The 61163-nt window shown below is 31.1% G+C and overlaps 2 protein-coding genes across 2 annotated transcripts; one reads left to right on the forward strand and one right to left on the reverse strand.

The window, feature by feature from the left end:
- Nucleotides 1–4001: 4001 nt before the first annotated feature.
- Nucleotides 4002–7066, reverse strand: LOC132726913 (uncharacterized). Its single transcript, XM_060712324.1, has 2 exons — nt 5133–7066; nt 4002–5003 (listed from the first exon to the last, which is right to left on the reverse strand). Exons 1-2 carry the CDS (start codon nt 6578–6580, stop codon nt 4403–4405), a joined length of 2049 nt encoding a protein of 682 aa, XP_060568307.1. The 5' UTR covers nt 6581–7066; the 3' UTR covers nt 4002–4402.
- Nucleotides 7067–22767: 15701 nt separating this feature from the next.
- Nucleotides 22768–26368, forward strand: LOC132726895 (uncharacterized). The gene is made up of 7 exons (XM_060712305.1): nt 22768–22823; nt 23042–23272; nt 23723–23920; nt 24223–24288; nt 24882–25106; nt 25521–25722; nt 26246–26368. Coding segments are annotated over exons 1-7 (963 nt in total). The 5' UTR covers nt 22768–22783; the 3' UTR covers nt 26247–26368.
- Nucleotides 26369–61163: the final 34795 nt, after the last annotated feature.

Below are 61163 nucleotides of genomic sequence, written 5' to 3' on the forward strand. Positions count from 1 at the left end.
CCAAAGTCCCTGTCGGGATTCGAACCCACAGCGGTGAGGGACAAGTGGTTTGAAGTCAACCACTCGGCCACGGACGCCCCGCTCTAGATAACTCAAGATGACTTTCTCTTTACATTTGAAACAGGATTTTACTTTCCTTTATTTTTTTTATATCTTTTGAAAAAGATGCATGTAAATTTCTACAGCGACATTTTAAAGTAAAAGTGTTTTATTTTTTGCCATTTCATTTTTTTCCATTTCATAAAATAACTTATTCATAGAGATAATATTTGTGCACAATTTTATTTCTGCAAAAATATCAGAGAATATATGTTTGCTGTTTAGGTTTTTTTTCGGGGTTCCATTTGTAATTTCGAAATCAGTGAGTATATAAGTTATACGCCGAATTTTACGATAAGTTTGGCGATTATTTATCCTTATTAAACTTTCATATATATAAAACTTTCATATATATAATAGTGTTCAAAAGAAAGAATTTGAAACAAATTTGGTAACTTATGCGGCCAATTAATCCTAAACCTACAGTGTTACTTTAATATAGGAAAAAAGACTAACGCTTTTCTTATTGATGAGCACTAAAAACAAAGGGTAGTTTCTTGTCGCTATGTCAACGTGACATGACCGGAAATCAAACAATCCGTTGCATGCCTAAACATTAGTTTAATCTAGCGGTGGTGCCCACAGCACTTTTATTTTGTGGCTGAATAGGCGTGTTCATAGAAAAAACATAATGAACTCCCGACATAAATAAAATTTATATGTAATACTTTCATAACATGTATATGTATTAATTAAATGTTATCCAATTGTTAAAATTTTTATAGTCTAAAACCGGGTGTTATAAAAAATTCTTTACTATCTTTTTCTTGAAAAAATAGGGGGAAAAAACCCAGAAAAATACTTTTTTTTCCAAATACAAACCGTGTGAAAAAATTAAGATGTTTTAAAATCACTGAAAGGGCATTTTTCAGAGATTGAAGTAAAACCGTAAAATAAAAAGTTTTTCCAGTAATTTAATTTTTTCTTTGACTTTTTTTGTCTAAAATATTAAAAGTAATATGAGCCGCGTCACGACAAAACCAATATAATGGGTTTGCGACCAGCATAGATCCAGACCAGGCATTAAAGGACAAAAAGATCAATATAATGAGCCGTGTCATGACAAAACCAACATAATGCGTTTGCGACCAGCATGGATCCAGACTAGCTTGCGCATCCGCGCATTTGGATCAGGATCCATGTTGTTTGCTTACCAACCCTATTACAAGTAGAGAAACTGATAGCGAACAGCATGGATCCTGATCAGACTGCGCGGGTGCGCAGGCTGGTCTGGATCCCTGCTGGTCGCAAACCCATTATGTTGGTTTTGTCATGACTTGGCTCATATGTACTTATATTTTTTTATATTATCTAAATATACGTGAACAGGAAAATAAATTCACGTGTATATACCACGAGTTTTTGTTGCTGTTGATTTTCTTTTGTCACTCGAAAAACTAGCATTTATTTCAATCACCGAAATGAATATAGATTTTTAATAAAAATAATTTTGGTTCTGACAAAAAAAAACAAAAAAAAAAACAAAAAAAAAAAAACAAAAAAATTGTGTCATATTGTATATTAAAATAACAAATACTGCACCAGGCAATCAGGCACGTGTCATCCAATCAAAATTCGAGATTTGTTTTCGCATCAATTAAATGGAAAGTATAATATCTCTAAATTAACTTAATTTTGGTGGACCTTTACGCAAAATATTGGTAGGAATTTAGTTTTCAACTGGTAGCATTATATTAGTATTTGTTTACTTTCTTAATCGATGCATTAAGTAATTGCCAAACAAAATAATTGAGCCGTGTCATGACAAAACCAACATAATGGGTTTGCGACCAGCATGGATCCAGACCAGCCTGCGCATCCGCGCAGTCTGATCAGGATCCATGCTGTTCGCTATCAGTTTCTCTACTTGTTATAGGATTTGTAAGCGAATAGCATGGATCCTGATCAGACTGCGCGTATGCGCAGGCTAGTCTTGATCCATGCTGGTCGCAAACGCATTATGTTGGTTTTGTCATGACACGGCTCATTATATTGATCTTTTTGTCCTATAATACACCAGTGTTTTTTTTCTTATCATAGACAAGGCTAACCCGACGTCGATAAAAAAATGTGCATTTTGCTTGTTTCGTTTGTTTTAAAAAAATAAACGATATAAAATGCTTTAAATGCTTTCATGTTCATTAGTGAATATAATATATCAATTTTATAATGGGTTCTAGATCACTTAAAAACGAGGCTTTTCATAAATTTTCAAAAAATATACTGAATACCTGAATACAATTTAATTGATAAATCTCATATAGATCTAGCGTAAAGTTCCAGTGAGATATTTATCAAAGAATTTCATTCATTCATTCGTTCGTTCGTTCGTTCGTTCGTTCGTTCGTTCGTTCGTTCGTTCGTTCGTTCGTTCATTCATTCATTCATTCATTCATTCATTCATTCATTCATTCATTCTAACTTTCGTTTGTTTGTACATTCATTTATTATATCATCACATTAATTTTGTACATTTCAAAATATGCATTTTATTATTATCGTTTTTATCACCTAAAATACTGAAATTATTAAACGAGTTGAATAAAATTATATTATGCGAGCCTCTGGCGAGCAAAATATTATTTTATTCAACGAGTTCAATATATTCATTATTGAACCTACACGAATATAATATTCTATTTATCACAGACCCAACATAGAGACTGTTTAAAGTGCAAAAGAATCTTTTATCATTGACGCTTCTATAGTGTAACGCTTTACACTATGTTTGTATAACGTAAATGACGTCAAGTCAAAATATATGCACGGCCGTGCAATACCATTTAAACTGAGTCGCAAAATCGGCACGGATATGTGATAAAACCATTTTATAAAAAAATGATATTGCACTAGTGTAATAACACTTTGACGTGTTGTTCAGGTCTTTGCAATATACTGCAAATTGTTTCATACGATGTAAATTGTCACATCACCTAAACTTAAATAAATACAAAAAAGAACTTATTTTATCAGACAAAATGCATATAAACCGTTTTCCAATAATTTGGCGACCATCTTGGCGACGAAACGTAAAACGATTGAGCATGTCAACCCATTTATTTTAAACTTCAAGTATGTAGCTTTACATTGATATATCATATATCCGCTCACAAAATGTCCCCAGGGACTGTACTAATAGGCGCGTCAATGAAAAATGACTCTTTTTTAATTGTAAACCGTTTTTATTTTGAATATATGATAAAAAGAATATAATATTCGTGTAGATTTAGTACTAAATATATTGAACTGTTGAATTGAACAAAATTATGCTCGCTAGAAACTCGCATTATATGATTTTATTTGCTGCACTCCTTCAATATACTCTGTATGATGCACTCGACATACCTATCTGTTTGAATTGAGAACAATTTAAAGCGTATTAGAATTATGCATAAAATATATCACTAAAGAAATTGATCAGTAAATAACAAGATATTGATCAAGTATTGATTCTCATGATCATCTTTGAAATATGCCGCGTTTTATATAGATCAAGTCATATCAAATTATGTTTTCATATTCATGTGCATGTTTAGTATGAAAAAATGTCAAAGTTATCTAAATACAAAAAACCTAGCGACCATTCTTTAGTTACTTAAAAACACAACAAAAACTCAAAGCAAGTTTTTTTCCCATGTTCCTTTCCGCGAGCACTTTCACATTGATGCATTTATTTCCTTTCTTAAAAGTTTTGAGTTACCGAGATAAAAAATCTCGTTTTAGAAAACAATAATAACATTATTTTCAATATCTATCAGATATGAGTTTTTATGTTTATATTGATTTTTTTAAACAAAATAACAAACACACAAAATAACAAACAAACCAAATAACAAAACGAATAAACAAAATATTAAAAATAAATTCATATGAAACCTAAATTATAGAAAATAGATAAATTAAGAAGACAAAAACTAACTTTTGTCACGCTATACAATTTTCAGAACATATGGTAGAAAACAGTTTTGCCTTTAATGAGAGAAAAAAGAACAGGAAAAACATTAAATCATTATATCATTATCGTTTTAAAATTATTTCAAAATTCGATTGTTGCCTTGACAACAACAACAATCCCATATTTATTCTGTAAGAAAATTCACTCTTTTTCCAGTAAAGCGGAATCAAAAACTAAAACAACAACATAAAAATTACTTCGTAAAATCTTTTGGTCTATTGGCTAAATAGCGAAATACCCATACAATTTACGAAAGAGTTTCTCAGTGTTATAATCAGAGCTTCTATAATTCAGTGTTTTTATAATTGTCAGTTTTATAGTTCACTTCACAAGAATGTATTATTGCCTTTATAATAACCTGATACTCTTTATTGTATTGACCATTCTTCTAAGCAACGTAAGGGCAGCGGATCTTAATTGTTTATTTAGCAATAAATTCAGTATCGGATTGAATGCAATCGTCGTTGCGCTGATTGAAGCTGAGGTTATTAGGGCCTCTATATCACTTGTTGATATTTGTCTTCTACTCGAAACAAATAAAGCAATTAGAGGGAGCGGTAACCATAGCAGTACAAATGATCCCATCAGCACCGCTATTCTTTTAGCCGCCCTCATTTCAACTTTGCGCCTACCCTCAAGTCTGTTAGTTTTGTTCATGACACAAACAGCGCCTACTACTGCTCCTTCAACTTTCACGTCTTTATGTACAGTACCATCAAAGTCTACAACATCAATATTACTAATTTTGTTCTTTTCCTCCGGTGGATCTGTGTTAAGTTCATTTTTTTCTTTGCTGCCAGTTCCGCTTCTGTTCCCTGAAAGTTCGTTTTTATTTTCATTTTCTTTTATTTCTCCGTCGTTAAGAAGAACTGTTTCGTTGTTGTCTTCATCGGTATTACTCATTTTGCATAAATTTAAGTTACCTGACAGAGCATAATTATCAATAACCCTCAAAAATTTTCTTTTAAAATTTTTTTTCACTCGATTTCGTTTAAAAAATTGCAAATTTCCATTTTTGGTTTTTTAATAATTTTTTTTAGTTTTTTTAATATGCATTTAGCTTCAAAATTGTTAACACCCGGTGGGAACTGTCTGGCCACCAATTAAACTTTGATTTCCCGATTCAGCAACAAAGTAATCTGTTTTTGTGACAGAAATAGTGTCTGTGTCGTTTTCACTTTCGTTTGAAGTTCGGACGGCTTCTATACCCGCATTGTCAGAATCAAATTCTGTGGTTTTTATCGTTTCGTTTTTATCCTTTTCAGTATATGTTTTATTTTCGTTCTCGCTATTATCACATTCAAGCTCAGAGGTTTTGCTTTCGTTACTTACTCTAGATGTTTTTCTTGAGGCATTGCGGGATATTTTAATTATTCTAGTTTGCAAACTCTTTAACGATCTTCTCTTATGGGACTTGAGAAGAACCACGTGTTTTGCTACTGTAGAAAATCTGCGCATGTCACCTCTTTCATTAGCAGGCACCAAAATATTATCCCTCGTCTTTTTGATAGAAATTCGTCTTATGGTAGCATCTGGCGACAAGTCTTCAACCTTTTGATCTTCCGAGTTACTCGCCTCTGTTATTGTCTCTGAAACATTCAAAATTGAATCTTTCATATGGAGTAATTGATTGTCCTTTTCAGAGTCAATATTTAAGTTCACGGGATCAACGCCATTTTTAACGCTATCAGATGTCCGTATACTCGTTCCGGATGTTTGTCGTGAGTTATTGGACATGTCAACTTCAGTTTTTTCAATAACTAACGGCTGAATTGTTAAGGCGTCCAAGTTAAGCACTTTAGTGTCCGTTTCGTCTATTTTAGAGTCTGGATGAACTTTATTTTTAAATGGCTTTGCTTTAAATTGTTTTTTCATTTTATTTGTATGTTCGTGTAAAGTTCTTATCATTAAATAATAGAATATACACACGATAATTATACATGAAAATCCCAAAGGAAATGTTACATAAGCTTCTCTATAATTCACCACAGATAAACTCAAGTTAACAGTTGTAATAATATCTTTATTGCACGGAAAAATAGTTGCACCATCTTTTAGTTGAATGGCGCTTACTGCACCGCAGAAAATACACGTGCCCCAAGTGGCGGTTATTACAATAACCGTTCGTTTCATTTTTGCTTTACTTTGGAATGGTTTGGCAATAGATTTGTATCTCTCATAACTTGTTGCCACAAGCATAGACGGTTGCACGTAATCACATACAGATTTAAGGAAGACGTCAACTCGACAGAGTACAAACGTATAGGGGGCGCTCCAGGTACCACTGTACAGGAAAAGTCTGACCGGAAGTACGAACACGCAGACGACAATATCACATAACGCCAGGCTCACGAGAGTAACGTTCATTGGAGTTCGTAGATATCTATTTTTTAAAATTGTTGAAACAATTAAAACATTTCCAAAAAATCCAATCACCATCGTTACAGTGTACATGACATTTATCACAAAATAAGCATTCCTTAAATTGTCGAATTTGTTTAATTCAGTATTGTCGTCCATATTCATACAAATATATCACAGAAAAAGATATCATCATTTTTTCACTTGTATTTCGTTCTGAAAATATGCCATGCTGCGTCATAGAAAATCCGTTTTATGGTTGAAGACATTTAGAGTATAAAATACATTGCATTTATAAATAAAAAACACATGATATAAAAATTTTGTAAATTCGATAGAAATGTGTTATAAAAATATTCATATATCCAAAATTCGAATGACCTTATGCCTAGCATCCGTTCTTGTCTGAAATGGAATAAACACAAAATATCAATGCCCTTTTCTTAATGTTTCTGTTCAAAAGGGCTTATTTCAACATTTCTTTAAAAAAAGTGCACTCTATTCCAAGCATTACATTTTTATTATAATACTTTCGAACTGATCCAAATTAATTATCCGTCCTTTTTGTTCCGATAACACTTTGATATTAAATCTAGAAAATTAAAAGAGAAAATCCAATCAGTGACGCTTGTTTTGCCCATATCGGTGAAATATCTGCCTCGTTTTCGATCAGAAAACGGAGACGCGGAGAAGCAATTTCCGATCGTTCCACGACATCTCATCTAAACGAACGTCACTTGGGAGAATTTTTGTTAACTTTACAGCAAATTCAATAACTAATTTGAAAAAAAGAAGAAAAACTAATAAGAAAGTTCAAAAGTTTAACTCACGGTAAATCTATAAATCGGTCTCAATCGCTCGGTATTGTTAATTTGGTAAATATAAGGCGTGACACATTTCGTGACAACATCTGGTTGAATCATCCCTGCCTGTCATTTTTTTGAAATTATGTTGCTCTTATAAAAAGGTTAAATTTGTTATAACCATTGACTGAAAAATATACCCTCTTAAATTGAAAGCCATCTATACAATGTTTGATATTTATTAGACAAGTATCAGGTTCAAGACTGATTTTATAGACCGCGTTCTTTGTTAACTTATCTAAAGTTCGCAAATAAATTTAATTTCTATTACACAAACTTCAAATATTCTATTTGTATAAAATATAATTATGTTGTAAGTCACATAATGCTTAAAAAAAAGACAAAATATTGTTTTTCACATGATTGTGTAATTTAAGATATTGTTTATATTCAATATGTGAACTTTTATAATACTGCACGTTTGTCGCTTTTCATTAGATAATCGTGATGTTTATATATTCTAATATTTTTATATACACGGCTGCTGTCAATTTATGAAGAATTTTTTTTCTCCAACAAAGGAAGTTGGCTATATCATAAATTCGTTATAAAGATTCTTGGCTGCTTATATGACCGTATATTAACGTTAGCGACCCGGTTATATATTCAAACAACCCTTAATGTAGGGCTATATAATCTGTCAAAAATCTTTATAAATAATGATATAATACGAGTTGGTAAGCGAGAGTTATATTGCAAAAACCGTTGATACACGGCCATATAAAATGTCAGACATCTTTATAACATATTTTTATTATTTGAAAAAAACAACAACATGATTTAAAAACAGTCGTTTATATAAATTATATAAATGTCACGATTACCCGATGAAAATGGACGTTACAAACTTGCAGTATTTTAAAGTACAAAGAAGATACCCTTCTTTACCCTTCTTCAGTCCACCCGGAATTTAGACAACTCGGCTTGTAAGACCAATTTTAAAAAGAACGGATTTTTTATGATCTTAATAACATGATCCACAATTAAGACCTTCCCGCTTATCCACTATTAAGACCACCAGTTTCAGCCCATTTATTTATCTATTTATTTTACTCCAACTATTGAGACCACAGACAATCGAATCAACACCTATTAAGACCACAATTTGCTGTATTGCCTAATTCGTAACAATCGATGAACCAAAGAGTTTAAACTCTTATAAATTCAATATTGTGTACAGTAAGGCGAGAAGATAATTTTCAGAGTGGTTTAATATCATTTTCTGCGGATTTATTTTGTGAAGAACAAAGTTCTTATTTGCTAAGTGAATTATATACATCATATAAATATTGAAACCAGACCAATTAGAATATTATCGCAATATTTTGATTAATGTTCTGCTTCAGATAAAATATTTAATCGTATTTTATAGAAAATTATTTGAAAGTAAATGTATGAACAAAAACCCTTACGTGAAAATGACAGGGCGGACAAAAGCCTTGTTGTGAGATTTTAAGTAATTATTTGACATGAATTCTTGAAATATAAAAGTAATTAATTCAGATATCATTTTACATCTAAATATTCATAAAAGCATTGTGAATGTCATTTTATACCACAGCATGCGAAAAAGTTAGATTTTCTACGAATCAATTCCTTTGTAATTTATGTTTGTTTGACTTTTTTTCTAGAAGTAAAACATCGAAAGTTTTCTACATAAGATTTTATGTTAGATCTGTTGTTTGCACCATGATTTCTGTCCGTCAACCAAAATCGTTTCCCTGACCTTTCTTATTCTAATTATCAGATTAGTGGATACAATAAGAATTTCACCACAACATATTTCTTAACAAAAGAACACATGTCGTTGTTTGTGGTTAAATGTATTGTTATTCAAATAAAAAGTCAAAGTAGGGATCTATCAATTTGGTCAATTTAAACCATCCGCGCCAAAACAGACTTGTTATGTGTCTTATAGGAACGTGATGTCTTAAATGTCAAGCTAATACAGGAAATCGATGAAATTGAATATTTGCACTAGTGAAAACTCACGTTCGGCTGTGCTCATAATTAGCAGATGGAAAGTACAAATTTTAATAAGCATGAAATAAGTAATCTCTTAATTTGTCTCATAATAATCAAATTTCGATTTATAGTGACAGAATATCTTTTTGAGTCTTTAAACACTTAATGTGAACCAAAACCATCATACACCATTTTGCATTTTACCATATTGTGTGATTTTCAAACTTAAAACCATATTATTTTTTGTCCTTCTTCTTTCGAATTTATTTTAATATTTTTTTAAGAACTATTGTAAAAACTGCTATTTGAGTTCCGCTGCGACAGGTTTCGAATTATCAGGGTAACCATTAACAAGGGGATACTCTGTTACACACATGTTTACAGGGCAAGTTTGAATAAAAGTAAAAAATGTCTAAAACTTTTGAAAGATTTCTAGGGATGACCAAAGACTAACGGTCAGACCAGCTTGTTTATTATACATGTATGTTACATGCAAATCAAAGTTGATTTCAATCAGATTGTAATAAATAGATAAATAAATAAATGAACAAACAAACAAACAAACAAATAAATAAATAAATAAATTTATACAAATTCATCGATTTGTTTGTGTTTCAATACATTGTGTTGCTTTTCAATACAACGGTCTTATAGGATGTAAAAAAAGTCTCTACACAGGCTATATGAAATATAAGGTTCACAAATAATGAACCGGAACATGATGCGAATACTAGTTAGTATGCGTATAGCTGATCTCAGTGAACAGATTCGATAAATACCAGACGTAAAAAAATAAATATGTAAAAAAGGAGGTATCGAAAGACGAACGTCGTAAGACTGTCACATTGGAATTGTTTCAGATGTTTTATTTTGTCTTACATTTCAAAGGCAAAACCATGTCATTATACCATTACAAAAGGGTGTATACAGTGCCTATTGTAGGAGGGGATGTGGGAGGGGGGGGGTTCACTCATATTTTTGAGAATTCCTCCTAATGGGGGAATATTTTACATAGATACAGAAGGAAAAAGATTAACAAATGTAATAAATTCTCACTTTTTTCGATACCCCCCTCCCTGTTTTTTCGAATCCTATAATAGACACTGTGGTGTATATTAACAAAGCCACAGGAAAAATCAAAAACAAATGATTCTAAGTATATAAAAACAACGTTTCTTACACTTATTTAATATCTGATGTTTTCTGCCTAGCATAAACAAACAGAAAAAACATCTTGTTTCCGTTGTCACATTTTCCTCAGCAGCATGTACATCAGAGCTCAGGTGTTAGGCGCGTTGATTGGTCACTACCACTTACCCTCTCCTTTACCCCCAACATTTCCCAAACAATTTATACTGCAGTGTTTCTATGTACATGCGTTTAAACATTATATATATGGTTTTGATAACATTTATGTTATTCAAAAAATAAAAGAAATTCACAAAAATAGTATAATATGTATCTCTTTTTAAAATGAAAGAAATGTTTTAGTCTCAGTCAGATATTTATTATACAATTTTATAATATTTAAACGCATGTTGCATGCCATGAAAAAACTGCAGTAAAATGTTTAGATTGTTTGGAAAGGTTGTGGGTTATAGAGGGGGTTAGAAGGTAGTGTCCAATCAACGGGCCGAACACTTGTGCATCACAGATTCAATATCAAACATAGAGCAAATCAGAAAGTTGTTGGCTACTTCGTTTCTGTCCGGAACTAAGATTGCAAGAACCTCCACCAGTACAGCTGTAATGAATTGGTCTGTAATGGAAAGTCTGTAATACAATAGATAATTTTATTGCTTGTATTTTGTATTAGACATAACAAACCATGAACAAATTATATATAAATGTTGTTTGCAAGTGTGAGATTTAAGATCCGATATATAAATATTGTTGGACATACATGTACCTAAATGTCTAGAACAAAATATTACAATTCATCATATAAATGTTCATACTAAATCACCTAGAACTTTATCAAATTTTTTTTCTAGCATTACTATTTCAATGGAATATCCTAATGATACATTTCTTGTATTATTTTTTTTATCACTAAATGTGTTTGAAATACATATGGATACGGTTCCCTTTATGAACCAGACCACTTTGATTATATCGGTGCGGTTGTTCTTGAAAATGGATAGGTCTATCATTAAATTTCTAAGCAGCAAACAGTACTTCATCTGTTATATATACATTTAACCTTTGAAAATGATTTTATATTTGCAAGTCCATATCAGTAGTTGTGGAAGAAATTCTCATGATAATAAAATGTGATGAGTAAACTATCAATAATTCAATATATACGGTACACAAAACTCTATCCTGCCGATAGAATATCTCATTTTGAATTATTTCAAAGACTGAATGGAATAATTCATGCAAGAGTCTAAACCAATATCGATTTCTTCTTTTAAATGAATAATTTCTAAAAGGCGTACCAAACGAAAGTGCAAATAAATGTTTATTCAATTTATCTTTGTGTGATTTCAAACAATTAAATTTTCATAGATTTCATGCATTGTCTGTAAATAAAAAAATAAAGCTATCTTGTTTTACTTTGCTACCAATCAATGCGATTCATTTGTAAAACAATGTTTCATGCAATGCCATGAAATTCTTTTCATATAGTATGTCTGAATATCAGATTAAAATGAATTATCCTGTCGCCTTTCAATAATAAAGTTAAAATTAACCAGACAACTGCCGTATTCGTAATTATAAAATGAACCGCACTTACAATAAAATATAAAAAGAGATTAAAGTATTGTCCAACTGGATTCTGTCAAAAGCACGTGTACATAACTTTCACTGAATTCCGTGTTTTATAAGGTACTTTGTACGATAATAAAAACATTTTATTGCCCCGTTTTAAAACTTTTCCCATTTTACAGCGTTACCACTTTTAAAAAGGACGTTTTATTGAAGAGCAAATATATACAAAGTTGTTTTTGTATGAATATCGATATCAATAAAGATGTTAGACGATAATTGTTAATAAAGATGGTACAACGATGTCATTAATAATAATAATAATAATAATGATAATAATATTATTATTATTATTATTATTATTATTATTTTATACAAATACTTGTATAATAAGTCAGAATTATTATCAGTTGTTTAAAATTATTAATTAATAAATAAGACTAAACAGAAAAATAAAACCTTGTTTTTGTCTTGTATATTTCTAGATGTAACAAAAATATTTTAAAATGGCATGAAAATAATGAGGTCAGGAATTCGACATATATTTTTTTTCTCAGAGGTATAATGTTTGAAAAATATATGAGATTTTCAAAACTTCAAAGTTTATATAATTGTCACATTTTTTTCCAATGCGATTCTGTCGTTAATATGTATCAGGAATTGCTATGATGCGTAAATACTGAAGTATGAAAATATTCATAGTTTTAAATAGTTCTATCAAATTCAGGCTGGGAGTTTTATATATTTGAGAGAACCAAGTGTTTAATTGCGTTTTTATGATACTATCAAGTATGTTGCTATTTTATGTACATAACACTGGTCCATGTAATTCTAAGAATATGAAATATTTTTATAAGCTTACGATAAATATCTAACTATCTAATTTCTTACTTTCAAGTTTCTTGTTATTGTGAAACGGAATTATTCATAAAAAATGTCGTTTGTTCGCCTCCCGCTCAATTCTCCCCTAATAAATAAATAAATAAATAAATGAGTAAAAATATGTTGTAACCAACCCATAGTACGCCATTCATTTTCAATCAACATACAATGTATATATATATATACTTCTAACAAGAATCTTGAAAAAGCTATTGAATATAATTCTAACGCATTGCATTATTAATGCTGTCTGCGTTCCATGTCTTTTCATACCGACATTACCTCTAATTACTATTCAATAAAGAATATATTATTTCAAAATGCGCCCGACTTTGACAAATTAACATGTCATACTTAAAAGGAAAATTAATACAAACTAAAACAAAACTGAATATAAACCTGACCGTTACTGATTTTAATCTATTGATCTAGAATTTGCCGTCTCGTCCTGTCGGAACAAACTGCACAAGTAGATTACATTGTTTTTTCGTAAAGCGCTTGACTTTCTGCAATCTGATTATATATATTATCGAAGATGTGCTTATATAATGATACCTTAACAGCAGTCATGAAGTGCAAAAAGCGTGATGATGATTATTTCACATCTTCATTTTACAAGTTTAACAGTTTTATTCAGGGATATACCTGTGATAATTATCAAACGAGTTAGTACGATGAATTAAAAATCATCCGTATATGCATTCGTTAACCTTTAGTCAAGAATGGTTTTGTCAATAATAATGTCTTCTCTGTATATTTCATTTTTAACACTTTCAAAAAATGTATTTACTGAAACCCTACTTCGTACATCTTAGCGAACGTAACACGAGATATTCCGGTTTCTAAAACATATTGACCCAACAAGGTGCATGTGTAAAGAAAAATTGAAACAGTCCACGAACAAATCGTCAAATATAATTTTAAAATACAAAAGTTTTTTTTATCATTCAACTTTGATACTTCATCAATTAAAAGATGTCAAACACAAACTTGGCCGAGTAAAATATTAATTAAATGATATTTGAATACATAAACAATGCAGACTTTAATTAGGGAATTAAGAAAGAAAAGGTTATTATTCAAAGTGAGCTGGTATATAATGGACTGTCTGTAATACAATACAACAATACATGGATTGCATTTAGTATTAGACATAACAAGAAAGCATGAAATGATTTTATATGAATGTTGTTGGCAAGTGTGAGATTCAGGATCCGATATTACATTAATTTATTAAGACTAGAACAAAATACCATAACTCGTCATATAAATGTTCAAAGAACTTTATCAACATTTTGTTTTCAAGCGATGTTTCAAAAGAATATCCAAATGATAGATTTCTATTGTTTTTATCAACATTTGAAATACTTATGTTAATTGTGCTCTTTATAGGCCACCTCATTAAAATTGTTTACTACATGCACATTTATCTGGTAGCTTATCATCAAGGACATGTCTTGTAACATGTGTTGCTTTGATGACAAACTCAAAATTGTACAAAATCAGATAATGACAATATTATTATAAACCATTGACAATCTTGTCTCAATCTAAAGGTATTTTGTGAAACATATCCATTCATTTGCTATCCATTTTCTGAATTTGTCCGATGCTGTTGTACTTTAATGAGAAGTTTATACAGAAGCTAAAATGATTTATTTAGATCATAGTGTAAGTGTATATGTATATAGTATTGCATCTCGCTATATATATGTTTTTCTGTCTATTGTCACGTATGATAAAAATTGTTATTCTGATCAAATGTTCACAGTAGATACAGTTTTGACAGCCACACTAAACCCTTATGTATAATTAGTCTTTACAATATGCGTATCTATATTCGTTTTTTGCCTCAAATCACTTTCAATACATTTGTAACTTTGAATACCAATGTCCTTTAACATTTCCATGGCGGTTTCAACTTTGGATTTAGTTATACATTGTAAAGGCTAAGGCATCTTACATCTTATTACTGTGTCAATTAAATGGTTGCCCTAACAGCGGGATAACTATGTGATGGTAATTTTGTAAATAACAAAAATAGTTTAAGTTCTGATAAAAGTTGTCCAGAACATACATTGAGAAATGTATATTGCCGATCATTGAAGATCATTTAAATTGATCGTATTGTTGTGTTAACATTGATCTTTTTCTTGCTTTTGAGTCAAATATTCCTGCTTGGATATGGTTTAATCCCCCTCTGAATATGGTGCCTGTTTTTTTTTTACTTTGTCTTTTTTAAGTCTTGACTATGATATGCAGGCTTTATAACCCTGACCCCCTTCTCAAAATGCCATTTTGTTTATAACAGCCAATTTTTATCTCGTTTAGGGCGTTCTTTAAGTTTTCCGGTTTTTATTGTAGTTTTAATCACCATGAGGTAAATCGAGTGGGAATTATGTTCTTTTACTCTCTGGGGAATAAGACATTTTACATCAAAACTATATTTTTGAAAAGCACAGGTAAGTGCCCAATTGACATTTTCAACAACTTTGTTGGAAAAAATATTATATTTGGAATACGCAAGATTTCATGTTGCTTTAAACTCTTTGAATTTATATATATCCTTTGCACACGTTTCATTTCTCATAATTTGTCATTGCTAGTTTATGTTTATAATGAGGTAATTAGCTATCACATCAAGATGCATGTGATATCAGATACCAGCCCGGCAGATATTCCATTCTAGAATCATCCTTGAACTATCACTTTCTGGATCTGCTATTCAAAGGTTTACAGAAAACATTTTAAATAATATCTGTTTTGCGTCGGAATAATATGGTCAACATGAAAGCATGAAGTTTTACTCAAAGCAGATGCAACAATATAAAACCATTTGTCAAAACGAAATTTTTTTCTAATTCGCAATAAATTAATATCAAGAGGCCCTGCAACCTACACATATCTGACATATAACTATAAAATGAAAAAAATGATCGTTTCTCGTATTTGTTGCATGATAACTATAACAATTGATTGTTAAAAATATATCCATACAAAAACGCAACAAAATATGTCCGAAGTAGATTTTTAATGGGTATGAAAAAAAGACCATTTAATATACAAATATTGTCTGACTTGATAAAGACTTTACTAGAATATGTTTTAAATGTGGACACAACTGAGAGGATCATTGTTAATGTTTTTGATCTTGAACCTTTAAATCATGCTCACTCTGATAGACAAATAGATAATAGTGCTTGTGATTATAACAAGCAAACGAAATAAAGACAATTATGATAAAATCTTAAACCCATCTAAATATATATACATGTTGATGTATTTTTTTTTGCTACAGAGACAAAGACATGATATACATATTTCATTATTCCTTGGCATATATAATGTATATTTTACACTCTCTTATTGCATACTACCATACTTTCACTCAAATAATGAAGCTACGGAAAATGTATAATTCACGTCCTCACCACAAGCCAAAGACAAAAGCGCTTTTTTGCAATTGTATTGTAAGCTTTATGCACACACAGCAATAGCTTCAAAGACACACATCAGAAGAGTTTTGTACGCAAACAATGCGAAAAGCTAACGACTTAATTTTTTTGCTTGATTAGTAGGTTTTGGCATTTGAAATGTTGCAATATTATGCATGACGAACAGTATATAATCAATACAAAGCAACGAACTACTAGCACATGCAATTTGGACAGCCATTCAGTGAAACTGTGAGTACAAAATATTGTTTTCCTTTCTCATTCCAAAAATATTAAATGTACATTATATTATGTATCTTATAATTTTCTTTAATTTCTGTTATCTATTTTTTTTTTTATTTTCTTTCCTTTTTATCAAATAAAACAGTACTTATACATTGTATATAAAATGCCAATTCTAACGTTAATCACATTTGAAACAATTTTGTTTAATTCATCGACAAAAAGACAGACAGACTCATTTTAATCAAAAATGAAAAGAATTCCAGTATATTTTAGACTAACCAAAGACGTGTTTGCATTTGGTATGAATATGTCTATTTTCCAAGGTACGAAACTTGGTCGACATAATATTTTGTTGCTTTTACTAATTTGAAAATGTTTAAAACTCTCGTGTAAATATTCATCATCAATGTTTTTTCTAATAATAGTATTTTTTAACTTAAATTAGATAAGCTGTAATTATTTTTCTGATTCATTTGCAATCATTGAAATATTATGTTTACGTAAGCACATTCCATTGTCATTTGTACTCCGAAGCAGTATTAGCCATGTTAGATTCAGTTAAACTGCGTCAACTCTTCGTAATATGTCATTTTTGTTTTACTGATTTCTTTTAAAATACAATTACTTTTTCTACACAAAACTCTCGTCAATTACGAATGACATAGAAGAAATCTGCTCTCTGTCTAAAGAATACCTTTGTATAGTTTTCAGATAATCACGGTAATCAAAATAGATATCAATATAATTTAATGCTCGTTTTTATAAGCAGATAATAAGAAAAAAACTGTTCCTGATTAATCGCATATAACGCTCGGAAGAAAACGTTACGTTATGTAAGGTAGCCAGAATGATATTGGATGCAATTTAGATTAAGGTGTTGTGTTGATGATACGTGCAAAAGTAGGATAGAAGGTTCCTCGCAAGAATAAGTAAAGCTCAAAGATTCAATTTTTGTCATAAAAGTATATACAAGAATAAGTATGAGTATCCCCTGCGGGAAGAAAATCTAATTTCATATTTATGATTTATGTTTGTATCGTTATATATGAATTTATCAATTACTTTCGTGACTTTACGGATCAAATATTGAAGCACTTTGTAATGAAGGTTGTGTATCCCTAACACCTGTCTTAAGGAGGCCTGAGAGGTGCTGCAAATTTACATTATCATTCATGAACAGAACCAAACCTAGTCACACCGGCAATTTGAAAGTCTCGCACGGCGACTTCTCAGCTTTAGTGGTGACGGATGACCCCAGGTGCACATTGTCAATCAAATTGTTTGTGTTGACTGAAATTGTGAATTATTATACAACGATAAATAAATATACATGGAAAGATAATAGTTAAATATTAGCATATTGTTGCACTTTTGAGTTGTATTATACATGTATAATGTGTTTTATTATCACTTTCAGAAGAAACATTAACGTTGAATTCACTCCTGTCTTTTTGGAAAATTGTCAATCTGTAAAGCATGAGGACGTTTGTGTTTTCTTCCTTGGTATAATATAGTTTATTGTATTCATTGATTAAATTTACTTAGCGTATAACAACATTATCTGTTTTCATGCATACTAAAACCGTTTATTTCTACCTTTCCTTAATTTTCGTACATAGTTATATCCTCATTGATTAAAGTAAAGTTGATGTTTTATACTGTTGTATGTTGAAAACATGACCAGATCTTGTATTATTTCTTGTATGATTTTCTAATATGACATTCGGATAAAAGCTGTAACTTGCTATTAAATGAAGCATCCCAACAGTATAACTAGAGTTACGTAATGCATATATAAAATTGCCACTTATACAAGTAAAATAGATAAAATGACCACTCATACAAGTACAATAGATGTAAAATAATCATAACAAACATATAGAAAGTATATTATTCAAAGTGAGCTGGTATATAATGGACGGTCTGTAATACAATAAATAAATACATGGATTGCATTTAGCATTAGACATGACAAGAAAGCATGAAATGATTTTATATGAATGTTGTTGGCATGTGTGAGATTCAGGATCCGATATAACAATAATTTTTTACGACTAGAACAAAATACCATAATTCATCATATTAATGTTCATAGAACTTTATCAACATTTTGTTATCAAGCGATGTTTCCAAAGACTATCCAAAATGATACACTTCCATTGTTTTTATCAATATTTGAAATACTTATGAAAATTGTGCTCTTTTAAGGACACCTCAATAAAATTGTTTACTACATGCACTTTTGTTTGGCAGCTAATGATCAAGGACATATCTGGTAACATGTGTTGCTTTGATGACAAACTCAAAATTGAACAAAATCAGATAATGACAATATTATTATAAACCATTGACAATCTTCTCTCACTGTAAATGTATTTTGTGAAACATGTCCATTCATTTGCTATCCATTTTCTGAATTTGTCCGAAGCTGTTGTACTTTAATGAGAAGTTTATATAGAAGCTACACTAATTTATCTTCATTATAGGGTAAGTGTAAATATCGTATTGCACCTGTTTATACATCTTCCTGTCTATTGTCGCGTATGTTTAAAAAAATTATTCCGATCAAATGTTCACAGAAGATACAGTTTGGTACAGACCATAAACCCTAATGTATAATTAGTCTTTACAATATACATGTATCTACATTCGTTTTTTGCCTCAAATCACTTTCATTGCATTTGCAACTATGAATACCAATGTCCTTTAACACTTCCATGGTGGTCTCAGCTTTGGATTTAGTTATACATTGTAAAGGCTTAGACATCTTACATCGTATTACTGTGTCAATTAAATGGTTGACTTTACAGCGGCTTAACTATGTGATGGTAATTTTGTAAAAAAAATTACGAAGGCTCTGATAGACGTTGCGTAGTCCACACATTGAGAAATGTATATTGCCGATCATTGAAGTCCATTTAAATTGACTGTATCACTGTGTTTGTGTTAAAATTGATATTTTTCTTGATTTTGGGTAAAGTATTCCTGCTTGAATATTGTTTAATATGTAGAATATGGCGCCTGTTGTTTTTTTATTTCAATTTGTCTTTTTTAAATCTTGATTGTGATATGCAGATTTTATAACCCTGACACCTTTCACATATGCCATTTTATCTAGCACTCCCAATTTTATCTCGTTTAGGGCGTTCTTTTAGTTTTCTGGTTTTTATTGTACTTTTAATTACCATGAGGTAAATCGAGTGGGAATTATGTTCTTTAACTCTTAGAGGAATATGACATGTTACATCAAAATCTAACATTGCATTTTACCAATGACTAAAAGCATCCTTGAACCATCACTGTCTGGATCTGCCATTGGCAGGTTTACAGAAAACATTTTGAATAATAATCTGTATATCGCAGAGTCATATGATAAACATGAAAGTATAAAGTTTACCTCAAAGCAGGTGCAACGATATAAAACCATTTGTCAAAACGAAAATTGTTTGTAAGTCGCAAGTAATTAAAATGAAGAGGCCCTGCAACTATAGAATGTATAGCTACACATATCTGAGATTTAACTTGAAAAATGGAAAAAAAACGTTGATCGTTTCTCGTATTTGTTGCATGATAACTATAACAATTGATTTCTAAAAATATATCCATACAAAAACTCAACAAAATATGTCCGAGGTAGATTTTTTATGGGTATGAAAAAAAGACAATTTAATATACAAATATCGTCTGACTTGATAAAGACTTTACTAGAATATGTTTTAAATGTGAACGCAACTGAGAGGATCATCGTAAGTGTTTTTGACCTTGAACTTGTAAATCATGCTGAGTGTGATAGACAAATCAATAATAGGGCTTGTGATTATAACAAGCAAATGAAATAAAGACAATTATGATAAAGAGCTTAAAATATATATGCCTGTATTTTTTGCTTGACAAAAATATTATATACATGTTTGATAATTTCTGTGTATATATGATGTATATTTTACATTTTCTTATTGCATACTACCACTCAAATAATGAAGCAAGGGAAAATTTACAAATCATGTCCTCACCACAAGTCAGACAAAAGCGCATTTTTTGCAATTGTATTGTTAGCTTTATGGCACAAAGTTTTCAATTGAAACAATTGCTTCAAAGGACAATATTCAATGCCAAACATCATAAGAGTTTTTGTATGCAAACAATGTGATAAGCTAACGACTTAAATTTTTTGCTTGATAAGTTGGTTTTGGCATTTGAAATGTTGCAATATTATGCATGACAAACAGTATATAATCAATACAAAGCAACAGACTGCCAGCATATGCAATTTGGATGACCATTCAGAGAAACTGTGAGTACAAAATATTGTTTTCTTTTCTCATTGCAAAAATATTAAACGTACATTATATTTTGTATCTTATAATTTTCTTTAATTTCTTTTTTTCATTTTTGAAGTAATTTAAGTGATTTTCTTTCCTTTTTATCAAATAAAACAGTACTTATACATTGTATATAAAATGTCAATTCTAACGTCAAGCACATTTGAAACAATTTTGTTTTACTCATCGACAAAAAGACAGACATACTCATTTTTATCAAAAATGAAAAGAATTCCAGTATATTTTAGACTAAACCAAGATGTGTTTGGATTTGGCCTATTTTCCAAGGTACGAGACTTGGTCGACATAATATTTTGCGACAAAATATTGTGTAGGTTTTTCTATTTTGAAAATGTTTAAAACTATCGTGTAAATATCCATCATCAATGTATCTTCAAATAAAAGTATTTTTAATTGAATTAGTTAAGCTGAAATTATTTTTCTGAGTCATTTGCAATCATTAAAATATTATGTTTACGTTCGCACATTCAATTGCCATTTGTACTTCGAAGCAGTACTAGCCATGTAAGATTTAGTTGAACTGCGTCAACTCTTCGTAATATCTCATTTTTGTTATACTGTTTTCTTTTAAAATACAATTACTTTTTCTACATAAAACTACACGAATGCCATAGAAGAAATCGTGTCTCTGACTTAAGAATATCTTTGTAAAGTTTTCGGGTAATCACGGTAATCAAAATAGTTATCAATTTAATTTAAAGCTCATTTTTTTAAGCAAATAATAAGAAAAAAAACCTGTTACTGATTAATCGCATATAACGGTCGGAAGAAAACGTTACGTTATGTAAGGTAGCCTGAGTGACATGTGATGCAATTTAGATTAAGGTGTTGTGTTGATGATACGTGCAAAAGTAGAACACGTCCATGAAGGTTCCTCGCAAGAATAAGTATAGCTCAAAGATTCAATTTTGTCATACAAGTATATACAAGTATAAGTATTAGTATTCACTGCGGGAAGAAAATCTAATTTCAGATTTCAGATTTATGTTTGTATCGTAATATATGAATTCATCAATTACATTCGTGTCTTTACGGATCAAATATTGAAGCACTTTGTAATGAAGGTTGTGTATCCCTAACGCCTGTCTTAAGGAGGCCTGAGAGGTGCTGCAAATTTACATTATCATTCATGAACAGAACCAAACCTAGTCACACCGGCAATTTAAAAGTCTCGTACGGCGACTTCTCAGCTTTAGTGGTGACGGAAGAACTCAGGTGCACATTGTCAATCAAGTTATTTGTGTTGACTGAAATTGTGACTTATTATACAACGATAAATTAATATACATGGAAAGATAATAGTTGAATATTAGCATATTGTTGCACTTTTGAGTTGTATTATACATGTATAATGTGTTTTATTATCACTTTCAGAAGAAACATTAACTTTGAATTCACTCCTGTCTTTTAGGAAAATTGTCAATCTGTAAAGCATGAGGACGTTTGTGTTTTCTTCCTTGGTATAATATAGTTTATTGTATTCATTGATTAAATTTACTTAGCGTATAACAACATTATCTGTTTTCAAGCATACTAAAACCTTTTATTTCTACCTTTCTTTAAATTTCGTACATAGTTATATCCTCATTCATTAAAGTATAATTGATGTTTTATACTGTTTTTTGTTGAATACATAACCAGATCTTCCATTATTCCTGGTATGATTTTCTAATATAACATTCGGATAAAAGCTGTAACTAACTATTTAATGAAGCATCCCAACAGTATAACTAGAGTTACGTAATGCAGATATAAAATTGCCACTTATACAAGTAAAATAGATATAAAAAAATACCACTTATACAATTAAAATAGATAAAATTACCATTCATACAAGTACAATATATGTAAAATAATCATAAGAAACTTATGGAATGCAAACATTTAAAAACTTTATGCTTTATACTATTTCAGGTAGGTTCGATGATTATTGTTGCTCTGAAAACAACACAATCAAATGCAGGTAAAATATCAGCTTTAAAACGAACATTAAAACGAGACTCAGTACTAAATATTTCAAAAACTATTCTTTAAATATTTTATACATATATATGCAAGAACTTCTAATTGATTTTAAAACGATTTTGTTACAGTTTTAAGGAAAATATGTAAAGAAATATATCATGAAATATAACGTGTAAAAGTTTCATGATTACTTAACTGACAATTTCTTTGCTTCAGCTCTCGTAAATCTTGCCCTTGGAAAACCTGCCAGCCAGCAAAGTAATTTTAGATTCGATAATAACAATGAGTGGACTGCTGACAAAGGGAATGATGGTAATGCTGATACTGATATGTTTAACAACCATTGTTTCCATACTGATGACAATACAAGTCCCTGGTGGGAAGTCGATCTTCAGGATGTGTATTACATAAGTCAAGTTAACATCACCAACAGGCAGGACGCTGGCAGTATGTAGCTTTTAACCGTTTTCTATACATTTACTTAAATATTTCACTTTATATAATGATATTTTTATCTAGCGTTAATTATTTAATTTCATAGAGGCAATTTTGAAACAGGCTATTTTAAGCCTCATTGGGTTAAAGTTCATAAAAACAACTTTCACAACGATTGCAGAGTATCAATATTTTTTTAAAACATTGTGTTAGTTTAAATAGTTGTCTACATAAAAATCACTCGGATAGAATCTATTTAAGCGAACCCAAAAACTAACAGAGTATGCACGCGTTTCTTTGTTGCATATATTCTCTTACAGTGTGATAATCTGAATTTTTGGGGTCCGTTAAACTAGGTATGTTCCTCAAAATGTTAACAAAGTATTTACAAAATATTCAGCCATTATTCACAAATATCTTTATAGAAATTGCTGTGCCTGCAAATATTATTTGTGTTTGTAGCTGAAAGAGCAGAGAGTGTTGAAATCTCCGTAGCAAGACAAAATCCTGGTAACTGGCAGATGGTAGCGTATAACGAAGGTCAAATTGGCTCTTTTATATCTTTAACATTTGCTCCAGTGAAAGCTCGTTACGTTAGAGTAACTTTAAGGAACAAACAAACATATTTACATTTATGTGAAGTGGAAGTCTTTGGAGAAAGTAAGGCATACCTTTTTTAATATAACGAGCTCAATAAAAGTTAGGCCTTATTATGTATTTTGTTTTTATCTAGGTCTAATATATCGCCATTCTCTGTGTGGCATTAAAATATTAAAAAAACAGCAAAAATTATTTCCTTAAGATAACTGTTTTATTAAAGCTAAAAAGTTGAAAATGTTTTAATATTGAAAATATTTATTTTATCTAACCTACATTTTCAGAATATTTCATTAATATCTCTCAGCGTGATCAAATTTATATTTTCTTGTTGTTGGATTAACGTTAAAGTCATTTTTATTAAGATGTTCCTGCCGACGATTGTGCTGTGAATCTATGTTTTAACGGCGGCGTGTGTACAAATGGGACCAGTACCTTCGTATGTATATGTGCGTCTGGCTTTTATGGAAAAAGCTGTGAAAATAAGTAAGCATACCTTGTTAGCTTTCTTGGATGCTTTTGTTTACTTGGTAAAAAACAGACATAAAAATATGTTATCGAGGCAGTTTTCATTTGTATATAATTATGAATTCAAATGAATTAATGCATAACTAACATAAAGTATCGATTTACTTTACACAAAACATTCTCCTTTCTGTTAAGCAAATGTAATGGTTTACAATACTTATCTGGTCATGGGCTGTTACCATGTTCTTGTCTGCTTTTAAATTAAGAATCAACCAACACATTGTGTAAGGACTTAAGGGGGCGTGAAGGAAGTTGCACTTATTCATTATCCCTCATGTACAGACTCAATCAAGCCGAGTCTGCAATTCTCTTGTAATTTTGTTGTGTTAAATGATTCCGAGGGATCAATTTGTTTCCAGATAATTTTTTTTCTAACTAAAATAAACAGACGATTTGTCTTAAGTGTTAGGGAACAACCTTATGCAAAAATAAACTGTAAATTAAATGTTAATAGTGTAAACGTTCATAATCACTAAACTAGCATGTTTCGCTTCAGCTATTCTTTCTCTTGGAAAACCTGCCAGTCAGTCAAGTAAGTTTAAATTCGATAATAACAATGAGTGGACTGCTGACAAAGGGAATGATGGTAATGCTGACAGTGATTTGTTTAACAACCATTGTTTCCATACTGATGACAATACAAGTCCCTGGTGGGAAGTCGATCTTCAGGATATCTATGACATAACTCAAGTTAACATCACCAACAGGCAGGACGCTGGCAGTATGTCTTTTTAATTATTTACTATAGGAGAGTTTACTATAAGAAACGGTTTATATGGGTGTCAATTTCATAGATGCAGCTTTTAATTATGAAATTGAAATAGGCTATTAGAATTAATATTGAGACGTATAAACATATGTTACATATTAAATTCCATAGTTACTTCTTGTACAATGATGATGTAATGTCATGTTGTTTTTTAAAATACTGTTTGGGTTTTTTTTCTTCATCAATAAATTAAGGTAATGGATTTGGCATTGGGTCGTGAAAAGTTTGATGTACTTTCTTAAGTTTTGTGAAAATCCGCACACACTTTCAAAATGTGGAAGAAAAAATATGAAATCACAATTTTTGAAAAATTTCAAATTTGTTTTTGTAGTATAATGCCGATGTCGAATATTATTGTTATTTTAGCTGAAAGAGCGCAGAACATTGAAATCTCCATAGCTAAGGAAAATCCTGGTAATTGGAGTATGGTGGCGTACAAGGAGGGCGAAATGGGTCCTTTCATGTCTTTGAAGTTTGATCCAGTGCAAGCTCGTTATGTCAGGGTAACTTTACGGAACAAGCAAACACAGTTCCATCTGTGTGAAGTGGAGGTTTATGGATACAAATAGTATGATATCTCATATAGTTTATCCTAAATTTATTTATTTATTTTGGGGAAAACTATTTATTCAGAGAAAGTCTTATGGTATTCAAATAAGCATTAAACAATATTTGTCTTTTCATTATCTATAGTTGTTTGTTTCTGCTACATATACAAATTTAATAATAAATGTTTTTTCAAGTCCGAATTCAATGTAGCAATATGTAATAATAAAGCAAAACCAAATTCGACTTTTCGGACTTTCCATTACGCGTCGGAGAAGAGTATACATGTATGATATTCCGGATGTTTACGCGAAAATCCGGTTTCAAGCTAGCAGTCTTTTTTTAAGTGCTTTGAAGTTGGAAAAAAATTTGGATATATATATATGTTATTTGACTTGAATATGCATATTTACTTATACATGTATATGTAACGTTTTGCTCGAGCTTTCATACTTCAATATTTCGTTGTTTCCTTTATTTTATGTGATACCCGAAAAGCATTCATATCTTGTAAGTGATTTCATATTCATTATTATTTATTACAGATTAACATACAAAAATGACAAGAACGAACGACAGCAAGAAAGGAGAGATGAGAAGGAAGCAAATGTAAACTGACCATTTTCTTGCAAGTCTTACTTTAATCAGATGCTACCTTTTAATTTAACAATTAGTTGAAAATAAAAATGAAAAGTTTTTTCTTTTGTTGTTTTTTTATGTTATAAAATATAATAAATAAACTCGTGAAAAATGAAGGTATAAAACCACATACACGAAAGCAAATACGCAACGGTCTGCAACATTAAAGTGTCTTGATATAAAGTAAAGTCTACAAAATGCTACAGCTGATACAAATCATGTTGAAAACGAGAAATTGAACTACATTTATGTTGGTTTTAAGCGTCGTATTTGGGTTAAATTTTAATATCAAACAAAAATTTATCTCTCCTGTTCTTTTTATTACAGTTTTTTGCATATATTTATTATTATTTTGATTTTGAAAAAAAAAAACCGGACAATTGACTAATTCAAGAATTCACGAAAATGTCCTTATTACAAAACCATAATTTTAATGCAACGACATTAAGTTAATTCACAGTAATTAAATTTTATGTATATTCCTTACATGTCTAATGTCCTGCAATATTTGTATGATGATATCTTTACATTAGAATACATAATTTATTAGTTATGGTTCTAAACTCATTTGCTTTACTCGGACATAGGCAAAAAGGAAATTGTACAACATATGTTTTCATACTTATCGATCACAGTCTTCCTACACTTGGTAATATGAATTATATACATGCACGCATTTGCAAACAATGCTGATATTGTTGAATCTTTGTTTAAGTTAGATCTGTAATTTCCAATGTATGTGCTGTATATGAAAACAAATGATTTGCATAAAGTACTGACATATAGAATGACTAAAACTTATAATAAAGAATATTTTAAAAGTAAACTTTTAACCTTTTGTCTAGTGTCCAAATGTGTCTTTGCGCGTCTTGCAATTGGCCTAACATTAAGAGATAAACTATTAAATGGACGCAATAGACTGAAGCTCTTAACACCAAGTAAAAATATACTTGTAATATAGATGAAACACATAAACAGATGTAACAATGTCAGTACACGCATTATGAGAAAATTCAAACAATGTTACAACATTGGTAGTTAAATACAGGCGTTTAATTAGTGATAATAGTAACAAATAGTAATATCTTGATACCCATAAAAGTTGCTAGTATTAACTTGATGTTTCAACTTTGTTTTGTTATTTAAATTAGCTTAAGAACAGATTTGAAATGGGTTTTTTTTTTCATTTATAAGTTAAAAAAACATTCAAGGTAGCAATGCTGTGCCGATTGAGCAAGTTTAAATTGGTACCGTGCAGAGGGTTATTTGTTTGTTTTCCGCTTTTAAGCCGATTTTAAAGCATCCATGGTCATATCTCGTCGACCCCTAAATGACTAAAACAGCATTCCCCCTATTGAACGGACCCATGTAGGGGAGTAAACAAGTCTTAAACCAGTAATATCAGCGTATTGAAAATTTTGATCAATATTGTTTACTAGAAGATGAAAGCTGGTGCTGTTACATCTAATACAACCTATATACCGTCGGATCATTCTGAGTTTCCAGTTGAATACTCCTATTTCAGAAAAAAATATTAATTTTAACTCTTTACGCTAATAAACATAGCTTTATGATTGCATAACAAACAATTCATGTATTGTTTGTTGTGGAAACTTAAAAATATGTTCATTAGAATAAAACAGGTAAAATCATTCATTTACGACATATCTAAACTAATATTGACATTATCATATGAATGATTAATTTATAAATCATTAACTAAAACTGCAAAAAAATTGCCCATCTACAAATATTAAAGGCCTATTTAATTAGAAGAAAATCGGAATGTCTATAGAATGCTCAAAACGGTGAACAGTCCTGTTCATGGACGGTAATGCATTTGCAAGCTATCGTTCACGTCCCCTAGCACTTGCTCATTTAAACACGTAAATGGTGATCTGTTTTAAATTCGGCAACATTTGAAGATGTGTGACTTTTAAATAAGCTAAAAACAAACATGTTGTAGGGATTGATACTACCACAAGCTCTAGATGTAGAACTTATATATATATGATAGTGAGACAATAGTTTGTAGCAATCAAATACACTTGAGAATATGAGAACGTGTTGGAAGTGTATTGAAGTTGTCGCAAGAACTACCTTTTCTGAGGAGCATATGTCATTAAAGAAGTTGTTTATGTACATTCACATGTAGATCACTAAGATCAAAGCTCGATATTAGTTTAATTGAACCAATAAAATAGAGTGCCTGCAGTTTCGATCAAAAGAAAGCAGTATGAAATTCTACTTTATTTTTCGATGATTATTTATTGATGATAAGACATAAGTAATTCTCGACAATTTATTTATGACAGTATTTGTATCGACCTGCATATCTGTAAAGCTACTTACAAATATACATGCTACGGTTACATATTACCAAAAGATTTATAAAACATGTAATTGCATAAATGTGAAAATTACAAAAACTTTGACACTGATTTTAAGTTTGATTTGAACAAACTTTAATGGCGGCCAAATCGTAATCTATATTTTTTGTTGATTTCCCCAAAGCCATATTGAATGTCGACAATCCATACATACCAATGAAAACCTGCAAGCTGATACAACGCCTGTCTGTATATTTTTTCGTTGCCTAACTCATTTGATGACAATGGACCTTGCGTCATTAAAGAACGAAATGCAGGTCGGAAAATTTCTTCATTTTTCTCAAGATTTATCTCTTAACATTAGTTGATGCGCGGCAGAGATGGCTTATAGACTGTTTTTGGACGATTCAAAGAGGTTCGTTCAGAGAAAAGAAAACTTTAATAACAGTTTTGTGACCTTTGCTCACATAACAGCATAGCAACATTTTTAAATCTTTATAGAAACTAAGAAGATCTTGACTAGAAAATTAAAATCACCTTCGCAAAACTTATATAATTTGTTTGATTTATTTGGAAAACATTATTGCCACAAGTCAACTATCTTTCGCCGGCATATTATTATAAAATACCACAGGAGGTAACAGAAAGGTTGCAATGTCAAGTGTCGCATTAAACTCGTTTTGCTTTAGAAAATCATATCCGTTCGGTATAAAATTTCAAATCAGCATAGGCATAAAATTGAGGATGAAATACCCAGAAATTCTCTCGATTTTTTAACCCTTTACACGCTTAATATCTTAAGTGAACATATGTTACATATGTTCAATAGTGACAAACCAGTCATTATTTTGTTGGGGAAAATTTCAAAATATTTTAAAACATTACTTACCGAATAACGAACATTGCTTACCTTGCCGCCAACGGGTTAAAGGTGAGACCCTATTCAAAGGGTTAAAAATTACAAACATGCAATATCAAACGTAATGTTGTCTTACTTATGATGTCCTAAGATACACTGTTAGGATACTAAGTCATCGCGCCATTGCAAAATGCCCCCGTTATAAAGAAGCGCACCAAGGATTACTTTTCGTACTTTTAATATTTAAAAAGAATTTTACTGCCTAGTTTAGTCCAAAAAAAGTTCATTCCCCCTAAATGCGCCCACTCGGACTCCCAAATAAAATTTATCCCGTTTTTAGGCTTAAACCAGGTAGTTTTCAGACTTAAACCAAATTGTAAAATTTTAAACGTCTTTGTTTTGTTTATAAATTATTTCAAGTACTAAAGTCATACTTTGATGCTCTCCATTACATTTTGATATTCTAACGATTTTTTTAGAATAAAAATTGTTTTTATATTCTAGTCGACAAACGAACAGTCCGATTGGGAGTATGTTGCATGTGCGCGATGACGTAGTATCCTACCATTTTAATAGTATAAAATTTTAGGTAAAAAGGTAATATTTGTTCAAAAATAAAAAACAAACACTCTCATGTAATACGACTTTAGAGGAGCCGGTCGAATGATATAAAGGACATTAAGAAAGGCTTATATTGATTACCTCTTAAGCTGTTGAATTTATTTATAGATTAATATAAGTTCCTTGTTCTGTCAAGTAGGACATGGCCAAACAAGGATTTGTCAAATGTGCGTCATTGGATTGACACAATTCTGTAGCAAAATGTAAATGAATGACAAATACCTATATTATAAATCAAACTCTGGAAAGGAGGTGGGGCAGTCATCGAAAGCAATGTGCACAACTTATTTTCTTTCCAATTGACGTACTGTAATATATTTTGGTTCTTTTACTTGTAGGGTTGATCGTGTCGGCATAAGTGTGAATAATTGTGCGTTGATTTTGCACAATTCATGCGTTATTTTTTACATTCCTGTGTTACTGGATATTCACGATGTGTTAGCTGAAGGAAGTTTGAATATTGTGCAGAAACTTTTAAAAGACCTACAAAAGTTGAATTATTGAATGTTTGAATCATTTGATGAATTCAGAGTCGTTGGGTTTTAAAAAGTTTTAGCTCTCGTTCTCTCTCACAAGGTTAATGAGCTTTGTTTCATATGCCGAAATTGTTCCAATGTTGTTCTTCTATAAGCTAAGGTGACTCTCTGTTTTCTTGAGCAAACTGAAACAATCATCGCCACTGATGTTATATAATTCATGTGGTCATGAAACTGATATTGAATCACCAGTAGAAGTTTTTGATGTGATTCTTCATTTTATCATTAGTTATCACTTTAAAGTTATAACACTTAGAAGATGAACACAACAAATTTGATACAATTCAGGATATTGCAGAACTATATTATAAAAGTATAACTAAATTTATCTGAAGCGTTAATCAATTAAGACAGACGGGCAATCAGCGATAGCTTAGCAATTCATTCCTATATAAACAGTACATTAGACTGTGGAAATATCTCCCATATGTCACAGGAAACATACATAAAATATTCAGTTACCTTTGGAATGATTAATCTGTAACACGTAAACTGGAATTGCAAACGGACAGTGTAGTTAAAACACAATTACCTAGTATGTATTTAATAAATTGCACTCTCATTATTATTACAAATCAATAGGCAGCAATTAATTGTTAATTGCTTTAGAATATAATGCTTACTTTGATACCATCAGTCTATTTGAGTTCAAGTACTTATCTCCTTTCATTTTTTGTCAGATTAGACATTATTCCTTATCGGATTTTTGGACCATATTTGATATAATGGGTAGCAAGGCTAACTTCTATACTTTTATGAGGTGTCCATTTATGATTGTTTCCATCAAATTGCAGTTGTTAAAAAAAGAAATGCAAACCTAAACAAAGCCTTGTGACCATCGTTAATAATAAAACCATCAACGCTTCTGACAATTCAGAATAACTAGAACAGGAAATTAAAAACAACCTTATGAGACAAGATAAGATTATTTGTTTATTTAATTGGAAAACATATCTGTCGAAGTCGACTTTCTGTCAGAAGTAGACTATTTTCTTCAGTGATATTATAATACAATGTCACACAAGATCACAGAAAGGTCATCAAAAGGTCAAATTTTCTTATCATAATTGGTCTGGATTAAACAATGACTAGATTCTATTTTAAAGAGTACAATTTAAAGGACGTAATAATAGTTCACGAACACTTATTAAAAAACTATTTGTATTGTTTTTATTGTCATATGAAGTAGCTCTTGCTTTGTTAATTCAAATAGTTAATGAATATTGATACACATGGGATTTTCGTAAAAAATCACCAGTATCTTTTCAGCTCCTTACCGTTCGCTTCTTTTGGGGTTTCTAATTGTTAAAATTTCACTTAATAAACACTAACATATACTTATTGATTATACTATAGGAGTATGTCAGATAAGTGGTTTATAATTATCTCCATATAGTAAGTAGGCCTATGGTGGGTGTTAAGACTTCTTACCCTTGTTATATCTAAGGTAATGCCTGCCATTAATATGTTCTTTATCAGATAACGCTAATGAAGCGCTAAAAAGGACATATCTTTTTTAAATATATTTAATAGGCTTACGATACATATATATGCAACTCATTACAGTTTATATTCAATTTTTCGTGAAACAAATTCTGCGATTTCGAATAAAACTTATTAGGTATACGCCCTAAATCCAGAACAATGACATCATCTCCAATAGAAAGCCAGTGCAAGTACACCGATCAAGTGGAAAGCTAGTGCATGTAAATTGATTTCAACGGAAAGCCAGTGCATTTACACATATTAAATTGAAAGCAAGTGTATGTAACCGGCGCAATAGAAAGCCAGTAATGCACCTTGATTCGGCGCAATGGAAAGCCATTGCATGTTCACCGATTTCAATGGAAAGCCAGTAAATGTACACCGACTCAATGGGTACACCGATTCAATGAAAAGCCAAGGCATGTACCCTATGTCAATGGAAATCCAGTGCATGTACACCGATTCAATGGAAGTCCAGTGCATGTACACCGATTCAATGGAAAGTCAGTGCATGTTCAACGATTTCAAGCATTTAATGCAAAGTATTCTCGTTGGTCAATGAAACCCTGAAAAGGATTATTAATTCATAATATACACAAATGATTTTCTCAGATCATTTATTGAAATTCTGTTGCATTAAGATGTCACATTGTCTCCGTTCTGTTACTCCCCCATAAGATGTGAACACTAATTGCGGTTCAATAAATTGCATGTTACCTCAATTAATGAGTGCATTAAACAAATAAGATTGATACACGTGAAACGAAAATAAATCACTTATATGTTTCTTTATAATTTGATATCTTAGTCAACAAATAACGCTGCTCCTTTCAAAAGTAATAAAAAAAAGTCCTGTCTGCGTACAACGCACGTCAACAATTCACACGACTTTTCTCTCAACATTTCTAAGAAGGCTTACTATTATCCAATCACTAGCACGCTTTACATGTTTAAAGAAAAGATGGCAAGACCTTTATTATATACAATGCCTTGAATTGTCAATTATCAATTTAGGGGTATCAAGATGATATTTGAAAGACACACAGCCGACAGGACAGAGCCTGGCATAACTGCACAGATGTAAAGGGGCTGAGCGACTCTAGATTGGTGGCAAAAGCTTATCATGTCCGAGTCTAGCGGGATAAGGGGTTATTACATAATACAGACAATATATAGATATTATGCACGTGTATAAAATATTATGCAATTTGTAGATATATATGTTGCTGGTTCGTTATTTGGTTTGACGGTGCAAAAACACAGGTCATATGGCACCGGAACAGTAAAGATGATTTTGATTAACCTCGGGTGTTACGAACTTCAAAACAACACTAGGGGTTAAAACCACCTCACCTGCTGGAATTTACAGATGAATAGAACCCAGTATTTCGCCCCTTACGATGACTCTTTGAGATGAATGGTGGCTATAATTTTGGATAAACGATGGCTGTTATTCTTATGCCTCAACCATAAACGGCAACCGGCTGTGATTTTGTTATTATAATGGAACGCTCTGTAACGTTTAGAACTTATTATAGCAAAAATTTTCTTGTGAGTAATGTAAACAAACTGACCTTTCTATTGTTTGAAGGGTTTGCGCTGTTTATATGATAAAACAATTGTTAGGCAAAAATATGATTTGCCGGATAACTGTCTTGTTTTGTGATTTTTTTTCGTCAATAAATATAATTCAGATTATAGTCATTAAAGTGAGAAAACTTAAAAAACGCAAATATTATACCTATTGAATAAAGCTTCCAATTTTTTGGGACTGTCCATTATAAATTTCGGTGTTAATGTAGAAAAAAGAAACTTTAAAGTATGAAGCCTAGTCATACTGTACAGTGGTGACAAAGGTTATTACATGTTAAGGGAATAAAAGAAAGAAAATTCAATTCATGTATGCAAATATTACTTATGTCATCAAAAGGTCACGTTTTACAGCCAGTATTTGTGCTTATCAGATATCATCATAGAAAATAAACTAGGATATTTTTTAACTAAGTCAGAACTGCTGATCCGGATAAAAAAAGTTAATTCGATTCTATCAAAAGAGATCGTAAGATATGAAAATGTCAATCACCGTCTATATTTCTAACTTAATCTTTATTAAGATAGTTATCCTCAAATAAATGCCAAAGTTATGAGATGTACTTTTTGTTTCACCATTAAAACTAAAAAACATGAATACGACCTAATTTGAAAAAGGACATGCTTTGTCCTGCTTAGAGATAGGACTTTTCTTGCCCCGCTTTGAATAATGACTTATATTTAACTGCTGTGATTTAAGGCATGTTCAGCACCTGTTATGAATAAGGACTTCTATGGCCCTGATATGAATTAAGAATTGCAATGCCCTATAATAAATTAGGACTTGTCTGACCCTGCTGACATGGCATGCCCTGATATGAATTAGGATGCGTCTTGCTCTGTTATGAAATAGGACACATATTGCATTGCTTTTAGTTAAGCACTATCTTGTGTAGTCATTCATTGAAAGACTTCGTATTTTCTTTTTTTAACAGTTTTAGTTTATCGGAAAAAATTTGAAAGCGTTTGATTTAAATAAAAAAACTTCAAATTTGCGGTTCAAGGGCTAAAATTTGGGTATACTGTTCTTTCTGTAGAATTGGGTCGTCTAATCCTGTTTGGGGGCAGGGTTAAAAAAAAATTTTTTTAACTATTAAACCCGCAGCAGAAGACTTTTTCTGGGCAGTTGTATTTACATTTGTTGGCTTTTTGTAGGCTCTAAAAATTTTGTGCACGTTTTAAATCCCTTAAAAATTTCCCGCCCTTTTTATAGGTAAGGGGGGTTTTTTTATCAAAAAAACCCAAAAAAGCTAACGAATTTAAATATTTTAGATTTATAAAATTACTTTTTTACCTAAACTTTACTATATTTTGTCACCCAAATTTAATAAAATCTGAAAGGTTTTTATTTTATTTTTTTTTGTTAAAAAAAAACAAATGTAAAAAAAATTTTATTTCTAAATGATAAAGATTGTTACAATTAAATAATAAGAAAAAAATACAAAAAGTTGTAAAGATTTATTAAGCACATTGACCCGGCTAAATATTCCTAAATTTATTTTGCATCTGATTAAAAAATGGCTTGAATTTATTTATTTTAATTTTAAATTTCTGTAAAACATAGAAAATAAATAATTGGAAAATCTCTTTTAATACATAAATACATGTAATAAATATTTTATTTAATTAATTGCACACAATAACCCAAGGAACTAAAAAGGTTAAGTTACATTTAAATTATTTATTTTCGACACATAAACTTATAAAATATATTACTGACTTAAGCATAAAAAGCCCCTTGTTTCATCAAACTTTTTCAAAATACCACTTATTGTCAAAGACGTAAAGTTTTCAATTAATTATGACCCTTTTAAAAGAAGTACACATTAAATATAACAGACAAAAACATATGAATTTAAATTGACTTCGCCACTGAGGTTTTTTGACATGACGGGAACTAGAGATTAGTGTTCCTTTGAAAGTAGTCTAAATTTAAAATTTTTTCTGTTAAATTTTTCGCTCCTCCTTTTTTCAGAAAAAATTGTTTTTAATTTGAAAAATGACCAAAAGATGCAAAATTTTCAAATAGAGATTTAAAAAAAAATTCCTTTAAGGGAGGCCCCCACGGCAAAAATTGGGGAAAATTTTTCAGGGTCGGTTTGATTGGCCCTTTTATGGACGGGATGTTAAATGCCCAAATACGTCCCACCCCAGCCGGCTTAAGCAGAATTCAAAATTTAAAATGAAACTGGTAAAAATTTAAAAATTTTTTAAACATCGCAAAAATTTCATATCGGTTTCATGGAACCTTCAAGTGAACGTTAGTGCCATTCATTTAAAAGGGGGCATTTTGGTCCCCCAAAATAAAAAAATGATTGGCCCAAAGAGAAAAAAAATAGCGGACTAAATTTAAAAAGAATTTTTTAAGGGGGTCTGAGGTTTTTGAAGGGTTTCTATCACAAATTTGCTCAAAAAAATTTAAAAAAACAGGCCAATTCATAAAGGGTTTATTCAAAGTATTCCAATTTTGGAATACTTTAAAAACCAAAACCCCTAGAAAATGCATAGAAAAAAAATAAAATAAACAAACCCAAAAATTATTTGCTGAAGATCTTTAAAGGGTCGGAAATTAACTCCCATTGAAATTCGGGGGTCTTTTTACGGCCCTTTAACGGCCCCAAAAAACGCTGATGTTTTTTTTGGGGATAAAATAGAGAAATAAAAAACCCTTTAAAAAGCCCCCCCGGCAAAATTTAAAAAAAAGGGGCCTGTTTATTGAGTTGTTTATGGACGTACGGTCAAATGAAATACCCTCGACGCCCCCCAGCACCCCTAAAACAGAATAGGGTAAGAAAAAAAAAATATAGTCTACAAATGTATTATTTATTTAAAATTTTTTATACTTCCTATTGGTCTATGTAAGAATTTAAAAATTTATGTTTTTATACTTTTTTGCCACAAAAAAAATTCTATTTTCTGATTTAAACAAACTATGAAAAGAATTAAAAAGTTTTTTTATAATTAATTTTTCTTTTTTTTAAAAAAATAATTTCACCCCAGGGTGATTTTTAAAAAAATAAATTTTGATATTTTTTCAGTCTTGTCTAATTAATGAAAATTTATTAAAATTTGAAGGAAACAATAACAAAAAAAAGGCCCTTTATTTGGTTACAAAAAACATTTTACCATTGGGTCCTTTTTTTTAAAGGGAAAACGTCGAAAAAGGGTTATATACCGGGGGAAAAATAAATCACTTTTAATAAACCTTGGGTTGACCGATGGATAGGGAAAACCCTTATTTTGCAATACAACTTACTTAAAGTACCCCAAAAAAAATGATATCAAAAAACAAAATAATGAGGGGGGCAGGGGGTGTATCCCAAATTTTTTGGAAAATTTTACTGAATTTTAAAATTTTAATAAGGAAATTTTTTAATTTAATTTAATCCCTGCAAGCAGCTTGAAAAAATTTAAATATTTGGGAAAAGACTTAAAAAAGGACAAAGGTTTTTTTTAAATGCATATCTTGATTAAATTTTTTAAACTCTGGGAAAAAAAAATTAAAAAGGGATGAATATGACATTTTCAAAATTCCCCAAGAATACTGGTAATGAAATTTAAAAATACCTTTTTGACTTTCTATTAAAAAAATTTTTGGTTTGGGATTACCCTTCATTTCTTAAAAAAAGCAACAAAATTTTCTGTGAAAAAAACTATTCAAATCTATGTGTAATTACCTTAAAATTGGCATCACATTTAGGTTTAAATAGTTCCTCAGGTTTACAGAGTTGTCTAGCAGGTGTAATAACTGGTTGTTTGACCTTGTTCAAGTCTTTCTGTATTTAAATTGATGTCTTCATAAACTCTTCAATTCCATCTTCGGTAGTCTCACCTCGATGTACGACAAAAAGAAATTGCAAAAAATGGTTGGGAAAAGGTCTCCTTTTACTGACCAAATACGATCCTATATCAAGAACCGCTGAATTTTTTGTATACAGGCGGAAGACATATGAAATGAAAAACGTCGTGTTTATGAAAACAATGAACTTTCGTTTCATCTGTCACACGATGGTGTAAGAAATAAAAAAAAGTGGTGTGGATTCAGTAAAAGATGCACCTAATGCACGCCGTCCCAAAACTACAACTTCGCAAAAAAAGGTTGAAATGGTAAAGGATTTGATTGCTACTGATGCAAGATTAACAACTAGGTATATAGCTAAATGCGTTGGTATCTCTGTAGAAGCCGGTTATACAATTCTAAGAAGTGATTTAAAATGAGGATAAGTGCCAGATGGTTTATACCCAATCTCTTTACAAAAGACCAATAACATGCTCGGGTAAGAATCTCCAAACAATTGTTGAAACAGTTCTCTCAACACTACAATCGATCTTTCGCAAATATCATCACTGGCGATGAGACGTGGGATCACTTTAATGAGCCAAAGCGAAAGACAGATAACAAATATGAGCAACCAAATGAAGTCAAAGACCTTTCATAGGAAAACGCACCATGAGCGTCAATAAGGTCATGTATGTAATTTTCTTTACCAATCAATGTCCTGCTGTTCAAATTGCCGTACCATATAGTAAATATAAAAATGCCAATTTTTACAAAGGCAACATACTTAATAAATAAATTAAAGAAATGTTAAAAAACCGTCGTCCTGCAACTGGTTTCCGTGGTGTCACGCTGTTGTATATATGCCTCGTCACACAAACAGGAAAAGGTTGTCAAGCTTCCCCCTCCTTATTCGTCAACCCCCCCCCCTTGTATTTTTGTTTATTTGCGAGGCTCAAAAAACACCATGCAGGAAGAAAATATCAAACGCACAAAAATCTCGGTTTGGCTATTTTACAGTGTCTGAACAGTTTACATCGAAATGATTATGAAAACGCATTTAAAAATTGGATAAAAAGACTTTGTACACCACATGAAGGTGAGTATTTTGAAGGATTGAGATAATTATTTAAGCACATTTGAAAATTGAGTATGGTATGATAATATATTTACCTATCGTTTTTGTTTGTTTGTTTGTCTTTCTTTCTTTCTTTCTTTCTTATTTTTTCCCTGAGAGAAATAAAATTGGTAAATATGCTTTCTAGAATAGCTTATTGATTGATAGTTAAACACACAAAAAAACTGTTTTGTAATTTATTGAGATACATATTTACAATGAAAGACGCGGTTTTATTTCAAACTATAATAATGATTTGAAAACCGGCAGAAAAGATAAGAGAATTAAAGATTTGAAAGTACAGATTTTGTAAGAAAACATTTCATTAAAAGTAAAAGACCGTTAGTTCTTTACATGGTGTAAAGGTTTTTTTTTCATTCTCTTGACTCTTGTTTCATCCCCGTGCAAGGAATGACATTTTACCATTGAGATAAAAGTACTTAAAAACATTAACTTGCATATCATTTTGAATTAACAAAGCAAAAAGAATTCATTAAGTCAAATGGATCAATAGTTAAAATCGAACAACGCCACTGCAAAGGATAATATATATATTTATAAACTGTTACTAGAATATGTGAACCAATTATCCAATATTGACAATAGCGATGAAACAAATAACATAAAATACGAGAGCTGAATGTACAAACAAATGGATCATTTTACAAATTACAAGAACTGATTATTAAATGTGCATAAATTTCCAGCACTGAATATAAAGTTAACTTATAAGAATCAATAACAATAAAGAGTTGATTAGGAATATCAAGCTTTAATTAATACTATTATTTTGTTTGTATAATTTCTAAAGTGCCACAGTATAATGAAGTATCTCGTCACTTTCCAAAAATGTCGAGACTTTCAAGGCAACTGACGAATGCCTCATTGCATTGCGTGCGGGTGCACATACGTTTGTGTGAATGTTTCCCAAAGATATTTTAAAGTGATACTTAGAATATGTTCCATATTTTATCTTCTGTCACTATTATCTGTTTAACTTTAAGATGGGGCGGCAGTGGTCGAGTGGTTAAGGTCGTTGACTTCAAATCACTTGCCCTGTACCGCTGTGGGTTCGAATCCCGACAAGGACTTTGGATTTTATCATGTGAGGAAGCTATCCATATGGCTTACGGAACGTTAGTGGTTCTACTCAGGTGCCCGTTCGTGCCTGAAATAATGCACGGAAGGTCACCTGAAATCTTCCTCCACCAGTAAAGCTGGAACTTCGCCATATGACATATACTGTGTCGGTTTGACGTAAAACCCAATCAATCAAACAAACAAAATAACTTAAAGATAACTAGTATATAATGGAAGGTATTGTTATTCAAGAAATAATTACGTTAGTATTTATTACCAGACAAAAACTACTTAATTATTATAATCTCGTCTCGTATGGATGCTGTTGTCAAGCATGGGATATGTGGTCCGATATTACATATATCTATAAAGTAGATAATAAAATGTTCTAGAACAAAATATCCTTATTCATACTAAATATTCATACTAAATCACCTAGAACTTTATCAACATTTCTTTTCAAGCAATATTTTACAAGAATATATTTTCTTGCTTTTTTGTATCAATATTTGAAATACTTATTGAAATGTGCTCAATGTAGACCAATCCACTGAACAACGTACTGAACATTTATGTTACAAACTCTTCAGAGACTCGTTAATGCTCGTCATATCCCATTTCTAACATTAATAGAATGCAATCGCATATTTATATATTGAAGCGCTGTCTTTATCAACATTGAGATAATACTAATTAATCAGAGGTAATGAAACATTGTTTACCTCTCAGATAAATAATTATTGAACTAATATAAAACTATCAAGGACTGAACTTTATTTTTGTTAATTCTTTTGTAATTTTGCTCCGAAACTTATATAATTTGCTAAAACATACTGACATAATTCTTGACGCTATGCCAATCCGATTGTATTTTGTGAGTGAACAGATGAGAATCTCTCACATGTACGTAAAACTTATGGATTTTATCAGATATGTCAAATAAGTGGTTTAGAATTATCTCCGCCTATGGTGGGTGTTAAAACTTCTTAACCTAGTTATATCTAAGTTAACGACAGTAACATATTCTTTATCAGTTGACGCTCATGAAGCGCTAAAAAGTACATATCTTTTTAAATATATTTAATAGGCTTTGCAACTCATTACAGTTTATATTCAATTTCTTCTGAAACGGATTCTGCGAGTTAAATAAACTTTTTAAGTATACGCCCTAAAGCCAGAACAATGACATAATCTCCAATAGAAAGACAGTGCATGTACACCGATCCAATGGAAAGCTAGTGCATGTGCACCGATTTCAATGGAAAGCCAGTGCATGTACACCTACTAAATGGAAAGCAAGTTCATGTTACCGACGCAATAGAAAGCCAGTAATGCACCCTGATTCAATGGAAAGCCAGTGCATGTACACCGATTCGATGAAAAGCCAGGGCATGTACCATGTTTCAATGGATAGCCAGTGAATGTACACCGTTCAATGGAAAGCCATTGAATGTTCAACGATTTCAAGGATTTAATGCAAAGCATTCTGTTTAGTCAATGAAACCCTGAAAAGGATTATTAATTTTATAATATACACAAATGATTTTCTCAGACCATTTATTGAAATTCTATTGCATTAAAATATCACATAGTCTCCGTTCTGTTACTCCCCCATAAGATGTGAACGCTAATTGCGGTTCAATAAATTACATGTTACCTCAACTAATGAATGAATTTAACAAATAAGATTGATACATGTGAAACGAAAATCAAGCACTTATATGGTTCTTCATTATTTGATATCTTAGTCAACAAATAACGCTGCTCCTTTCAAAAGTAATAAAACCGTCACGTCAACAATTCACACGACTTTTCTCACAAAATTTCAATGAACGCTTACAATTATATAATCACTAGCACGCTTTACATATTAAAAGAAAAGATGGCAAGACCTTTATTATATACAATGCATTAACACCTCCGAATTCGACCATCAACATTAAAAATAAATTAAAATGTATAATTTGATTCATACTCTTATCTTTCTCATGTTTGTGTCGCCTCTACGGAGTAGTTGCGACATATAGGGATCATTCTCTGTTGCCAGTCAGTCAGTCTGTGCGTCCGTCGCAAAACTTGTCCGGACTACTCCTCAGAAACTACTGGTGCAATCTCATCCAAACTTTACAATAATTATCAGTACTAAGTCTTATTGTGAATAATATCAACATTTTACGAGTTCTAGCCTGTTAATGATTTTAATTTTATTATTTGTCCGGAACACTCCTGTTATACCTCTGATGCAATTTCAATGGAACTTTACAGGATTGATCGGTAGCTCAAGTTCTTGTGCAGATTACACAGGTTTTAAGGTTGAATGATTTTATGTCGAGTAATGGCTATCATGAAGCGACACGTGTGATCACTGATTCCTCTTGTTTTACAGAATTATTATTATTATCTAATGTTAGTCTGCTGGATTTCTTCCCTTCTTGGAACTGTCAATTGTCAATTTAGAGGTATCAAGATGAAATTTGAAAGACACAAAGCCAACAAGACAGAGTCTGGCCTTACTGCACAGATGTAAAGGGGATGAGCGACTCTAGATTGGTGGCAAAAGCTTATCATTTCCGAGTCTAGCGGGATAAGGGGTTATTACATAATACAGACAATATTTAGGTATTATGCACGTATATAAAATATTATGCAATTTGCAGATATATATGTTGCTGGTTCGTTATTTGATTTAACTGTGCACAAACACAGGTCATATGGCGCCGGAACAGGAAAGATGATTTTGATTAACCTCAGGTGTTACGAACTTCAAAACAACACTAGGGGTCAAAACCACCTCACCTGCTGGAGCATAGAGATGCATAGAACCCACTTTGTCGCCTCCTACGATCACGCTTGGAGATGAATTGTGGCTGTAATTTTTGATAAACGATGGCTGCAATTCTTATGCCTCAACAATAAACGGCAACCCATTAGCCACAAGGGGCTATGACTTTGTTATTATTATGGAACGCTCTGTAATGTTTAGAACTTATTATAGCAAAGATTTTCTTAACAATTGTTAGGCAAAAATATGATTCGCCGAAAAACTGGCTTGTATTGTGGAATTTTTCTTCAATAAATATAATTCAGATGGTAGTCATTAAAGTAAGAAAACTTAACAAAAGCAAATATTATACCTATTGCAAATAATAAAGCTTCCAATTTTTGGGACTGTCCATTATCAATTTCGGTGATAATCTAGATGAAAGAAAATTTTAAAGTATGAAGCCTAGTCATACTGTACAGTGGTGACAAAGGTTATTACATGTAAAGGGAATAAAAAAAAACACAATAAAAAGTCAATTCATGTATGCAAATATTACTTATGTCATCAAAAGGTCACGTTTTACAGCCAGTATTTGTGCTTATCAGATATCATCATAGAAAATAAACTAGGATATTTTTTAACTAAGTCAGAACTGTTGATCCGGATAAAAAAGTTAATTAAATTCTATCAAAAGAGATCGTAAGATATGAAAATGTCAATCACCATCTATATTTCTAACTTAATCTTTATTAAGATAGTTATCCTCAAATAATTGCCAAAGTTAGATGTACTTTTTGTTTCACCATTAAAACTAAAAAACACGAATACGACCTATTTTGAAAAAGGACATGCTTTGTCCTGAGTTAGGACTTTTCTTGCCCTGCTTTTAATAATGACTTATATTTAACTGCTGTGAATTAAGGCATGTGCAGCACCTGTTATGAATAAGGACTTCTATGGCCCTGCTATGAATTAAGAATTGCAATGCCCTATTATTAATTAGGACTTGTCTGACCCTGCTGACATGGCATGCCCTGATCTGAATTAGGATGCGTCTTGCTCTGTTATGAAATAGGACACATATTGCATTGCTTTGAGTTAAGCACTATCTTGTGTAGTCATTCATTGAAAGACTTCCCATTTTCTTTTTTTAACAGTTTTACGTTTATCGGAAAATTCGAAAGCGATTTGATTTAAAGTAAAGTATAGCTTCAAATCCGCGGTTCACGTCTAAATATTTGGACTATACATGTATCTTGTCCTGCTATGAATTAGGGCTCGTCTAGTCCTGCTTTGGATCAGGACTTGTCTATTATGAGTTTGAGTTGTTTCATTATCATCATTTTTTAACTGAGCAGCCAGCAGGAAGACCTTTACTGGTCAGCTTGTATTGACATTTGTTGGCTATGTAGGCTCTATATCTGTAGCACAGATAAGTCATTAACATTGCTGCCATTTCATAGGTAAGTGTTTTTTTTATCAAATACCAAACAGCTAACTAAGGTAAGTATTTTAGATTTATAAGTTACATTCTGTTACCTTAGTGTTAACTATATTTGCTCACAATTTTACAAGTCTGAAAGTTTCATGTCTATCTTTTCTTTGTAAAATATAAACCATAAATGTCCAAATAAATTTGATTACTAAATGATAAAGATTGTACAATTAAATAGATAAGAAAAAAAACAAGTTGTAAAGATTATTAAGCATTGACCGGCTAAATATCCTAAATTTATTTTAGCATCTGATTAAAACTGGCTTGACATATTTATTTTATTTGATTACTGTAAAAAAAACATAGAAAATAAATAATGGAAAATCTCTTTTATACATATACATGTAATATATTTCATTTAATTATTGCACACAATAACTCACAAGAACCTAAAAAGGTATAAGTTACATTTAAAATTAATTTATTTCGACACATAACTATAAAATATATACTGACTTAGCATAAAAAGCCCCTTGTTTCATCAACTTTTCAAAATACCACTTATTGTCAAAGACGTTAAGTTTTCAATTATTATGACCTTTTAAAAGAATTGTACACATAAAATATACACAGACAAAAACATATGAATTTAAATTGACTCAACTGAGGTTTTTTGACATGACGGGACTAGAGATAAGTGTTCCATATGGATGTATGTCTAAATCAATTATTTCTGTGGAAAATTTCTTCGCTCACTCCTTTTACCAGAATAATTGTTTAAATTGTGAAAAATGACCAAAAGATGCAAAGTTTTCACTCAAAATAGAGATAAATTAGAATTCCTTCGAGAGAGCCCAACATGGCAAAATTGAAAATGTTGCAGGCTCGGTTTGATTGAGCCTGTTCATGGACGGTACTGTCAAGTGCAAACTACCGTCCACACCCCCTAGCACCGGCTTAAGCAGAATTCAACATTTAACATGAACTGGTAAATTTAGAATTTTGAAACATCCGCAAATGTGTTCATATGGCGGTTATCATGGAACCTTCAATGTGACACGTTAGTGCCATTCCATGAAAAGCGGCATATGGTCCCCCAAGTAAAAAAATGCATGTGCCCTAAACGAGAAAACAATGAGCGGTCTAATTAAAATGGAATTTTGAAAGGGGATCTGAGGTTATGAAGCCTGCATATCACAGATATGACGTCAAAAGACAAATTTAAAAAGCAGGCCACATATCATAAGGGTGATTCAACAGTATTCAAGTTAGGAATACTAGAACCACCCAACTAGAAAGATGCCGAATAGAAAAAAACTAAAATAACACAAGCACAACAATTATGTCATGCTGAACGATCGGAAATATAACATCCATGATTGAATGTACGGGGTGTCTTTTTACGGCCTCCACACGGCACAAACAACGCTGATGTGGCGATAAAATAGAGAGAAATAAAAATCCCTTAAGAGAGCCCAACACGGCAAAATTGAAAATGTTGCAGGCTCTGTTTGATTGAGTCTGTTCATGGACGGTACTGTCAAGTGCAAACTACCGTCCACGCCCCCTAGCACCGGCTTAAGCAGAATCAGGCTAAGAAAAACACAAAATATCAGTCTACACATGTATATCTTATTTAACCTTTGTATAATTTCCTGGTTGGTCTATGTAAGAATTTCAAATTTGATGTTTTTATACTTTTTTAACCACAGAAAAAAATCTGATTTTCTGATTAATCAAAACTATGATAAAGAGATTTACAATGTTTTCTATTATAATATTTCTCTTTTCATATAAACTATCATTTCACACAGAGGACTGATTTTAAACAAATAAATTTGCATATATTTTCAGTCTCCTCTACAGATCAATGAACTTCCATTAACTTTGTAAGAATCAATAACAAAATGCCATTCATTTTGGATTACAAAGCTTCATTTAATACCATGGATCCTCTTTTAATGCAGAAACCGTGCGAGTCAGATTATACTGGAAAAAAATCAACCGACCTTTTCAATAAGACCAGGATTGATCTGACGGTACAGAGAAATGCGTTATGATAATAGAACTGCACTTAAAATATCACCATAAAAAAGATATCAAAATACAAAACTAATGAGGTGGGCAGGAGAACATGTATCAAATTTACTTGAATGTCACTGAAGTGTAAGTTGTAATAATGGACTTTTTAATTAATTCAATACACCTGACAATGCAGCTTTGTAAAATGACATTTCAATAAGAACAAAGGATTATACTGCATATTTCGATCAAATTTGAATCTCTCGGAAAAACGTTTTAATAAAAAGGCATGAATGATGACATTCTCAAATTCCCTTAGAATACTGATACATAGAATTTAGAGAATACACTTTTAGTCTTGTCTATCAAAAATATTTTGGCTCTGCATTTACATTCATTTGCTTAAACAAGCACACAAAGTCTTTCTGATGAAAACTAAGTATATTGAAATCTATGTGTAATTACCTTAAATTTGGCATCACATTTAGGTTTAAATGGTTCCTCAGGTTTACAGAGTTGTCTAGCAGGTCTAATAACTGGTTGTTTAACCTTGGTCAAGTCTTTCTGTATTTCAATTGATGTCTTTATAAACTCTTCAATTTCATCAGTCTGCGCCTTGTCTTCGGTAGTCTCACCTCGCCGTACGACAAAAAAGAAATGGCAAAAAATGGTTGGAAAAAGGTCTCCTTTTACTGACCAAATACGATCCTATATTAAGAACCGCTGTATTTTTGGTATACAGGCGGAAGACATATGAAATGAAAAATGTCGTGTTTATGGAAACAATTAACTTTTTTTCCTTTTCATCTGTCACACGGTGGTGTAAGAAATTAAAAAGTGGTGTGGATTCAGTAAAAGATGCAACTCATGCACGCCTTCCGAATACTACAACTTCGCCAAAAAAGGTTGAACTAGTAAAGGATTGATTGCTACTGATGGAAGATTAACAACTAGGTATAAAGCTAAATGCGTTGGTATCTCTGGAAGAGCCGGTTATACAATTCTAAGACGTAAAATAATTAAAATGAGGATAAGTGATGGTTTATACCCAATCTCTTTACAAAAGACCAAAAACTTGCTCTGGTAAGAACTCCAAACAATTGTTGAAACGGTTCCCTAAACACTGCAATCGATCTTTCGCAAATATCATCACTGGCGATGAGACGTGGGATCTCATTAGTGAGCCAAAGCGAAAGACATATAACAAAATATTGTCAACCAAATGAATTCAAAGACCTTGCATAGCAAAACGCGCCATGAGCGTCAAAAAGGTCATGTATGTAATTTGCTTTACCAATCAAGATCCTGCTGTTCAAATTGCCGTACCATATGGTAAATATATAAATGCCAATTTTTACAAAGGCAATGTCCTTCATAAATTAAAGAAATATTAAAAAAACAGTCGACTTGCAACTGGTCTCCGTGGTGTCAGGCTATTATACATGTTGTATTTATGCCTCGTCACACAAAGCGGTCATTGTATGAGAGTATCTGAAACAGAAAAAAGTTGTCAAGCTTCCTCACGCTCCTTATTCGTCAAATCACCCCCCCCCTTGTAACTTTTTTCTATTTTCGAGGCTCAAAAAACTCCATGCTGGAAGAAAATATCAAACGCAAAAAAATCTCGGTTTGGCTACTCTCCAGACAGATTATGAAAACGCATTTAAAAATTGGATTAAAAGACTCAAACTTTGTACACCACATGATGGTGAGTATTTTGAAGGATTGAGATAATTATTTAAGCACTTTTGAAAATTGACCCAGTTGCATTCATATTTGAACACCCCTCGGAATTACAAATAACATGAAAACCCGTTAACATTCCTTAATAAGTCAACTATATTTTTCGAATTTCTTGAGTATGGTATGATCATATATTTACCTATCGTTTTTGTTTGTTTGTCTCTTTCTTTCTTTCTTTATTTCTTTCTTTCTTCTTTCTTTCTTATTTTTTCTCTGAGGGAAATATAATTGGTAAATATGCTTTTTAGAATAGTGTATTCTTATTGACTGATAGTAAAACATCTGTTTTAGATACATTGCATATTTAGAATGAAATGAAGCTGTTTTATTGCAAATTATAATTTTATTATGATGATTTGAAAACCGACAGAAAAGAAAAGAGAATGTAAAGATTTAGTAAGAAAACAGTTCATTAAAAAGTAAAAGAACTTTCGTCCTTAACATGATGTAAGGCTTTTTGTCATTCTCTTGACTCTTGTTACATCCACTGCAAGGAATGACATTTTACCATTCAGATACAAATACTTAAAAAAACCTTATCTTGCATATCATTTTGAATTAACAAAGCTAAAAGAATTCTTTAAGTTCAATGAATCAATAGTTAAAATCGAACAGCACTTAATTACAACGTGACTACAAAGGAAAATATATATTTATAAACTGCTTCTAGAATATATGAACCAATTAATCCAATATTGACAATATCATTTAAACAAATAACATAAAATGCGAGAGCTGAATGCACAAACAAATGGATCATTTTACATACAAGAACTGATTAAACTTATTAAATTTGCATAATTTCAAGCACTGAATATAAAGTTAACTTATAAGAATCAATAACAATAAAGAATTGATTAGGAATACCAAGATTTAATTAACACTATTATTTTGTATGTAGAATTCCAAAGTGTCACAGTATAATGAAGTATCTCGTCACTTTCTAAAAATGTCAAGACTTTCAAGGCAACTGACGCATGCCTCATTGCATTGTGTGCGTGTGCACACACGTTGATTGATTGATTTTCTTTAGACTTGGCGGTCAAGGATAACCTACGAAACTGCAAGCACTTATTTCCAGTAGGGTCCTTACCTCAGCAGACTCAAGAGACAGCTATGAGATACAAGGGAATCCGGAAACAAGTCCGAATAGATTCCTTGGTTCTTTTACATACCCAGTGTATAGCACTGATACATGCGAGGATTACCTGGGTTTCGTACCATAACCTCTAGTTCATGTAGTAAGGTGGGAAACACTGAAAGTGTTTCTGAAAAATCCCAAGGGTGTTATCAAGGATCGACCCGGAACCTCAGGAATGACAGTCAGTGGTCTAACCAACTGAGCTATCGCGCCACCTGTGTGTGTGTGTGTTTTCCCAAAAATATTTTAAATAAGAATGTGTTCCATACATTATCTTCTGTCACTATTATCTGTTTAACTTAGAGATAATAAGAATATAATGGAAGGTATTGTAATATTAGAAACAATTACGTTTGTATTCATTACCGGACAAAAACTCCTTAATTATTATAATCTCGTATTGATGATGTAGTCAAGCATGGGATACATGCTATAAAGCAGATAATAAAATGTTCTAGAACAAAATATCATTATTCATACAATATATCCATAGTAAATCACTTAGAACTTTATCAACATTTTTTTTCAAGCAATATTTTACAGGAATATATTTTCTTGTTTTTTTATCAATATTTGAGATACTTATTGAAATGTGCTCATTGTAGACCAATCCACTTTAAAACGCACTGAACGTTTATTTAACGAACTCTTCAGAGACTCGTACATTCTTTAATGCCATCATATCCAATTTCTTACATTTATAGAATGCAATCGCCTATTTATATATAGAAGCACTGTCTTTATCAACACTGAGATAATACTAATAATTCAGAGGTAATGAAACATCTTTTACCTCTCAATTAAATAATTATCGAACTAATATAACTACCTAGGACTGAACTTTATTTTTGTTAATTCTCTTGTAATTTTGCTCCGAAACTTACATAATTTGTTAAAATATATTTACAAATGTTGGCTTAAATTGAGAGAACAGATGATAATTTGTCAGATGTACGTAAAACTTATGGATTTTATCAGATATGTCAAATAAGTGGTTTAGAATTATCTCCGCCTATGGTGGGTGTTAAAACTTCTTAACCTAGTTATATCTAAGTTAATGACATCAATATGCTCTTTATCAGTTGACGCTAATGAAGCGCTAAAAAGTACATATCTTTTTAAAATATATTTAATAGGATTACGATACATATATATGCAACTCATTACAGTTTATATTCTTGAAAAGGATCCTGCGATTTCGAAAATAATAATAAAAAAGGAACAAACAAGCTTATGAAGTAGGTAAACGCCCTAAAGCCAGCACAATGACATCATCTTTAATTAAAAGCGATTGCATGTACACCGATCAAATCAATAGCCAGTGCATGTTCACCGATTCAATGGAAAGCCAGTGCACGTACACCGATTTAATAGAAAGCCATTGCACGTACACCGATTTAATGGAAAGCCAGTGCATGTTCACCGATTTAATTGAAAACCAGTGCATATAAACCGGTTAAATATAAAGTCAGTGCACGTTTACTGATTTTATGAACCCTGTAAATGTTCACCGTTTCAAACGGATTTAATGGAAAGCCAGTGCATGTACACCGATTAAAGGTTTAAATGCAATGCATTCCCGTTAATCGTTAAAACCCTGAAAAGAATTATTACTTTTATGATAAAACACAAATGGTGAGTAGTTAAATTCTATTGTATTAAGATATTACACAGTCTCCGTTCTATTACTCCCCCATTAGATGAAAACGCTTATAGCGGATCAATAAATTACAGATTACTAGTACCTCAATGATCCATTGACTTAACAAATTAGATTGATGCACGTGAAACGAAAATTAATCACTAATATGAATATGATTTGATATCTTGGTCAACAAATAACGCAACTTCTTTCAAAAGTAATAAAAGGGTCTCGTCTGCGTGCAACGCACGTCGGCAAATCGCACGACTTTTCTCTCAAACCTACGAACGCTTTCTTTTATAACTAGCACGTTTTACATATTTTGAGATATGGTGACCAAACCTTTGTAATATACAAGGCATTGACACCACCATATTCTGAATATTACTGAATATTGAAGATTTTTGTGTAATATCTGATTTTTGTATACTTCAGCCTAATGAATTTTCGGATCACTCAGGTTTATCAATAAATATTTTACAGAAAACGCAAAATAGAGAAAGTCAAAATGATTTGTCAGATAATCACACATTTATCCGATGGGATGCAACCAAAATAAACGAATTTCACTCAATTCTTAACACAAAGCAATGCGATTTTCATGATATTTTAAATAGATGTAATTCCGATGATATTAATTCACTTGTAAATTCTTTCACTCAGGTATTGAATGACTGTTCTCACAAAGTTTTTGGAAGTACATATAAAACTAAAACAAACAATTATAATAAAAAACCATGGTTCAACTCGGACTGTTTCACCGCAAGAAAAGAATTTAAAAAAGCAAGGAATGTTTTTGTTAAAAACAAATCTAATATAAACTATAGACAAGAGTTTGTGAATGCAAAAAACAATTATAACAAGATCAAACGTATACAAAAGTATAAGTATAATTTAAAAGAAAAAAACAATCTTAATATTTTAAGCAAATCTCAGCCTCGTCAATTTTGGAAAAAAATTAAAGAACAATACTCTAAATCTCAGCCAACAGCAGAAAATCTTGATATTGACGAGTTGTATAATTTTTTCAAAAGTTTATATTGTTCAGATAATACACATTTGATAGATGAGGAACTCAGTGGTAATTATGATGAAGACCTTGATTGTAAAATAACTATGTCAGAAATAAAAGAAGCGATCTATTCACAAAATGATAATAAAAGTAGTGGTCCTGATACACTAATCGCGGAAATATACAAACACTCATTTCCATTTATTTCACAGATAATACTAGAATTATTTAACAGAATTTTTGAATCTGGAGAATACCCAACATCCTGGGGGTCAGGAATCATAGTACCAATTTTTAAGGGAGGGGACATTAATGAAGCAAAAAATTACAGAGGGATAACACTTATAAATATCATTGCAAAAATATATTCTCAAGTCTTACTAAATCGTCTTACAAAATGGTCTACCAAATATAACAAAATCATCGATAATCAATATGGATTCCAGAAGGGAAAATCAACAGTCGACTGTATTTTTCTTCTACAAGCTATTATTAATAAAACATTATGTTCTCGTAAAAAGCTATACTGTGCATTCATAGATTTTGAAAAATGCTTTGACAAATTAGAAAGGTCATTTATATTTCAAAAACTTGTTAACGAAAGGGCAGGTTCTAAATTCATTAAAGCTATCCAATGTATGTATAGTACTGTTAAAGCAGCTGTAAGATATAATAAATGCGTTTCACCCTTTTTTGAATCAAACATCGGCGCAAAACAGGGAGATCCCAGCTCCAGTCTATTATTTTTATTCTTTGTAAATGATATATTAAACAGTTTCGACGATAATATTGGCGACATTTTTACTCTCGATGAATTAAAGCTGTTCATACTTCTTTTTGCCGATGATGCCGTACTTTTTGCACATTCGCCGGAAGCGCTACAGTCATTACTTAATGATCTTCAAAATTATTGCAATAGTTGGAATTTAAAGGTTAACACTAACAAAACAAAAATCATGATTTTCGAACAAGGTCGTCATACTGCATACACTTTTCTTTTTAATAATATCCCACTCGAAGTAGTGACATCATTCAAATATCTAGGAATTACTTTATTCAAAAACGGTCACATGCATCGTACACAAAAGAAGCTTGCTCAACATTCGTTATTTGCTTTACATAATTTATTTATTGTTTTTAATCAAATAGACCTATCTACACAAGAAAAATGTAAACTATTTGATTCTTTGGTGGGATCAATCCTAAATTATGGCGCTGAAATAATAGGCAATTACGAGGGTAAAGATATTGAGCGTATACATTGTAAATTTTTACGAAAGACACTTAGCGTTAAAAAATCAACGAATCTAGCTGGTCTTTACGGAGAACTGGGACGGTATCCGATGAGAATGCACCGCAAAATTATTATGATTAAATATTGGTTAAAAATTTTGAGCTCAGAAAATAATTCATTAATAAGAAAAATGTATAATGTCATGAAAGAAGATGTCAATAATAACATATCATATAACGGAAATAATTGGGCATATCAAATAAAAAAAAATACTTGACGAAATAGGTTTTTCTTTTCTATGGCGACAGCAAAACGAAATTAATATATCATTTCAAATAATAAAGAATAGAATATTAGATATATATAAACAAACTTGGTATTCAGAAATAAATAATTCAAGTAAATTACAATCATACAGTATGTATAAGTACGACCTCGAATTTGAAAAATACTTAAATTGTGTAAATATAAATAAATACAGAGTACAACTGACGCAATTTCGGCTATCATCACATAATATAGAAATTGAAATTGGTAGGCACAACGGAGTTCCGAGAGAAAATAGACTATGTCAACAGTGCAATATGCATGTCATTGAAAACGAATTCCATTTTTTACTCGTTTGTCCAAAATATTATAACCTTCGTAAGAAATTTTTAAAACCATATTTTTGCCGTTGGCCTACACTTCAAAAAATGGAAACTTTAATGTCATCTAAAAATGAAAAAGAACTTAATAATTTGTCAAGATATTTATATTTTTCACTTAAAGTAAGAAATTCTGATTAACTTGTATATTGTTAGATCTAAATAAAGACATACCGTAAATAACATATCTGAAAACATATTGTATGACTGTATTTGTATACATATATATACATATAGATAACAATAACAATTTATTTCAATGTTAAGTATATATCTCATATTGTTAATTGCTAAATCTCATGAAGGTATATTGTTAATAACTTCTCTGAAAACATTTTGTACTGTTTTATGAACAATTTATTGTAAAATGTCTTACACTTTACCTATATTATGTAATAATGGCTATATGCTATATGTAGTTTAATGCCAAATAAAATATTGAATTGAATTGAATATTCGAACATCTACAAGACATCAGAAGTCAATATTAATTTAAAGGAATAGGAATGGATGGATTGATGTCTGTCTAATATAAATATTCATCATTTAAAAAGAGGAACCATGACAGTTTTCCTATTGACATCAACCCTATAAGAGAAAAATTCGTGTTTTAAGACACTATTTTTTACTTGAGAAATAAGTTCATGGGCGCCGCCATTTTGGCCTTCTGTCATTCTCGCGAGACAGACGAGACCGAGATTGTGACGTGTAATACACACTTCCGGTATAGGTGTACACGCTGGTACAACTGAAATATATCTTGATGAAGAACTTATTAATTTTATTGCGTACATTATATATTATTTATGAAAACATCATATGGAACTGAATTGCTTTAATTAATTAATTAATTAAAGACGCCGCGACATTAATTATTATTTCTCCGATATTCAAGCTTGCTGATGATCCCACCACATGATTTAAGCAATGACTGCTTAATTTTCAAAGATAAACCATAAATTTAATTTGGGTACTATGAGAAACTTCTTCAAATTGACGATATATCCTTTTATTTTGTACTTAATTTTCGCTAGGCAAGCTGTCCAAATAGGGTACATCGCCGGTCATGTATCTTTTTTTCAGGTAAAATACAACTAAATCCAATATATATCTACTTACCAAATTCCTTTCCCCGACAGATACGCATTTCTACTACCGTAAATTTAATCCAATAAAACAAAAAAATCATAAATCTACTTAATATTTAAAATGATTATTGGTAACTGAAAAAAATGTGTTGCTATTTTATGACGTGCTGTAATTTACTACAGTATAATTTGACAGGTGTGGAACCTAATTCCCCCTAAGGTCATTCAGTTCACTGATGAAGCGTAAAAAAATAGATGTCTATTTCGTCATTAGAATATTTGACAAGGGTGATTAACCAATCAGGGCAACATTGTGCATGATCAAAAGGTCTGTCGGCACAGAGGCATACATGGAGCAATAAAAATCGTCAGTACACAGTGTGACAGGAGCATTTGGTGCAAATTAGGAACAATTAAAATGGACAATGCGCAGTATTAGACATAAGTAGTAAAAACCAGCAATTGTGTGAATAAATTATGCAAATTAGACTTTTGAGCAGCCAATAAAAATGATCTGCCTGCAGTTAATATTAGGCTACGATTACGATGCGCAGCATCATACGTTGACAGACATGTTAACAATTTACTTTTCAAAAGAGTTGCTTATATTTTTGAAATGTGTACATCAATTATAACATATGTTCACACCTTTAAATTTGAAAGTCAGAATCAAACTGCAAAAATTTAATTATATGTACTATTAAGAACACGTTTTAGTAGGTTTTTTTTATAATGGAAGTGGCTAGCGTACGGGCCCGTACGGCTAGCCAAAAGTTTTAGCCGTACGTGAGTCACGTACGACTAGCAAGGACACGCTGTATTGGCTAGCCGTACGGCACTTTTCAAAATTTTATGGAAGTCGAAAATGCATATGTTATTTTATGACTTTAAGCGAGGATTTTAACCAAGAAACAGCATTAATTGTCTTTGGATGTTAACTTTTTAGAGATTAATCGCCTTGATCGCTATATATATCGATCTTTGTCATCGCTATATGTTGTTGTTTCATTGTTTGTTTGGTTTTACGGCACACCAACACAGTATAGGTCATATTGCACCGAAACAGGAAAGATGATTTTGGCTAATCTTGGATGTAACAAACTTACAAACTTAAAAGCAACACCAGTGGCCAAAACCACCTCACATACTGGAGCTAAAGGGTGCATAGACTCCAGTTATTCTAACACATTAAGTCGCCTATTACGATCACGCAGGGATAAACGGTGGGTGCAATTCATATGCCTCAACAATAAACGGCAACCCCTAAGTCACAATGGGCTAAAATTTTGTTATTGAAATGGAACGTTCTGTCACGTTTAAAACGTAAAATAGCAAAGATTTTCTAATTATTAATGTAAACAAACGCACCTTTCTATTGTTTGAAGGGATTGCGCTGTTTGTATGATAAACCAATTGTTAGGCAAAAATATGATTCGCCGAATAACTGTCTTGTATTGTGGAATTTTTCTTCAATAAATATAATTCAGATGATAGTCTTTAAAGTAATAAAACTTAACAAAGCCAATAGTATACCTTCCAATTTTTGGGACTGTCCATTATCAATTATCGTTATAATCTAGTTGAAAATTTTAAAGTATGTAGCCTAGTCATACTGTACAATGGTTACAAAGAATATTACATGTTAAAGGAATAAAAATAATCAAATAAAAGTCAATTCATATATGCAAATATTACTTTATTTCAATAAACAAAGCATACAAATGCTAAACAAATATAAACACGTTTTTACTTCAGTCATATTAAAATAATACAAAGTCATCAAAAGGTCACGTATTACAGCGTGTATACATGTATGTGCTTTTCAGATATCATCATAGAAAATAAACTAGGATTATTTTAACTAAGAATTGTTGATCCGGATAAAAAGTTAATTAGATTCTATCAAAAGAGATGGTAAGATTTGAAAATGTCAATCACCGTTTATATTTCTGACTTAACCCTTTATTAAGATAGTTATCCTCAAATAAATGCCAAAGTTATGAGATGTAATTATGTACTTTGTTGCACCGGTAAACTAAAAGGAACTGGATATGACCTACTTGGAATAAGGATTTTTCTTGCCCTCCTTTGAGTAATTACCTTTATTTCACTGCTGCGCATTTTGGCTTGTTTTGCCCTGCTATGAACATAGAATGCCTGCTTTGAATTACGAATAGTAATGCCCTGCTTTGAATTAAGAATTGTAATACCCTGTTATGAATGAAGATTTGTAAAGATTTGCTTAAATCAGGACTTGCCGATTATGAGTTTGAGTGGTTTTGTTGACATGAATTTTAAACTGAGTAGCCATTTACTAGTCATCTTGTATTGACATTTGTTGGCTATATAGGCTCTATATCTGTAGCACAGTTAAGTCATTAACATTGCTGCCATTTCCTAGGTAAGTAATTTTATCAAATACCAAACAGCTAACTAAGGTAAGTTTTTCGATTTATAATGTACAGTCTGTTACCTTAGCTTTAACTATATTTGCTCACAACTTTACAAGTCTGAAAGTTTCATGTCTATCTTTTCTTTTTAAAATATAAACCATAAATATCCAAATAAATTTTATTACTAAATGATATAGATTGTACAGGTAAATAGATAAGAAAAAAACAAGGTGTAAAGATTATTAAGCATTGACCGGCTAAATATCCTAAATATATTTTAGCATCTGATTAAAACTGGCTTGACATATTTATTTCATTGGATTACAGTAGAAAAACATAGAGAATAAATAAGGGAAAATCTCTTTCATACATAAAAATGTCATATATTTCATTTTAATATTACAAAAAAAAAAAACATACTAGAACTGAAAATGGTATAAATAACATTTACAATTAATTTATTTTGACACATAAATATAAAATATATACTGACTTAGCATAAAAAAGAAAAGCCCCTTGTTTCATCAACTTTTCAAAATACCACTTATTGTCAACGAAGTTAAGTTTTCAAAAATAATGACCTTTTTAGAGAATTGTACACATGAAATATACACAGACAAAAACATATGAATTTAAATTGACTCCACTTTTTTGACATGACGGGACTAGAGATAAGTGTTCCATTTGGATGTATGTCTACATCAATAATTTCTGTGAAAACTTTCTTAGCTCACCAATTGTGAAAAATGACCAAAAGATGCAAAGCTTTCACTCAAATCAGGCTAAGAAAAGCACAAAATATTATTTTCAATTTATTTTTAAGTCTACACAAGTATTTTAATTTTACTTTTGTACATCTTCCTTTTTAAGTGCCTCAGTTAGTCTATGTAAGAATTTCAAATTTGATGTTTTTAGGCTTTTTTAACCACAGAAAAAATACTGATTTTCTGAATAACCATATAATCATCATTAATCATAATTAATGCATATAAACTATCAATTCACATACAGGACTGATTTTAAACAAATAAATTTGCATATATTTCCAGTCTCCGCTACAGACCAATGAACTCCCATTAACTTTGTAAGAATCAATAACAAAATGCCATTCATTTTGGATTACAAAGCTTCATTAAATACCATGGATCCTCTTTTAATGCAGAAACCTTGCGAGTCAGATTATACTGGAAAAAATCAACCGACCTTTTCCATAAGACCAGGATTGATCTGACGGTACAGAGAAATGCGTTATGATAATAGAACTGCACTTAAAATATCACCATAAAAAGATATCAAAATACAAATCTAATGAGGTGGACAGAAGAATATGTATTAAATTTACTTGAATGTCACTGAAGTGTAAGTTGTAATAATGGACATTTTAATTAATTCAATACACCTGACAATGCAGCTTTGTAAAATGACATTTCAATAAGAACAAAGGATTATACTGCATATTTCGATCAAATTTGAATCTCTCGGAAAAACATTTTAATAAAAAGGCATGAATGATGACATTCTCAAATTCTCATAGAATACTGATACGAAGAATTTAGAGAATACACTTATAGTCTTGTCTATCAAAAATCTTTTGGCTCTGCATTTACATTCATTTGCTTAAACAATCACACAAAGTCTTTCTGATGAAAACTAAGTATTGAAATCTATGTGTAATTACCTTAAAGTTGGAATCACATTTAGGTTTAAATGGCTCCTCAGGTTAACAGAGTTGTCTAGCAGGTCTAATAACTGGTTAACTTTCGAAATTAGATGCACGTATCATACAGCATTATTAGTATTTAAATCTATACAAGGATTGACTCCTTCCTACATTTAAGATATCATAATGTTCTCGAAAAATGAAACGTATACACTTAGATCAACTACAAATAGAAACATTATACATGTAAGATCTAATCCAAAATATGTTAAAAGAACTTTTAGAAATAATGCAATGCAAGTATGGAATAATTTACCTTTATATATAAAAGAGTCTTCGTCTCTATATGCTTTTAAAAGAAATATGAAAAAAATATTTACTTGATATACAATTTTATGAATTTGATGTATGCATGTGTCTGTCAATTTGTATGGTTGTTGTATATGTTTTTGATATGTGTGAATTTCATTACCTTGTTTAATTGAAGGCCATATTGTAAATAAGATATGTATTTCTTAATATATTACCTTCATGAAATAAAGTGTTTATTATTATTATTATTTTTATTATAAATATATATCATTATTATTATGTTGTTTAACCTTGTTTAAGTCTTTCTGTATTTCAATTGATGTCTTTATAAACTCTTAAATTTCATCAGTCTGTGCCATGTCTTCGGTAGTCGCACCTCGCTGTACGACAAAAAAGAAATTGCAAAAAAATGGTTGGAAAAAGATCTCCTGTCACTGTACGACAAAAAAGAAATTGCAAAGAAATTGCAAAAGATGGTTGGAAAAAGGTCTCCTGTCACTGACCAAATTCGATCCTATATCAAGAATCGCTGTATTCTTTGTATACAGGCGGAAGACATACGAAATGAAAATTGTCGTGTTTATGGAAACAATGAACTTTCTTTTTCATCTGTCACACGGTGGTGTAAGAAATAAAGAAGTGGTGTGGATTCAGTAAAAGATGCATCTTATGCACGCCGTCCGAAAGCTACAACTTTGCCTAAAAAGGTTGAACTGGTTAAAGATTTGATTGCTACTGTTGCATGATTTAAAACTAGGTATATAGCTAAATGCGTTGGTATCTCTGTAGGAGCCGGTTATACAATTCTAAGACGTGATTTAAAATGAGGATATGTGCCAGATGGTTTATACCCAATCTCTTTACAAAAGACCAATAACTTGCAAGGCTAAGAATCTTCAAACAATTGTTGAAACAGTTCCCCTAAACACTACAATCGATCTTTCGCAAATATCATCACTGGCGATGAGACATTTAAACAAATAACATAAAATGCGAGAGCTGAATGCACAAACATATGGATCATTTTACATACAAGAACTAACTGATTAAACCTATTAAATTTGCATGATTTCAAGCACGGAATATAAAGTTAACTTATAAGAATCAGTAACAATAAAGAATTTATTAGGAATACCAAGCTTTAATTAATACTATTATTTTGTATGTAGAATTCCAAAGTGTCACAGTATAATGAAGTTTCTCGTCACTTTCGAAAAATGAGGAGTCTTTCAAGGCAACTGACGAATGCCTCATTGCATTGCGTGCTTGTGCGCACACGTTTGTGTGTGAGTTTTCCCAAAACTATTTTAAAGTGATACATGTATTTAGAATGTGTCAATATTATATCTTCTGTCACTATTATCTGTTTAACTTTAAGATGGGGCGGCCGTGGCCGAGTGGTTAAGGTCGTTGACTTCAAATCACTTGCCTTGTACCGCTGTGGGTTTGAATCCCGACAGGGACTTTGGATTTTGTCATGTGAGGAAGTTATCCATATAGCTAACGGAACGTTGGTGGTTCTACTCAGGTGCCCGTTCGTGCCTGAAATAATGCACGGAAGGTTACCTGAAATCTTCCTCCACCAGTAAAGCTGGAACTTCGCCATATGACCTATACTGTGTCGGTTTGACGTAAAACCATATCAATCAAACAAACAAACAAAATAACTTAAAGATAACTAGTATATAATGGAAGGCATTGTTATTCAAGAAATAATTGCGTTAGTATTTATTACCAGATAAAAACTACTAAATGATTATAATCTCGTATGGATGTTGTTGTTAAGCATGTTATACATGGTCCTATATAACATATATTGATAAAGCAGATAATAAAAATGTTCTAGAACAAAATATCATTATTCATACTAAATATTCATACTAAATCACCTAGAACTTTATCAACATTTTTTTTTCCGGAAATATTTGACAAGAATACCTTTTCTTTTTTATCAATATTTGAAATATATGGGAAATGTGCTCAATTAGACCAATCCACTTTAAAACGTACTGAAGTTTTATTTAACGAACTCTTAAGAGACTCGTTAATGTCATTATATCCCATATATGGCATATATAGAAATGAAATAGCCTATTTATGTATTGAAGCACTGTCTTTATCAACACTGAGATTACACTAATTAATCAGAGATAAGAAACATTTTTAACTCTCAGATAAATAATTATTGAACTAATATAAAACTATCTAGGACTGAACTTTATTTTTGTTAATTCTCTTGTAATTTTGCTCCGAAACTTATATAATTTGCTAAAATATACTTATTACATATGTTGGCTTAAATTGACGCTATGCCAATCCGAGTATATTGTGAGTG

Source organism: Ruditapes philippinarum, unplaced genomic scaffold (genome assembly GCF_026571515.1).
Source record: "Ruditapes philippinarum isolate M1 unplaced genomic scaffold, ASM2657151v2 ctg1028_1_1_1_1, whole genome shotgun sequence".
Classification (NCBI taxonomy): Eukaryota; Metazoa; Mollusca; class Bivalvia; order Venerida; family Veneridae; genus Ruditapes; species Ruditapes philippinarum.

Coding starts and splice junctions, on each gene's coding strand:
- LOC132726895 (XM_060712305.1), top strand. CDS start 22,784: ATGATTATTGTTGCTCTGAAAACAACACAATCAAATGCAG. Junction 24,289..24,881: donor CGTGTGTACAAATGGGACCA/GTACCTTCGTAT, acceptor GTTTCGCTTCAG/CTATTCTTTCTCTTGGAAAA. Junction 25,107..25,520: donor CAACAGGCAGGACGCTGGCA/GTATGTCTTTTT, acceptor TTGTTATTTTAG/CTGAAAGAGCGCAGAACATT.
- LOC132726913 (XM_060712324.1), bottom strand. CDS start 6,580: ATGAATATGGACGACAATACTGAATTAAACAAATTCGACAATTTAAGG. Junction 5,004..5,132: donor GGCCAGACAGTTCCCACCGG/GTGTTAACAATT, acceptor AAAATTTTTGAG/GGTTATTGATAATTATGCTC.